The sequence below is a fragment of the Trachypithecus francoisi genome, unplaced genomic scaffold, assembly GCF_009764315.1.
Source record: "Trachypithecus francoisi isolate TF-2019V2 unplaced genomic scaffold, Tfra_2.0 Lachesis_group1, whole genome shotgun sequence".
Taxonomy (NCBI): domain Eukaryota; kingdom Metazoa; phylum Chordata; class Mammalia; order Primates; family Cercopithecidae; genus Trachypithecus; species Trachypithecus francoisi.
Genome location: NW_022681454.1, coordinates 8607318 through 8668265, shown reverse-complemented (window position 1 = coordinate 8668265; position 60948 = coordinate 8607318). Strand labels below are relative to the sequence as shown.

Genomic DNA, 60948 nt, shown 5'->3' with positions numbered 1-60948 from the left:
CCCCATCTCAGGTATCTTTATCAGCAGAGTGAAAACAAACGAATACAATCACAAACCCAAATACCACGGTGCTTGTAGAGCATCCTGCGACTCTCATGGGGTGGGCCTGCCTCTCCCCTGTGCCCGGGTGATAACTGCAGAGCACACCTCCCTCTGCTCCCCGGAGTGCTGGCATAGGAAGATTTCTGGACTGGACTGGGGGGCAGGTCACAGCTCTATTCTGCTTTTGTCCCTAATTAGGTGTGCGGTCTGGGTTGTTTCACTATCTCAGTTTCCTTTTGCTTTCTAGAATGTCTAAAGCTTCTCATGGCCCCAAAACTGTTACTGGTAGCAGTAAGAGTAGTGACAGCACCCACTGAGAGGATCTATTGTGTTTAAGGAAACATGCTGTGTCCTTTACATGAAGTAGTTCATTCACTCACAACCTTTACTATCCCCATTGTCCAGCTGAGAAAAGTGAGGTTCAGAGGTGAGCCAATAAGGGACAGAGTCAGGACCTGACTCTGGGCCTGATTCTGAAGCCTGCGTCCTACTCATTCTGACAGTGCCACTCAATTCCACCACTACACTTATATGTGGCACATATCCTAATAAGCACTGAACTCAAGATGCTGCTTGGCTTGGCTGGCAAGTCCCAGAGAGAAGCTGCTCCATGGGCTTCTGGACACTCAGAGGCTCAGACAGCGCCTCTGTCCTCCTTCTCACTCCTGACCCTTTAAACCACTTGTTCCATGTCCCAGACTTGCTTTTGTGGGGAATTGATGAGATATTAACGAAACTGGCTAAGGGGTGATCCGCACCAGAGCACCAGCTTTTAAGGGTCTTGTGGGCAAAACCTACTGAACCATCCAAGAGGTGGCAAAAAGGTCGTGTCCTACAGCACGACCAACCAGGACTTCAAACACTGTTTTCTGAAAACATTCAGTCCAATTAAAGTGCTGGAGCAGCCACACAGCTGCACAACAGACTCAGTCTCCGATGAGCTATTTCCCTGTGCCTGTCGCTTCCAGTCACAGGCCATGCTCCTGAATCCAGTCACTGACACACTCGTCTCTTTGGTTGACGGTAGATGGGGCCAGTGTGGATGGGTGAACCTGTTACAGAGAAGCGTCCTCTACAGCACCGCACTTCTGGCTACAGGAGGATTAACACACACAAAAGACTCGTGTTATGATCATTCCCGCAGGTCACATATACATTCTAACAACACAAAAAACAAACGCACAAAACATCTCTAATCAAAAATGTGTACAAACAGCTGGGCACAGTGGCTCATGCCTGTACTCCCAGAACTTTGGGTGGCCGAGGCGGGCGGATCACTTGAGGTCAGTTTGGGACTAGCCTGGCCAACATGGTGAAACACTGGCTCTATTAAAAATATAAAAATTAGGCCGGGCGCGGTGGCTCAAGCCTGTAATCCCAGCACTTTGGGAGGCCGAGACGGCGGATCACGAGGTCAGAAGATCGAGACCATCCTGGCTAACATGGTGAACCCCGTCTCTACTAAAAATACAAAAAACTAGCGGGCGAGGTGGCGGGCGCCTGTAGTCCCAGCTACTCGGAGGCTGAGCAGGAGAATGGCGTGAACCCGGAGGCGGAGCTTGCAGTGAGCCGAGATTGCGCCACTGCACTCCAGTCTGGGCGACAGAGCGAGACTCTGCCTCAAAAAAAAAAAAAAAATAAAAATTAGCCAGGTGTGGTGGCAGGTGCCTGTAATCCCAGCTACTCAGGAGGCTGAGGCAGGAGAACTGCTTGAACCTGGGAGGCGGAGGTTGCAGTGAGCTGAGACTGTGCCACTGTATTCTAGGCTGGGCGACAGAGACCCTTTCTCTTTTTTTTTGAGGCGGAGTCTCGCCCGGACTGGAGTGCAGTGGCCGGATCTCAGCTCACTGCAAGCTCTGCCTCCTGGGTTTATGCCATTCTCCTGCCTCAGCCTCCCGAGTAGCTGGGACTACAGGCACCCGCCACCTCACCCGGCTAGTTTTTTTTGTATTTTTGGTAGAGACGGGGTTTCACCGGGTTAGCCAGGATGGTCTCGATCTCCTGACCTCGTGATCCGCCCGTCTCGGCCTCCCAAAGTGCTGGGATTACAGGCTTGAGCCACCGCGCCCGGCCCAGAGACCCTTTCTCAAACAACAACAACAAAGTGTAGAAATGATGTGGTTAAAATGAATACTTTTTAGTCTGATCAAAAGAGGAATTACTTTTTTACTTGTTGCTGTACTACACTGAAAAAAATTTTTCACACAAAATTATTTTGTAAACTTCAATAATTTTTGCCACAACAAATTTAGAAGTTTGGACAAGAATATATTTTACTTTTCTCATAAAAGTTATACCAAAAATACATTTTTTCTTAACTTAAAAATATAGCTTCAAAAAGCAAAATTTGAGTTGTTAGAATTCATTACACATTTTATAAACAGCAGTGAAAGGAAGAAGACAGCAGAATGGATTCAATTTTTAAATACAGAAATGTTCATTTCACAAGCTTGACTTTGTCCTTTAATAACTTAAAGGTAGGGTTCTTGCTGATTTTCTTGTTAAAGATGACCAGGAGTTCCTCTTCGGATCTGTGATGCTCATCTGTCACTGTGTAGTACTGAGCTAAAACCTTCACAAAGAAAAACATCAAATGAGTGTATTTGACTCGGAAATTTATCTTAAAATGTTCTGTCTTTAACCCAGAAATAGAACAACAGTAAAAAGTAAAAGAAACCCAGGAGCAAGTTACACAGGTGTGCTCCACTTGTGAAAACCCAGGTAGCAGCCACGTGTGGGGGCCTGGCTACGTGTGAGTCACCCTGAAATACGAAGGAAAATAAGGGAGAAGAAACCATTGCTCTGGAACAGGCAAAAGAGAGCAAATACCTAGAACAATAATTTCCAAACAATAAAAATTAAATAAATGGAGCCTCTCTTCAAAGTCTTATAAACAAGCCCAAAATCTAGGCACCACCCTGGCTGAGGCTGTGTGAGGGGCTTTGGAGCAGCTTGAAAATCACTGAGACACACACACAGATTTTCAGTGTTTTAGGTGAAAAAAGAAAAAGCAAACAATTGCACATTTAGAAATCACTTCTCCCCAGCTGTTAGACACGTGGGTTTGTTCATATGCCATACCTTTTTCCTTAGTTTTTTCATTGTTATTTCATTGTCTGGGGCCTGTTTCAGAATTGCTTTAATCGTTCCCTTCCAGTTGAATTTACCTACAATATAAATAATAACATTTAAGACAAATGTTTTGTTTTACTTTGAGAAGGGTAAAGAAACAACTTCTGCAACACCTATTTGCTTCCTAGGAAATGAGTTAACCCCCTAATGAACTGGACTCCATAGCACCATGCATCTGGTCAATTCCAGTGTCCTAGAAGCACTCACTACCTTTCGAAGGACTGGCTCTTACAGTGAGCAGGTGCCCACGTGCCATCGGTATGACAAACTCCTAGAGTTGATTTAATGAACTCAACACAGATTTCCTAAGAATCCACTAAGATCATGGGGCTGTCCATGCCCAGTAGGGAGGACAAAGATGAGCAAAAGCAGCCTGACCTGGAATGAGAGAGAGGACAATCACAAACCATTAAAGAGGGACTAAAAATACTCATCTAGGGGACTTCTGCTTCTGGGAAGATGGAGTGGACATACTTTCCCCATTCCTCCTGCCCACTGCAACTGAGAACCCTAAAACTATACACACAAGAAACATAAGAAGACTCTGAAAGACAGAGACCAGCCGGGACCTTGGGGCCTGCAGAGCAACACGAGGTGAGCTTCTTGCCGCCTGTACCCCAGATCTGGAGCTGAAGAAGCCAGCAACCTGAACACCAACAGCCACAGACAAAACAGTCCCAACAGAAGCCCACTCTCTTGGCCAAGAACCAGGAAAGGGCAGCCTAGCAAGACAGAAAACCTTTGTACAATAACTACCCTACCACAGCCACACATCACAGAAAAAACGGTGGCACCACCCCCACCCCCACCAGCAAAAGCCGAGTGGGGAGCCTGAGCTCTCTACCTTTGCAAGGCTGTAATGGGGGATGGTGTCACAGAAGGCCAAGCAGGAGTTCAGGGTTCTCAGCCATACAGGCCAGTGATGAGGCTGCTCCTGCCATGATGTCACTGGAGCCTGCACCAGGAGCCCTGCCCGGCAGGAGCAAGAAGTGGCCATCCTCAGGTGCTGATGGAGGCTGAGTGGGGAGCCTGGACTTCCGCCCCCACCTGACGGCAACAAGGCCGTGCCCCTCTACAACCACCAAAGTCGTGCGAGAGAAAGCCAGGTAAACTTGAAAGCATAAACAGGATCTCACACCTTACAAAAACAACTAACTCAAAATGAATCATGGACTTCAATATAAAATGTAAGACTAGGAGGCATTTAACATAGACCTGAAATTTGCTGAGAGGATATATCTTAAGTGTTCTCAACACACACACACACACACACACACACACACACGTAAACTATGTGAGGTGATAAATGTGCTAATTAGCTTGATTGTAGTGACTATTCACAATGTACATGTATAATAAAACACTGAGTTGAGTGGGGCATGGTGGCTCATGCTTGTAAACCAGGCACTTTGGGAGGCTGAGGCGGAAGGATTGCTTGAGCCCAGGAGTTCAAGACCAGCCTGGGCAACATTGCAAGACCTTCATCCTCACAAAAATTTAAAAATTCGCTGGGTGTGGTGGTGTGTACCTGTAGTCCTAACTACTCAGGAAGATTGCTTGAGCTCAGGAAGTTGAGGCTGCAGTGAGCCATGATCACACCAGTGCTCGCCACCCTGGGCAACAGTGAGACCTTGTCTCAAAAAACAAAATAAAACACAGTAACACATTAAGTTGTACACCTGAAATATATAAAATGTTGATTTGTAAAAAAAAAAAAAAAAAAAAAAAAAAGTTACCCAATAAGATAATTTAGAAAACAAAAAAAATTTTAGGCTCTAGGGCTAGGTAAAGAGTTGTTAGCACAATCCATAAGATAAATTGATAAATTAAACTTTATCAAAATAAAAACCATTTGCCCTAAAAAAGACTCTGTTATGATGAAAAAACAAGCAACAGACTGAAACAAATTCACAAACCATATGTCCCACAAAGGAGTAATATTTAGAATAAAAAACTCAAATCTCAACAGTAAAAAAAAAAAAAAAAAAAAAAACTCACAAAAACAACAGCCACCAAAAAACCCCCAAACAACTCAAATTTACTTCAGAAAAACTGACTCAGTTCACACAGAAACTTGCACATCAATATTTACTGCAACTTTATTCATTAATAACCAGAAATTAGAAACCTCCCAGGTGTCCCTCAACAGGTGAATGATGAAAGAGTGACGCATGCATAGCATGGGATACGTCTCACCAATAACATGAATATTATCGGTTCAGCAACCTGGGTGAATCTTCAGAGAAAAATGCTGAGTGAAGAGTCAATCTCAAAAGGTTACCTACTGTATGATTCCATTCATAGAACATTCTGAGATTACAGAAATGAAGAACAGATGAGTGACTGCCAGAGGCTAAGGAGGGGGTGGGGGTGAGAGGGAAGCGGCTATGGCTGCAGGAGGGCAGCAGGAGGCAGCCTTGTGCGATGCGATGGAAATGCACGCGGATCAAGGTCAACATCCCAGCTGAGATGCTGTACTACAGTTGTGTAAAGTGTTATCCTGGGTGGCAACAAGGTAAAGGGCACACGGATACATAAGGACACCTGAGTCTCCATTATTTCTTACAACTGCATGTGAGTCTACAAGGATCTCTAAACAAAAAATGTAACAAACACCACCACCAAAAAAACCATTCCAGTTGTCCCCCTTGATCTGTAGGGATCAGACAGTTCCCAGACCCCCAGGGGATACCTGAAATCACGACGGTACTGAACCCTATATATAGTCTTCTCCTCAATATTCATGCATATCTATGACAATCTCCACTTATAAATTAGGCTCAGTAAAAGATTACTGATAATAAAATACAACACTTTTACAATGCACTATAATAAAAGTTGTATGAATGTGGTCTCTCTCTCTTTCTAAACACCTTATTGTACTATCCTCACCCTTCTTGTGGTGAAGAAGGCACAGAGCAGGACAGCAAGAGATCTCGCCATGCTGCTCAGAACAGCAAGCAATGTAAAACTTATCAATTGTTTATTTCTGGAATTTTTCATACCACAGATATGGGGGCACTACTGTTTACAAAGTTGAGAAGGGGGTTTTAAGCTAAGGGATCTAACCCAACGCTGGCAGTCACTGAACTCTGCTAATAAAGCTGCAGGCCCATTTGAGTCCTTGGACGTGTTCTGAACTGCAGGATCCTGGGAGTTGGGGGAAGTGGCAGAGAGATGACAACTTGCCACCTCCCGACAGGTGTGAGTGCTTCGGACCTGAAGAAGCAGGAGAGAAGCTTTGTGGAAGAGGCAGCATTTCAGAGGGCCCGTGAAGGCCAGGGACTGGATTCTGAGGTTGAAGATATAAGCAAGGAGACCCCAGAAACAGGCCCAGAGATGGGCAGGGGCACAGCTGAGGGGACTTCTAAAAGGACAATGAAAGGCAGGGACGAGGTGAGAGTTGGGGAGGAGCGAAAGGGGAACGGTCTCAGAAAGCTGTATTAGGTTTATTTAAATTCCCAAGATAACATACATTTCCAAACTAGATTGCTTTACTTTTCTCCTTAAAGACAGTGGGTGAGAGGCACTGTACGACTGACTCATACACCCTAGAGAACTGATTTAACTTTCAAATTCTTATACATGCTTCTGGAGGGTAAGACTCTACCAGAAGTTCCCGGGTTACACCTTCCTCCCTGAGAAGGGGGCATCTATCGGCCCCTCTCCCAACCTACAAGGGACCGTGCATTTCTTTTCTCTCTCTCTCTCTTTCTTTTTGAAAGTGGTATGCCCATGGCTCACTACAGCCTCAAACTCCTGGGCTTAAGTGACCCTCCTGCCCCTGCCTTTCAAGTAGCTGGGACTATCAACGAGAGCCGCTGTGCCCAGCTGTGCTCTTCGAATGACAGCAGTGATATACCTTTTGCAGGAGCCTCATGGTCTTCTGGTTCTCCGCCCTCAGGATGCTCTGGGAGCTTCATCTTTTTCTTCTTAGAATCTGTTTCAACTAAGTGTTTGGAAAGATGTTTTTAAAGAAGATTTTGCATTTATGCTAGCAGCTACCATTTAATGCGACCTTATGCGAGCTAGGCACACTCCACATATCATCTCATTTCTTCTCCAGGCTGCCTAGCCAGCCCCGCTTTATAAAACGCCAGGAGGGTTTTATCCTCCTCCATGCTGGAGATGGGATGAAGGGAGTGAGGTCATTTGCCTGGGCAGGGCCCAGCTCTGCCTGGCCACAAAGCTTATGCTCGTTCCCTTACTTGGTTCAAAACACAAAGTCTAGCTGGGCGCAGTACCTCATGCCTGTAATCCCAGCACTTTGGGAGGCCGAGGTGGGTGGATCACCAGTGGTCAGGAGTTCAAAACCAGCTAGACTAACATAGTGAAACCCCATCTCTACTAAAAATACAAAAATTAGCTGGGCCTGGTGACACACGCCTGTAATCTCAGCTACTCAAGAGGCTGAGACAGAAGAATCGCTTGAACCTGGGAGGCGGAGGCTGCAGTGAGCCGAGATCGTGCCCCTGCACTCCAGCCTGGGCAACAGAGCGAGACTCTGTCTCAAAAAAAAAAAAAAAAACAAAAACATTAAAACCACACGTGCGTGCGCACACGCACACGCGCACGCGTGCACATACACAACACTAGGTTTAACAGGCTTAAATACCCCAAATTCACAGCTTTCCCGGTTTTTAGACGAATCCTAGAGCGTTAGGTAGCCACTTACCTTCTGAGTGCCTCCGCTTCCTCTTTCCTGCACCCACATTTGCCTCTTCCTCACCAGCACTGTCCTTGCGCTGCTTCTTCTTCTTGCTCCTCTTCCCTGCAGAGCCGTTGGCCTCAGGAACTTCCTCCCCACCAGCCTCAAGGTCAGCCTCCTGTCCCTTTTTACGCTTCTTAGGCTTCTGATTGCTTGAGTTTTCCTGGTGGTTTTCTAATTTTAGTTCTTTCTTTTCTCTTTTCCTTTTCTTCTGCCGTTCTTCCTTTCTTTCTCTTTTATTCTTCTTCACCTCCCCTTGCTGTTCCACGGCATCTTTCACTTTGGAGGGTGGAACCTTGGTGGAGATTTCTGCACGTGGATTTGCCACTGGGTGGAGTGGCTGTTGATCCTGTTCCTTACTGACTGGTTCCTTATGATTAAGCAAAACCAAGAAACACATATTCATTTTAAATGTGTAAATAGAGTTGTCACATTATTGCCTGGGCTACTACATAAACTGTTCAAGAAAAATGGTTGATTTTATCCCTTACCGTTTTATAACTGTGACCCCCCACCAGCAGCTAAAATGTAGCAGTAAATATACAAAATGGGAAACCACCTCCCCCAGTCTGCAGGGAACAGACATTTTCATTCCATTGGAAAAGCGAAGAATCCTTACGTCGCTGAAGATAAGACCTTTCATTCCAGTTCACTATTCGCCTTTCAGATAGGAGTACTTAGGGGTGGTAGGAACCACTGGATGTATGTGTCTGCAGACCTGGGATCAAGTTCCAGTTCTGTTAACTCCTAGTCAGGGCAAGTTATTTATCTGTTCCAAACCTATTTCCTCATCTGTAAAATGAAAGGTAGGAATTCCTGCCTTACACACAGGCGGATGAAACGAGGTAAGATCCGTCATGTGCTTATTAGCATAGTGATGCCCAATAAACCAGCCCATTGTGTGTGAAGAGTTTTGTAAATTATCAGCATTAGAAAATCGTACTGTTATTATCATCATTATTCAGACTGGAAAGTTACCATTAGAAGAATGGTCACCATTCTCACCATTCTTGTTTTTTTTTTCAATGGAGACAGGGTCTTGCTCTGTTCTGTTGCCCAGGCTGAAATGTAGTGGCACAATTTCAGCTTACTGCAACCTCTGCCTCCCAGGCTCAAGCAACACTCCTGCCTCAGCCTCCCAAGTAGCTGGGACCACAGGCACAAGCTACTATAACTGGAAAATTTTTGCATTTTCTGTAGAGACGGGGTCACCTATTCTTTATGTATGGAGGTGGCTCTCTAATGGTTACCACTGTTAAATGCATTACACTATTATTATTATTACTATTATTATTATTATTATTTTGAGACAGAGTCTCACTCTGGCACCCAGGCTGGAGTACAGTGGTGCAATATCAGCTCACTGCAACCTCCACCTCCCAGATTCAAGCGATTCTCCTGTCTCAGCCTCCTGAGTAGCTGGAATTACAGGCATGCGCCACCACACCTGGCTCATTTTTGTATTTTCAGTACAGACGGGGTTTCACCATGTTGGCCAGGCTGGTCTTGAACTCCCAACCTTAGGTGATACACCTGCCTTGGCCTCCCAAAGTGGTGGGATTACAAGTATGAGCCACAGCACCCAGCCTTGCATTACCTTATTAAAATCAGCACATAGATCCTACTTTAAACAATGACATCAGCACAGTTCAGTCCCATTCCTTCCTGAACTCCCTGAGCCCCTTTCTCAAGAGATGACCTGGAGCAATTTATTGAACTGCTCCATGTTCCCTGATGCCTCTGGAGAGAAAGGGAGTGGCCAGTGGCAGCAGTCCAGTGTTGCTTCCGGGTGTGAGAAACCACTGAGCTGACGCACCTGCAGGCGGGGGTTCAAATTCTGTCTGTTAGTCCAGCCAAATGACAGGGTAAGTTACCTACAGTCTTCCTCCTTTGGGAGATTGTGGGTAGCAAGGAAGAACGATGTTGTCAAAACTGGACCCAATAAAAAAAAGACTAGATTTCACTAGAGTGCAAGGACTCAGGACTTAGACTCAGACCTTAAGGCTCGATCCTTGGCTACAGGAGCAGCATTAGAAAATGGATACTGGGAAGGCTGAGGCAGGAGGATCGCTTGAACCTGGAAGGCAGAGGTTGCAGTGAGCTGAGATCATGCCATTGCATTCCAGCCTGGGCAACAAGAGTGAAACTCCGTCTCAAAAAAAAAAAAAGAAAAGAAAATGAATACTGTAGGCCTGTAGGCTGGGCACGGTGGCTCATGCCTGTAATCGCAGCACTTTGGGAAGCCAAGGCAGGCAGATCGCCTGAGGTCAGGAGTTCAAGACCAGCCTAGCCAACATGGTGAAACCCCCGTCTCTACTAAAAATACAAAAATCAGCTGGGCATGGTGGCGAGCACCTGTAATCCCAGCTACTCGGGAGGCTGGGACAGGAGAATCGCTTGAATCTGGGAGGCGGAGGTTGCTGTGAGCAGAGATCACGCCACTGCACTCCAGCCTGGGTGACAGAGTGAGATTTCATCTCAAAAGAAAAGAAAAAAAGAAAATGGATACTGAACTAAGGAGTTCAAGTTTTCTCAGTAGCAGTGGTTTAACAACATCAAGTTGTCAAGGCTCATGGGGGAAAGGGCAGAAGATGATTTCAGAAATAGACTTACGAAGAAGGGGACAAAGAAACTTCACATCTATCCTTCAATTTTGTTGGTATCTTCTAGTAAAATATTATTATTATTATCATTATTATTATTAGAGACTGAGTCTCGCTCTATCACCCAGGCTGGAGTGCAGTGGCACAATCTCGGCTCATTGCAAGCTTCGCCTCCCAGGTTCAAATGATTGTCGTGCCTCAGCCTCCCGAGTAGCTGGGATTACAGGTGCACACCACCACATCCAGCTAATTTTTGTATTTTTAGTAGAGAAGGGGTTTCACCATGTTGGTCAGGCTGGTCTCGAACTCCTGACCTCAAGTGATCTGCCTGCCTCGGCCTCCCAAAGTACTGGAATTACAGGCATGAGCCACTGCACCTGGCCATAAAAAAGAGAGGGAGGGAGGGAGGCACACATTTTCCCATTTGGCAGCTGCTCAATAAATAGATGAAACAATTCTTCCCCATCTTCTTTCTACTTCGTTACACACTCTTCTCAAATGTGGTCTCCTCTGTGATGCCCTCCCTGACTCTTTCCTAACCGAGCACCTCCTTCAGTCCTGGCCTCCCAGTGGCTCTGGCTTCTTCCCAGCGCTGATCAGGATCTGACATTACACCAAGGACTCGTAGGTGGCTGTCTATCTCCCCCACTAGAACATAGCTCCAAGCAGCCAGGACCTTGGCCTAATTACGGTTGCATCCACAGTGATCAGGTGAACTGTGGTATAGGACAGATGGGGTCTTATCTGTGATGGGGTATAGGACAGAAAAACATCCGACCTGACATCTGGCAGAGTTACAGGAGGATAAACATCCAAGGTATGGAGGACAAGGCCTCAGGACCCTCTGCTCTGCACTACAAACACGGGGTATGCTGGGAGGGCCACAGCGCAAAGGCAGAGGTGAGGGATGACAAGCTGCATCTCGCAGAGCTCAGGGTCTACCAGGGGCTATTTACTCCTTATTTTATTTAATGTTTAGTATGTTCATACTTCAAAAGGGAAACTGGAAAAAACTTTTTAAAACCCTGCAGTTGAAGCAATTTCAAATCTTTGATTCTTAGTTAAAACAGAAATAACCCTAAAACATAGGTGCCACCAAGATAAGGATGCCCTCTCTCACCACTCCTATTCAACATAGTGTTGGAAGTTCTGGCCAGGGCATTCAGGCAAGGTAAAGAATTAAAGGGTATTGAATTAGGAAATGAGGAAGTCAACTTGTCCCTGTTTGCCAACGACATGATTGTATATTTAGAAAACCCCATCGTCTCAGCCCAAAACCTCCTTAAGCTGATAAGCAACTTCAGCAAAGTCTCAGGATACAAAATCAATGTGCAAAAATCACAAGCATTCTTATACACCAATAACAGACAAACAGACAGCCAAATCATGAGTGAACTCCCATTCACAATTGCTACAAAGAGAATAATATATCTAGGAATCCAACTTATAAGGGATGTGAAGGACTTCTTCAAGGAGAACTACAAACCACTGCTCAACAAAATAAAAGAGGACACAAACAAATAGAACATTCCACACTCATGGATAGGAAGAATCAATATTGTGAAAATGGCCATACTGCCCAAGGTAATTTATAGATTCAATGCCATCCCCATCAAGCTACCAATGACTTTCTTCACAGAATTCGAAAAAACTACTTCAAAGTTCATATGGAACCAAAAAAGAACCACACTGCCAAGACAATCCTAAGTCAAAAGAACAAAGTGGGAGGCATCACGCTACCTGACTTCAAACTATCCTACAAGTCTACAGTAACCAAAACAGCATGTTACTGGTACCAAAACAGATATACAGACCAATGGAACAGAACAGAGGCCTCAGAAGTAAAACCACACATTTACAACCATCTGATCTTTGACAAATTTGACAAAAACAAGAAATGGGGAAAGGATTCCCTGTTTAATAAATGGTGCTGGGAAAACTGGATAGCCATATGTAGAAAGCTGAAACTGGATCCTTTCCTTATACCTTATATAAAACTTAATTCAAGATGGATTAAATGTTAGACCTAAAATCATACAAACCCTAGAAGAAAACCTAGGCAATACCATTCAGATATAGGCATGGGCAAAGACTTCATGTCTAAAACATCAAAAGCAATGGCAACAAAAGCCAAAATAGACAAATGGGATCTAATTAAACTGAAGAGCTTCTACACGGCAAAAGAAACTATCATCAGAGTGAACAGGCAACCTACAGAATGGGAGAAAATTTTTGCAATCTACCCATCTGACAAAGGGCTAATATCCAGAATCTACAAAGAACTCAGATTTACAAGAAAAAAACAACCCCATCAAAAAGTGTGCAAAGGATATGAACAGACACTTCTCAAAAGAAGACATTTATGCAGCCAAAAGACACATGAAAAAATGCTCATCATCACTGGTCATCAGAAAAATGCAAATCAAAACTACAATGAGATACCATCTCATGTCAGTTAGAACGTTGATCATTAAAATGTCAGGAAACAGCAGATGCTGGAGAGGACATAGAGAAACAGGAACACTTTTACACTGTTGGTGGGAGTGTAAATTAGTTCAATCATTGTGGAAGACAGTGTGACATTTCCTCAAGGATCTAGAACTAGAATTACCATTTGACCCCGTGATCCTATTACTGGGTATATACCCCAAAGGATTATAAATCATGCACTAAAAAGACACAAGCACACATATGTTTATTGTGGCACTACTCACAATAGCAAAGACTTGGAACTAACCCAAATGTCCATCAATGATAGACTGGATTAAGAAAATGTGATACATATACACCATGGAATACTATGCAGCCATAAAAAAGGATGAGTTCATGTCCTTTGCAGGGACATGGATGAAGCTGGAAACCATCATTCTCAGCAAAATATCACAAGGACAGAAAATCAAACATTGCATCTTCTTATTCATTGGTGGGAAGTGAACAATGAGATCACTTGGACACAGGGCAGAGAATATCACACACTGGGGCCTGTCAGGGGGTGGGAGACTGGCGGAGGGATAGTATTAGAAGAAATACCTAATGTAAATGATGAGTTGATGGGTGCAGCAAGCCAACATGGCACATGTATACCTATGTATCAAACCTGCACATTATGCACATGTACCCTAGAACTTAAAAGTATAATAATAATAATAATAATAAAAAGGTGCCACATGAAGGGCAATGTAATGATCAGTTATACGGGTCCAAAGAGCCAATCAGTATATTCTGAAAGAGACAAATGGTAGGTATACTACTAAGATAAATTTTCGTTTTGATGCCCACTTGCTGCCAAAAGTATTCTCTCTACATAAAGTGAATCAACTCCTGATAATTTGACAAGAATGAAGACGAGCGGGGTTCTGACCCCACTGTTTTTTGAAACTGATATTTACACAAAAATAAACAACGTAATCAACAATGTGGCTAAAGGATACCAAACCAAGATTTTCTACATATATAGTCCACATTTAGGGTCTCTATTAAACCATTTTGACTAACAGGTGGCTGATTTAATTACTCGAAGGGAACTCTCCTTCTAACAGAAGGAAGGCGCTGCACGCAGACTGCTCTTCTACCTTAACTGTAACCTTCAGAGGCTGCTGTGACCCCTCACCCCTTATCCAGAGGAACACCGAGTCACTACGTCCTCACCCTGTTTTATTTTCCTTCATGTACTACCACCTGGGATACTTCAGATTTTTTTGTTCAGGGCCTGGCACAGATCAGGCACTCAGTTAAGTATTAATGAATGAATATTACTATTCACTTTTTTTTAGATACGGAAACTGAGGCTCAGAGACTAAATAATCTGCCTAAAATCAAACATCAGGCAAACTGCACAGCAGGGATTTGAACCAGGTCTGTCACAAATCCAAAGCTCCTGTTCTTTCCCATGTATCTATCTCCCTGCCTGATTACTAAGCAAATCATTACATGCTGGCTGGAACCTGTATCAAACATTGGGATGAAACACCTTGCTCTTCACAACAAGAAGTCTCTGCAGTGCATTCAGTTTCTTCCTTTCCATAAGTGAAGGCACCAAGACGCTCTCTAAAAAAGAAGGCTGGGCCAGACACAGTGGCTCATGCCTCTAAGTCCAGCACTTTGGAAGGCTGAGGGAGGCAGGTCACCTGAGGTCAGGAGTTTGAAACAGCCTGGTCAACATGGTGAAACTCTGTCTCTGCTAAAAAAAATACAAAAAATTAGTGAGGCATGATGGCTCGTGCCTATAATCCCAGCTACTTGGGAGGCTGAGACCCGAGAATTGCTTGAACCTGGCAGGTGGAGGTTGCAGTGAGCCACGATCGCGCCATTGCACTGCAGCCTGGGCAACAGAGTGAGACTCTGTCTCAAAAAAATAAAAATAAAAAAGAAGGCTGCCTTGACTTCCAAAAATAAGAAACTCCCATTTCATTATTACTAATCATTTTTGTCACACAACAAATCTAAAATCAGATCTGACTTACACTGTTGGAAGCTTCAGAAAAGATATTCCACACCTCGTCCAGAATGAATTCATTATGAACTTTTAAACTGTTCTTCATCCAATTCTGTAAGAAACAAAAAGAAAAAGAACTGTTGATCCCACTGGGACATGTACACACAAGCTCAGTCACTGATGGGCCACACAGCCCCCTCCATCCAAGAGAGTCAATTCATACCTGAAATTTCGCCTTTTTCCTGGGAACGTTGTCAAAAGCACTAATTTGCTCTAAAAGTTCTCTCACTTTGGGGCTGACGTTGGGTCTCTTTATTAATTCACTAATTTTCTACAAAAAAGGAAGGAAAAAGAAAAACAATAAACAACCAACATGAGTTTCATGAAAGCCAACTGAAAAAGTCCTTGCCATGGCTAAAGCGTTCATGTTGTAAGCCCAGATTCTGTATTCATGTCTATGCTTAAAAATATATAGATTAACTTCTATTAACATAGCACTGGAGTCCTAGCCAGAGCAGTTAGGTAAGAAAACAAAATAAAAGGCATCCTAATTGCAAAGGATGAAGTAAAATGATCTCTGTTCACAGATGATGTGGTCTTATATGTCAAAAGTCCTAAAGAGTCAGCACAAAAATTGTTAGAACTAATAAACAAATCCAGCAAAGTTGCAGGATACAAAATCCACATTCAAAAATCGAGCTGCATTTTATCTAACAACAAGAAACAACCACAAAGAGAAATTAAGAAAATTCCATTTGCAAGAGCATCAAAAAGAATAATCAGGAATAAACTTAACCGAAGAGGCAAAAGACTTGTTTACTGAAAACCAAAAAACACTACTGAAAGAAATGAAAGCAGACACAAATAAATGAAAAACATTCTGTACTCATGGACTGGGAGACTTAAAGCTGTTAAGATGTTAATACTACCCAAGCAATCTATAGATTCAATACAATTCCTATCAAAATCCAATGTGCGTATATATACGTTTGCAGAAACAGAAAAATCCATCCTAAAACTCACATGGAATCTCAAGGGACACCAAATAGCCAAAACAATCTCGAAAAGACGAATAAAAATGCAGATCTCATATTTTCTGATTTCAAAACTTATTACAAAACTGTAAAAAGTTTCTGTAGTTTGCTGACCCCTGCTTCAGAGGGTTTCATTGAGTGTGACAACAGCAGAGGTGGAACTCACAGACCCATGCACCTCAACCTTAGGGCCTAGGAATGTCATCTGGTTTTTGGAGAATTACAGAGAGTGCCCAAAAGTGTGGCTGCTGGTCACCAGCACAAACAGGATTTCATTAGCTTCTCAACCTGCTCTTGTAAGTCCTTTGTGAACAGAAATGTCTCCCTAGAAGTATGCTAATTCAGGAAGCTAGCTAATGTCTGAAAAACTCATGTTTCAACTCTATTATCAAATGGAGTGATTATTTTTTATTGGTTTTTAGAAAAACACAGAATTTTCACATAGATGACATCTGTCTTTTCATTCTCCCCCCTTCCTTTCTGAATCCTTCCTCTTGCTACCTATTCTGTAAATGATCAGTAGCATTCTGAGTTATACTTCCAGAGTGAATTAGGGAGTCAATGCTTCTGCCATTTCTATTGCGCATGTTTTCATACTATTTTAAAGTAGAAAATTCTCTACATTGATGAAAGTATCTTTATTTTGCCAAATTCTAATGACTGGCAGACATGACAGAGTGACATAACATGGCTTCAGTTATAAAAGCTGCATTATCACTAGAAGCAGGAAGAGATTAGAAGGGCTCCATTCAGTTTTACAGCCAAGGGAAAGCTAATGAAAATTCTAAAACATTTTTTCAAGAAATTAACAAAACATGTAGTTTAAAGGTATAATGCACCACAACTGTTTTAACAGCTAGAAGAATAAAGAATTTTTTCTTCCTTTTTGTTTTTGAGACAGAGTCTCACTCTGTCCCTCAGGCTGGAGTGCAGCAGTGCAATCTCAGCTCACCGCAACCTCTACCTCCCGGGTTCAAGCGATTCTCCTGCCTCAGCCTACCGAGTAGCTGGGATTATAGGTGTCTGCCAGCACGCCTGACTAATTTTTTGTATTTTTAGTAGAGATGGGGTTTCATCATGTTGGCTAGGCTGGTCTTGAACTCCTGACCTTGTGACTCGCCTGCCTCGGCCTCCCAAAGTGCTGGGATTACAGGCATGAGCCACCACGCCTGGCCAAAGAACTCTTTTTCAAGAGGTTTTAGTTCAACCTGTCTATCCTAGGACATGAGGTTTCCAGGGCTTGTCTGCAGGGATGACACATTTAGTCTCTTGGGCTTCCAAAGAAAGTGGAAGCTGTCAAAGGAAGCTACTCAATGAGTTAGAAAGACATTACCTGAATCCACGCCTGCTGTTTAACGTCGCCTTTGTGGGTTTTACCTTCATAGCCTTTGCCACCATACTTCTGATCTTCACTTATGCATTTCACATGGTTTTTATAGTCATCACCCCTTTAAAGTGATCAAAGGTTCTGCCATTAGACTGATAACCAAGTTGGAAGTGTTAATACCAGCATGCTGCCACTACCTTCTGTAGCCTACACTGTATATTTTCACACGTGTCTACCACACAAGCACCCCATCGATTTCACTTATTATGTTTACAACCTCCTGGTCAGAACCACATCCCCCTTCCTCCAAAGTCTTCAATATAAAACCCATCACCAAACTTTTCCCTCATTTTTATAAACACCTTAAGTTAAATTGATAGGCAGAATTTTTTTTTTTTTAGTTATAAGTGTATATATACTGAATAAACAAGAAAATAGTTCTATGCAATAGGGTCGTTTTCTTAAATTACAAAAATCTCAATGACTTCCTGGTAATAGACTGGACAAGCAATAATTAGTTGTAGAATAAATCAAAAACAGATATAAAATGGCAGCATGAGGTTACCAACAGTTCTGGATACCTTACGGTCCTGGGAAAAAAGAAAACTCAATTTGCTCTCATATAATCTTTGTAAAGCTCCATGGGGTTCTTTAGGGAAATGCTGGGGACAAGGTCCAGGGTAAAGTCCCCTAACGAAAACTCAAATTTAACCTACTTTATGTATCAAGCTTCCTCCTAGGATTAGGTCTGAACAGAGGTTAGCAGTTTCCAAAAAATCACTGTTCTAGAATGAATTAAAACAGAGTTTTAGCCAGTACCATCTAAATGCCTCAGAGGACACTAGGGCAGATGCAGGCGAAGCTAGCTTCTCGCCTGGACCTTCTGAGGCTGAAGGGGAATCAACATGAAATTCAAGAGGGCAGCCCTCTGAAAATGACCCACCTGAAGAAATAGTGTCTAAGGCAGGATCTGTCCTGTCCCTCCCGGCTAACTCCTCACATTCACAGAGCCTTCCTCAATGGAAGTGTCTCCTGACACTTGGGGGCCAGGAAGAGCCTCACTTCCACCAGCACCTCTGATTTTCCAGGGAGGACACAGTTTCCTCTGCTACCAGTCGTCTCCCCGACCATGAGCTCGTAAATTCACTTTCTGGTTCGTAAGTCCATCTCTTCACTGTGATGGGCACACGATACCCGAGGTCTAACGGAACTGGCTCTAAAACCCTGGAGCCATCTTCCATGCAGTGGGTTCCCTGGGTCTGGTAACAGTGGCAATGCAATAGCAACCAGTGTCACCAACTGAGTGAATGCTCTCATCATCATAATTCCCCTTCCCCTAGTCTTCTCTTTAACATTTTCTCAAAAAGCAAATTGTTTAGTAAAGCACATTTTTCCCCCTGGAGATGGAGTCTTGCTCTGTCACCCAGGCTAGAGTGCAGTGGCAAAATCTTGGCTCACCACAACCTCTGCCTCCCAGGTTCAAGCGATTCTCCTGCCTCAGCCTCCCAAGTAGCTGGGATTATAGGTGCACACTACCACGCCTGGCTAATTTTTGTATTTTTAGTAGAGATGGGGTTTCACCATGTTGGCCATGCTGGTCTTGAACTCCTGACCTCATGATCCGCCTACCTTGGCCTCCCAAAGTGCTGGCATTACAGGAGTGAGCCACCGCACCCAGATTGGTAAAGCACATTTTAAAGCATCACACCTGTTATAATCAATGGACCATACCAGTTTTTAGTCTTAATTTCATTCCTCACATTTGCCACTATTTTTCCAAGCTTTGTGGGGCCAACGCTTCCAAAAGTGATCTGGATTTACTATGGATTTACACGAATTCTGTGAAGCTTACCAGAAATCTTTACCGCAGTCAATGCAAGAAAGGCATTCACAGTTTCTGCAAACAGACACATGCTTTTCCACCTGTATTTTCTTCACTGATTCACCACATGCATTGCATGTAAAAAATACCATTTTGAGGTAAATGGCTAAATATTCTCTATCCAAGACAGGTTTTAAGTCTTGTCCTAAGGAATAAAAGATAATATCATTATAAACTGAAACTTCTCATTTCATAAATGGCTCATGTAGCTAACTTTTCAACCATAATTTCACATGGAAATAACAGAGTCAAAGTTGATTAGCAAGCTACATAAAACTCCACCATTCATATAAGTAAAACTGACATTAACAATGAGAATGGCTGATATTTATCGTGTCCTTACCATGTGCCAGGCACTATTCTGGAGGCTTTACATGTATTCACTTATTCAATCCCCACAGTAACCCTTTGAGGAAGGACTATTATTGTTCAGAATTTATATGAGGTAACTGAGACACAGAAATTACATAACTTGCCCAAGGATGCACAGTTAACAGAACCAGGATTTACACCTGGCAGATTGGCTCTCGAGATGAAGAGCTTTGAGGGTGTCAAATCTTACTTTCCGTAATACCTTAAACTCTCTGTATATGAAACTTACAGAAGGCATTGCAATTTAGGCGTACACTACAAACTATTTCAGGTCCTCAAATATACTAAGAACACAGCAAGAGGAAAACTGAGTGAAGTTTAGAAAGTGAAGAAGAGGCAATTCTACGGGCACAATTTCTATGGCACTAAAAGCATTCATATCAATATTACTGTATATCCACAAAGGTTAAAATGAGGACATGTGCCTCAGCTGTAATAGACAGGGGCCTCCTTCATGTGGCAGCTTGTTGGACAAGTCAGAAAGAAATGGAACCATGTCCAGGTGTCCCAACTGCTGGGTGCTGAATTACTGGAGTTCACGAACCCAGGTGTCCTGACCACTGCCCCAATAAGAAGGATGTCTGCACACATACATAAACATCATTTTAAAATTTCACAGAAATGCTACTGTGCTGAAGAAAACACAAATTCATCTAAAAGTGTTAGAGAAGTCACAGTAATTTTCCACACTTACATAATTTTTTAATCACTAGATTTTAAAACAGCATTGTTGTTTTACATTATAAGTTTTACAGCAAAAATACTGAGAACTGTTTAACTCAGAGCTTTCTTTCTTATTATGAAAATAAAGGTAAGGGTCAAGTAAACCGATGCAATTTACTTCAGGGCAGGACTTCATCCAACAAGCTTACAGTACAAATGATCTACCCTTGGTTTGCAGAGAATTCCCATGCATGAAATCACCGTTGCTCCTCCACCAGCACGTTCTGAATCACCGCTGGTGAGGCCACACCCAAGCAGCGACCAGGGTTATTCATGTCCATTCAGCCTTGAATGGAAATGTACATCCTGGCTGCATCTCCAGGGTTTACAAAGGCCCAGCTGGTCTCTTGTGGAGGCCTCTTGCCCCATGGGACACTATTAGACACCAGCTCAGCTTCTATTCTACATACAAACCACAGACCCCTGACTCTGGGGTCCCAGGCCCCATTCCTCAGGTCACTATCAGTGTATGTTAGTAAGCGGACGGCATGTGGTCAGCTACAACCTAGCACCAAATCCTCAGGAAAGAAAACATGACTCCTCTGGATGTGCTGCAGCAACTGTCAGCTTCTCATCTGGTTACTGTAAAGATGTGTGATACTGTCAAGCTCCTGGGAGCTGGAATCACGTTTCCCACCACCCAGCTTACCATTCTAAAAAAGGCAGAGGGATGATCAACATGTCAGGCAACAAGAGCAGCTATCCTGCCTGACAAGGGAGAACAAAGGCTGGAACAAGAGCCAATATCACATTCTCAAAGAGCGTGCGGTGCACTTTGGTGGAAGAGCAGGAATAACTTATTACTCACCAAGAAATAGATTGTTATCACAGGCACAAGGTGAAAGCAGCTGTGATATGCCAAATTATCTGCCGAAAAACTTTCAAGCACTTTCCTAATAAGATACAACAATGAAAAACAGTCCCTGAAACTTAGGTATGGCTTAGAGCTTGCCAGCCTCTATTGCTGAGGACAATTCTATTTTTTGATGGAGTGGGAGATGGGAGGAAGAAAGGTTTTGACAAGGCTTAAGATTCAATTGAGAGATTGCTGTCGCGGCAGGTCAGGAACTAAAGGCCTAGGAAGGAAGCTGGAAACAAAATATATGGACTGAAAGAAGCAGTGAAAGCAGTGATGTTGACAAAAAGATACTCAAGAGTAACTGTGCAAAACATTCTATCTCTCTGGAGATTGGCTACACACCACAGTGTAATTATCAATTCAGAAGATGATTAGAATCTGATTACACGTCCAGCTAAAAAATAACGGTCACATCATTTTCATTTGGTCTTTACTTGTTTAAGGCAGAATGGGTGGACTGCACAGGAAGTCAGAACTCCGTCTCTTCCTACCTTCCTCTGGATTTTTACACTAGCCATGAAATGGGAACAGCTGTGTCCACTTGCTTGACTAATGAGCTAATATCTGTAAGGAGCTCACCTCTCCCTTATTCAGAGCCTGAGGACAGCTCAGCACCTTGATTACACCTCAAACCCAACCTAGCCCCAGGTGGTAATACCTGTAAATTATGCCATAAACACTTGCTTGGGCTTCAAGGAAAAGCTCAAAACCATCAAAAGCTTCCGTCAGCCTAACTGTACAGCAGACAGGGTGTCCCAGGTCTTAGTGCAGGCTTAATATTCATAAGTGTAAATGCTACAAACTTACAAAAAGCCATCATGTGGAAATTCAGTCCCTCTAATAGAAGACAGCAAACATTGCCTAAAACAAAAAAGTAAATGCTACAAACTTACAAAAAGCCATCATGTGGAAATTCAGTCCCTCTAATAGAAGACAGCGAACATTGCCTAAAACAAAAAAGTAAATGCTACAAACTTACAAAAAGCCTTCATGTGGAAATTCAGTCCCTCTAATGGAAGACAGCAAACATTGCCTAAAACAAAAAAGTAAAACAGTATTACTCAAATTCCACAAGACTAGATAAGCATGAAGGAAATTTAATTAAACTTTAATGTTTTGGCAAGTTTGGAACATTTATGCTTCTGAAATTATGAAAGCTTAAAACTGCATTAAGACTTTGAGGACACCCAGTTGGCCGGGCTCTCATGTGACAGATTTCAACATTTAGCCCTAAGTGTAAAAAGATGGCAGGTTTTTTTTTTTTCCTTTATGAGGCTGGATCTAAATAGAGTCTTCTTTTCCTTCCCTGGCTCCCCACCGCCCTCTGCCCAATGTCCAGTCCCAGTGCAGCCAGAGAGATTCTACATGCTTTCCTTCTGGCCATATGGGCATGTTAAAAGAGAAAGGCAAGCAGAAGGCAGTGTTCTTGGACTGGTTGAGAGCACACTTCCGTTCTTGCCCAGTCACTTTAACTCAATTCGGCAGACACTTCCTGAACGCTGACGCCATACTATCCACCCAGATACACCTGGGCCCTCACGCATGTCCTCTGCGTGTGCTTCTGGCTGCGTCTTCGTCTGTCTGTATGGTCAGTTGACGGAGCTCTCATCACATGCCATCCACATGAAAAAGATGATGGGGTCTGCACCATAGAACACATGATCATTAGCTCTCTACAAAGCCGTGTCCCATTTATGAACACGACTGCACCCAACACAACTAAGACTGCTTTGATCATACTACCTCCATCTGGAGAGAAAACCCAAGGCTCACGAGGGTAAGTGAACTGCCCGAAGTCACAGTAAGTGGCAGAGGTAGCCTGAAAGACCAGGCAACAAGCCCAGGCTCCCACCCTGCCTCCATCTTGACCTGCCATGTCCTAGCCATTTGCTTGGTGGTTACTCATCACCTAGGACCTTGAGGTCCTCATCCAAAGAGAAAAAAAATTAAAGGCTCTACAAGATGGCTTTCCATGTAAAAATATTAGAACCCTAAGTCTTAATTATAAAGCCTGTGTGCACTGGGCAAGGAGACCACCCATGTCACAGGAGAGGCTGTCAGGTGCTGGACAGCTAAGCTAGTTGACTGGCAGCAGCCAGTGGTCAGTAAGGGGCTGGGAACTTGTTAGTCATCTCTTAACAAGATGGTTGCCAGGTTTTGTTGGACAGGGCCCTGGCTCAGGGGTAGAAGATCTGAGCTGGAGCCTACATCTGCTAATGCCAAAAAAGTCATTAAAAACTAAATGACTTTAAGGTTCCTTAACTTCCCAGAATCTGTTTATCTGTAAAATGGATCTAATACCTAACTCAAAGCATTGGGTGGAAAGTTAAATAAGACACAGATATGAAAGCTTCATCCCTGCCTAACTGTAGAAAGGTTTTTCTGTGACCTACTAATTTGCACATCAATGCTATTACACCCAGCCCCCTCCTAAACTCATGCTCCTTTAAATATGACCATCAACCCACCCATTTATCTTCATAAATTCACTCTAACCTTCTCTGACTCCTTACCCCATGGGTGCCTACTCTACCAAGTTCCCTGATAACATGCCCTTAGGTTTGGTTCTGAGATTGGAATGATTTTTTTTAACCTTCCTCCCTCTATATTTTTTTGTTACTTGTTATTTTTTTTTTTTTTTTGAGATGGAGTCTCGCTCTGTTGCCCAGGCTGGAGTACATTGGTGCGATCTTGGCTCACTGCAAGCTCCGCCTCCCAGGTTCAAGCAATTCTCCAGCCTCAGCCTCCCCAGTAGCTGGGATTACAGGCACACGCCACCACGCCCAGCTAATTTTTGTATTTTTAGTAGAGACGGGGTTTCACCATGTTGACCAGGCTGGTCGTGAACTCCTGACCTCAGGTGATCCACCCTCCTCGGCCTCCCAAAGTGCTGGGATTACAGGCATGGGCCACCGCACTTGGCCCTGACTATTCTTAAAATATTCTTGCATGCACATACAGACACCGACCTACACATCATTACCACCACTACCACTGAAACAGCCCACCTGAGGGGCCTGGCTGGCAACCCCAGGACATCCCTCACTGAACACTGTGGACCCTGAGCATGCCACTGCCTCTTTAAACTTCAGTTTCTCTCATCTGTGAAACAAGAAGTCAGGCCAACTTGACAAGACTCAAGCCCCTTCCACGGGTAGCATTCTGAGAAACCATGGGTATGGTGCAAGAGAAGGACAGACAAACATACTCTCTCCACCATCCTGCCTGTGCCTTTGTGTGTGGGGCTGACAAGGTTTACAATGGGTAACATTCACAAGGAGAGAATCTCTCCCTTGTTCCTTGCAAAAGCCCTGGGAAGTAGGTGCACCTATTTCCACTAAACAGATGAGCAAACTGAGGCACAGAAGCCATGTCTCTCCGCCTCCCACCCCACCCACTACATCACCAGCACTGTTTTAAACACCATCCCTTCACTCGGGAAACTGCCATGTGTCAGGCACTATGCTAGACCCTGGGAGCCTGGGGCACAGTGTGAAGCAGTCCCAAGTGGCCCCCCTCTGCTAGAAATCAGGGTTGCAAATACACACCCCACCTCATTCCCCTCCTTCTCTCCTCAGAGGCAGGTGCTGCAGATAATCCTAACATTTATGGAGCACCCAAGCCCTCTCATAGGAGGTCAACACATTTCTACGCATATAATCCTCATCACAGTCCTCCGAGTTAGGTTCTATATGTTATGATAGATGAGGAAACCGAGGCGCAAAGAGGTTAAAAAACTTACACCAGGTCATCCCACATCCAGGTAGTGGCAACCCAGATTCACACGCAGTAGTTATTCTGGTCCTAAGTACGTGCTTTGGACCCCTACATCCTAAGACCTCCTCCGTAGGGAGTGGACGCCCAAGGCTAGAGAAGAGCCCTGTACCCAACATGCAGCAAGCCTGAAGCCCAGTCGGGCGGTGACCAACCATCCTGGTTTGGCCAGGCCTGAGGGGGTTCCCAGGACGCGGGACTTTAAGTTTTAAAACTAAAACGAGTTGGTCACCCTAAGTCCAGGACTCCTGCCACTTCCCCAGAGCAGGAGTGAGATCTGAATGGAACTCCTTCCTCCATGCGTAACCCAGAGGGGCTGACGGTGTCCCCTCCCGTACTCACTCTCTGAGCCCCAGCCTTCTAGGTCAGACCTCTGGGCCACCGCCCCTTACCTCTCAGCCAGCGCCCGCCAACGGTTTCAACCGGCCGCGGAGAGCACGTGGACTCTCCGCCGCCGGCCCAGCGAAGCAGCTACCTGCCTCTTCGGATTCGCGGTGCCCAACTCACTGCTGAGCCACCCAGTGCGCCTGCGCACCGCGCCCACACAACCCGCCCCCAGCGGAAGTGACACCATCGGAAGCAGGAGGGCGGTTCCGGCAAGCCAAGGGGGCGTTGTCGGGATGGTTCCGCGGCCGGCGGGTCCCTGCGAGCGCCTCTGAGGGCAGCTGCTGCAGGTGAAGAGTAGGCGGCGGGGCAGATAGCGGCCTCCGAGGGTAAGGTGGCCGGCCTTGCGAAGGCATGCGGGGCTGGCGCTGGTGGGAATGGCCCGGAAGGGAAGGGAGGCCGCGCGCCCGAAGGTGGCCCAGAAGGACATGGACCCGCTGCCGTTCCTTCCGCATCTCAGGGGCACTCGAGGATACCCGGGGAGTTGGCGGCTCCTGCGAGAGTCAGCGAGCATCTGCTCTGTGCCCGGCATCACAGGGGACGCGAACTGAGACCCAGAAGGCCAGGTTCCGGGCCTGGGAGCCGGGCCTTGGAGCCGGGCCTTCTCCCTGGTGCAGCTCCCTCGGCCTGGAAACCCCACCCGCGTCCTCTCATCTCCAGGCTTTGCCCGCTGGAAGCCAGCCCGGCCCGCCTCCGCTCCGCGCTGCCCATCTCTCGGCTCCTGTTTCCTTCCATCCACGCTGTAGTTGAGAGTAGCGCTTAAGACGGCAGAGCCCACAGCTTAGCTCAGTCTGATTACGGTGTGGCCTCTCTGTGCCTCAGCCCCGCATCTGTAAAGCGGGTATCATAGCGGCACCTGCGTCGCTGGACCCTTGTAGTATTTCATGAGTCGGTGCATGTAAATCGCTTAGACTAGTGGCTGCCACTTAGTAAGTGCTCAATAAACGTTAGCTATTGCTCCGCCCTTAAAATAATTCTGGTACAGTGCGATGATACTTGTTTTTCCCGCTAGACTGATGCATCATGAAGACATGGATGACCATATCTGATGTGTTTGCCATCGTACCTTCAGTGCCTAGCGCATAATGGGCACTGTAAAGTTAAGTGAATGATGGAAAACTGAGACACAGAGTCTGTGGAGGGCAGGGAACACATCTGTTCCATTTGTCAGCATTCCGTCCTCGCGACAGTCTGTTCCACATATTAGGCACACAGTGTCTGTTGAACTGAATTGGCCTTCCCGGTGTGATAAGAGTCAGCATAAAGCTAAGACAAGACTCCAGGTTTGTTTGCTTTAAGCCAGTGCTTTTATGAGTGGGGTAGAGGTGAGGAGCTACGAGTAAGCCATTTAGAAAGTATGATGGTCTGACATCCTTAGGAGCCCCCTAAAGTAAGCTCGATTAAGGTGCGCGAACTGTGGGCCCTTGGAGAAGTAATCTATGAATGGCTCTGCTGAAAAGACATCCACAGATTCTCTCCAGTAGTGTTTGACCTGTTGGTAGAATTGAGAGGCCTTTGCTCTAGGAGTCCTCTCTGCAGGTCGAAATTCCATTCTGGCTGTTTTCTTTAGAAGCATTTCTTCGTTCACATTGATCTAAACTTTTTCTTATTTCTTTTCCCCCCCATATTTTCATTTTTTGACGCCGTTCATACCATCTTTCCACCATCACATTCCTCGTATAGATTTGTAGCTTTTAGAACAAGAAAAAACCTCTAAAAGAGATCAGTGGGGACCTCTCCATTTTTATAGATGAAAAACTGAGGCCCAGAGTCTCTTCCATCCAGAAATATGTATTGAGCCCCTACTCTGTCGAAGACACTCTGCTAGGTACCAGAGATACATTGTTCAATAAGACAGATGGAGTCCATGTCTTCACCACAGAAAATTTTTACTGCTTGTCACCAGGTGAGTTAGTCGCAAAGATGGAAGAGAACCTTGTGCTCCTTCTGTCACACTATAACACCTTGTGTAGCACACGTTAGTCCTGAATTGTGCAGTTCCTTAATGCAATGCTTGTCTGTGGGATTACCTGGACAATCAGGCACAGGCAGTAGACTGAAGAGGCAGCTGATTCTGATCAAAGGAAACAGTGGTTATGAATGTGGCTTTGGTGTCGGTTTCCCTGGCTCTGAATCCCACCTCTGTCCCTTACTGCTTACCTATTACTTTTTAGCTGTGTAACCATCTTCTCTGTACATGGTCAGGTTTTCTGTTGCTGTGTAACACACTACCCCCAAATTTAGTGACTTAAAAACTATTTTATCTCATAATTCTGTGGGTTAGGTATTCAGGCAGATGTCAGCTGAGAAATTCTTTAATTCTATGTGGTGTCAACTGGGATCACTCAGTGGCATTCAGCCGAAGGAGGGGCCAGCCTAGAGAGGTCAGGATGGCTTTCCTGGGAGCCAGCTGAACCCTTCTCTGTCTCCATGTGTTCTCTCTAGTTGGGCATCTTACAGGTGGCTCAGGTCTTCCATAGCCACTGTTCCGAAAGATGGGAAGTGGAAGCTGTTAGCTCTTAAGGCGTGGGCCTGGGAAATGATCACAGCTTTGTAAGCACAGAATCAGATTAAGGCAGAGCCTTCGTAGGAGAGAAGGAGACCTAGACTCCACTACCCCGTGGGAGAATCGTCAGAGAATTTGTGGCCATCTTAAATCTGCCAAATTCCTCATTGTCCTCACCTGTAAAATGTGGCTAATAGTAGCACCTATCTTACAGTAAATGAGTTAATAAGTGTAAAGGGCTTAGAACAGTACCTGGCATCTAGGAAACATAAGTATTTGTCATAATCATTACTATTATTAGGTATGAGATACATTTTTGTTTATAGTTATAATTTACAGAACACATAAGAAATGCAAGATACAATTTTTTTTCAGACCTTTTTATAACCTTGTTGGGATTTCCAGATCTTTTTATAACCTTATTGGGGTTTCCAGACCTTTTTATAACCTTATTTGGGAGGTACAGGATTGACATCATGAAGTAATTTAGGGAACTATACAAAATGATATGGAATAGTTATTATTATTATTATTTTGAGATGGAGTCTTGCTCTGTTGCCCAGGCTGGAGTACAGTGGTGCGATCTTGGCTCACTGGAACTTCGACCTCCTGGGTTCAAGTGATTCTCCTACCTCAGCCTCCAGAGTAACTGGGATTACAGGCATGCGTAACCACGCCTGGCTAATTTTTTTATTTTTAGTGGAGACAGTTTCGTCATGTTGGCCAGACTGGTCTCGAACTCCTGGCCTTAAGTGATCCACCCATCTTGGCCTCCCAAAGTGGTGAGATTACAAGCATGAGCCACCGCACCCAGCCTATAATTCTTATAGTAAAAGTAAATTGTGTAACAGTTAATTCATCATAACTCTGGGAGTCGTTCCAAATAAATTTTTCCTTTATCACTTCTGTAGAGCTAGAAAATGTTTAATTTTCTAATTAGATATCTACCTAATATACCTAGACATTTACATTTGTATAATTAGACAGTTTTACCTAATTTTAACAGTTAGGTCTGTGGAGGAGGGTTTCGTGTGTGTGTGTGTGTAAAATATCTTTTTTCCCATGTGAAATAGCATAGCATAAAAGCATAGACTCCAGTGTTTAGGGACCAGGATTCAAATCCTGCCTTTGGCACATAATAGTTATATGATCTTGGATAACTGACTTAAAGTTTCCATATCTCAGTTGTTTCTCTTGTAAATGGTGGTAATTGGGTTCTTACAGAATTGTTCCAGTTAATGGATGTTGTATTAATCCATTCTCACACTGCTATAAAGATACTACCTGAGACTGAGTAATTTATAAAGGAAAGAGATTTAATTGACTCACAGTTCCACATTGCTGAGGAGGCCTCAGGAAACTTAAAATCATGGCAGAAGGTGAAGGGGAAGCAAGGCACATCTTACAAGGCAGCAGGGGAGAGAGAACCGGGTAGGAAGGAGCAGGGACTGCCAAACATTTTTAAACCATCAGATCTGCTGAGAACTCACCCACTATCCCAAGAATAAGAAACTGCTCCCATGATCCAGTCACCTACCACCAGGTCCCTCCCCTGACATGTGGGGATTATGATTTGGTGAGAACACAGAGCCAAACCGTAACAGATATAATATGCTTAGCACAGGTCTGTGGTAAGTAGTCAGTAAATGATAGCTAAAAATAATGATAAACTTAGAAGCCTTTTCAGGCAACCAGCTTGGCAGGGGTGGGTAACTGATAACTCACTTGGCTGTTACTAGCTTTGAGGATTCAGCACTGGGAACAGTGTTCGCCACCTACCATCATGCCTTTCTTTCTATACTCTTGTTTGGGGCAGTACCTCAGTGTTGCTCTTTGTCCCAGTTTTCTCTGAGTCTCACTTTGATCTCAAACCAGATCATGCCAATACCGCAAACTCTACATATTAGAAACAAAGCTTTCTATAAATAGATGAGGGGAATCAGTATAAGGTCTAGATTTGATAGGTGAGGTGATGGGGGATGAAATTTAGAGACTCTATATTGAAGGGGCATGCCATTGAAGAAGTTTAGCAGAGAGTTGGAGATTGGAACTGGTGTAGCTGAAGCTAAAGTTTCAAATTTAGGAGTTGTTTTAGAACATGTGAAAGCCAAGAATGAAAGTGATTGTCAAGGGAAAGAGGAGAGGGCTATGGTGCTGCACCTTAAGGAACATCAACGTTTGCAAGGCTTGAGGGAGACAGGTATAGCATAGGGATGGGACAGATCAGGGACATAGGAAGAGAACCAAAAGAGTTCTGGGAAAGGAAGGATTTCAGGATGGGAGTTGGCAGACCACATTGCCATGTGTGGCAGGAAAGCTGGAGAGGATGGTTGAGGACTGAGGAAAGGTCAATGTTGGGAAAGTCTGTTTCAGTGGAGTGAGTGGCAGCAAGGTTGCAAGGTGATATGGTTTGGCTGTGTCCCCACCCAAATCTCATCTTGAATTGTAACTCCCACAATCCCTACCTGTTGTGGGAGGAACCTAGTGGGAGGTGATTGAATTATGGGGGTGGGTCTTTCCCACGCTGTTCTCATGATAGTGAATGAAATCTGATGGTTTTAAAAATGGGAGTTTCCCTGTACAAGCACTCTCTTTGCCTGCTGCCATCCATGTAAGACATGACTTGCTCCTCCTTGCCTTTCACCTTCTGCCAAGATTGTGAGGCCTTTCCAGCCATATGGAACTGTAAGTCTAATAAACCTCTTTCTTTTGTAAATTGCCCAGTCTTGGGTATGTCCTTATCAGCAGCATGAAAACGGACTAATACACAAGGTGAAAAAGGAGTCATGAGAAAGTGAAGTGGTGGGTGTAGATAGCTATTTTGAAAAGCATGAAAGAGAGGCCTGTGATGACTAGAGGAACCTAGGTGGAGGGCTTTGTCGTTATCCTGTTTTGCTTTGTTTTCAACGTGGGGCAATGTCAGTGTGTTTGTTTGGAGGAGCAAGCAAAGGACAGGGTGAAGCAGTGAAAGCTTCACTGATGGAACCAGGTTCTAAGGGAGGTAGGAAGGCTCAAGGGGAGAGGGAAGGTTCATCTGGGGAAGGAGGAGGCACGTTTCATCCTGTGAAGCCTAAGGTAATGAGGGAGGGGTGAGTGGGAAATTTGGAACTGAGAAAAATTTAAGGCACTATGCTTATCAGGTTATACATGTGTTCAACTTTCTTTTCTTTTCTTTTCTTTATTTTTATTTTTTGAGACAGAGTCTCGCTTTGTCATCTCAGCTCACTGTAACCTCACCCCGCCCCCGGGTTCAGGCGAATCACCCACCTCGGCCTCCCCAGTAGCTGGGATTGTAGGCACTCGCCATCATGCCTGGCTAGTTTTTGTAGAAACAGGGTTTCACCATGTTGGCCAGGCTGGTCTCGAACTCCTGACCTCAGGTGATCCGCCCACCTCAGCCTCCTAAAATGCTGGGATTATAGGAGTGAGCCAGGGCACCCGATTGGGTTCAACCTTCTTAGTGAAGTTAAAGTCACAGTCATTTTTATGAGTGAGGGAAAAAGACGTAGTGGGAATTAAGACACTGGAAAGATCACAGAGGAGCAACCCCAAACCCAGAGCAGGTTAAGAATCGTGGGGCTGGGTGCGGTGGCTCACGCCTTTAATCCCAGCACTTTTGAGAGGCTGAGGTAGACAGATTGCTTAAGCCCAGAAGTTCAAGGCCAGCCTGGGCAACATAGCAAAACCCCATCTCTGCAAAAAAATGTTTTAAATTAGCCAGGTATGTTGGCACACACCTGTAGCCCCAGCTGTGGTGAAAGGATCGCCTGAACCCCGGGAAGTTAAGACTGCAGTGGGCTGTAATCCCACTACTGCACTGTAGCCTGGGTGGCAGAGCTAGATCCTGTCTCAAAAAAAAAAAAAAAAAGAATGGTGGGAAAGTAGGTGACAGCTCAGCTGAGCCCTGATCTGGAAGGTGGGAGGGTCAGGTATGAGTAAAGTATTCCCAGGACAGAACCAAAGGCTTTTAGAGGAGAGCACAGGCAGAGATCTGCAGTCCGCCTGCTCAGAATCACGGAATGCCTGTGATGCAGTTACCAGGCTCCACTATAGACTGACAGAACAAAATCCTGGGATGTACCCAGGAGCCTGCATTTTTAACAAGGTCCCCAGGTGATCCTTATGGATGAATACAGAATCCTTCCATCTGCCAGATACTAGTCTAAATGTTTACACAGGTTACTGCAATAACCGGTGAGATAGGGTAAGGACAGTGGGTCACAGAGAAATCATTTGCCCAAAGTCATATAGCCAGTGAGTGGTGGAACTAGGTCTCCAACCCACTGGCCAAGAACGTAGCTGGTTTGGGGAGCTACTAGTGGTTCATTTTGGCTGCCACATACTTGGAGTAATGGGAGATAAGTCTAAGTGAGATGTAAGGGGTGTGTTGAAAAGCTTAGATTTGGGCTTAGTGATGTAGTGACTTTTTCAGCAATGCTTAAGTACTGACAGTGAAGGCAAAGAAAGCAGATGAGTCGTGACTTTTTAGACTTTTAGTACCATACTGCTTTTTTTTGTTTTTTTGAGATAGGGTCTCTTTCTGTCACCCAGGCTGGAGGGCAATAGTGCGATCATGGCTCACTACAACCTCAACCTGCTGGGCTCAAGCAGTCCTCCTACCTCAGCCTCTTAAGCAGGTGGGACTACAGGCATGCACCACCATGCCCACCTAATTTTTGTTTTTATTTTTCATAGAGACAGGGTCTCACTATGTTGCCAGACTGATCTCAAGTTCCTGGACTCAAGTGATCCTCCTGCCTCAACCTCCCAAAGTGTTGGGATTACAGGTGTGAACCACCACGCCTAGTGCAAACTGCCTAACCTTCATAGTCTTATCCCAGTCTGGTTCCATTTCTTCCAACTATTTCTCTTCCATAAATCATCCCCTACTAGATTGTGCCCCTAGACGTCCAAGACCATGGCTTTCTGGCCTGTGTATTCCAGTGTCTAGCCTTAGCTATTTGTTTAGTTGTGTGTCATACAACTAGAATTTCAGCTGCTTGAGAGTGGCGACCTGGCGTGTTTTGTTCATTGTTGTGGCCCTGCAGCCTGAATACAGTAGTCAGTTGGTGAATAGAGGCTGAAGGATGAAACTTGCGGTGTCTACACAATGGCTTCCCATCTCATTTGGAGCGAGAGTCAGGGTTCATAACAGGGCCCGCAGGCCTGGGCATGACCCGACCCTCTGTCCCCTCTTGGATATCATCTCCTACCACTCGCTCAGCCACACCTGAGCCCAGCAAGCTCCTGCCTCAGAGGCTTGGTGCTTGCTGTTCTTTCTGGCCCAGGTACCTGCACAGCTCCTTCCCTTCCTTCAGGCGTCTGCTCAAGTAGCCTCTTAGAGAGGCACAAAGGCAAGAGTGAGGGGACCTGCTGCTTTGCGATGCCTCTTATATCATTGTCTGGTGATAGGTATTTTGACCAGTACCTTATCTTGCAAATTAGGCTCCTAATTTCCACAACTTCTATTCAGTGACCTGTGTACAGGTGTTTGATAAATATGGATTTGATCTTATCCAGCTGGCTTTTCTTTCACCTTATACATCTTTATATATGTATATTTTATGTTTCATTTGACATATTCCTAAGTAGACACAGAGAAGTACATATAGTATTAACAAGGTCATATTCTAGATTTGTACTGTTTAGATTCTGTGGCTTTTAAAATATAAGTTACAATTTCAGTCCCTTAGCCACATTTCAAGTGCTCAGTGACCATGTGTGGCCAGTGGCTACTGTATTGAGCAGTGCAGATACAGAGCATTTTCATCATGACAGATAATTCTGTTGAACAGCTGTGGTCTGGATGCCTCAGAACCAGAGGGAGGTGTGTGGGTGGGTGGGTGTGCGCACACGCATGTGTATGTGTGATACTGTGATGGGAGAGTGAAGCACAGTCAGTCAGTTTTAATCCCATTTAGTTTCCAGTGAGGTCTTTAAGAATATCTGTCGTATCTGTGATTTTTTGCTGTAGGTCACTTGAATGGTTGAGCATGGACCCGGTTGCTACCCACAGCTGCCATCTCCTCCAGCAGCTGCATGAGCAGCGAATCCAAGGCCTGCTTTGTGACTGTATGTTGGTGGTAAAAGGAGTCTGCTTTAAAGCACATAAGAATGTCCTGGCAGCATTCAGCCAGTATTTTAGGTAGGTATTTTAGACTTCGTTCTCCTAGCTGTGAATTAAGGGTAAAGCTCTTTTAGTATGGACGTATTCATATTTTGTTCTCCTTGAATTTCACTATATTTATCTTTTATAGCACGTTGGATTTTTGTAGGAGTTGTTTTAATTTTTAAGTTTGTTAATCATATTTATTATTTTTGCTTTTGTGTTTAGAGTAACCTGAAAAGAGGCTCTTAAGTAAAATTAGTTCGGTATGATTGAAAGTATTTTGGTTCTTTGTCTTTCATTTTAATAATTCTGGTTAATGTCAGTCTTCTACGTATATTTCTTATCCTTTCAAGATAAAACAATGGACGAATTAAGTTCCTGGTCAGAATTTTTCTGTGATAAGAAATCAGAAGGGAAAACATACTCTGTGTGTTGGATTTTTCTTTTCTTTTCTTTTTTTCTATATTGAAGCATTTTAGTTTTTGTTCCTCATTTGAATATTCTAAGAAAACCTTATAATCATTTTGGCTTATATGAAATATTTGTTTATAAATAATGAATACTACCAAGAAGTTGTGTTTCAGCTTATTTAAACATTATTCTGTATTACCAGCGACTCAGGAGGCTAAGGTGGAAGGATCCCTTGAGCACAGGAGGTGGAGGCTGCAGTGAGCCGTGGTGATGCCACTGTACTCCAGCCTGAGCAACAGAGCAAGACTCTGTCTCTTAAAAAAAAAATCGTTAGAGTTAAGTGATTCTGCATAAGTTCATTTTGTCGTTAGCAGGTTTATCTCTCTTTAAATCCAAAGTCTCTCTTTTTAGAGTACTTTTTGTTTCCAAAATGCATACCATTTTACTGCTATAGTAGACAACATGGGACATGATTTGCTCTTTCCTTGATAATCCTGAATCATCAAATTGAGTCTCAGTTGTTGTATAGGCCACATTACACATTGTAATGAATCAGCTTCTTAAGGTAGGTAGCAGGTTTTGTTCCTATGAAAAATGGTCGCAAACTCTTCGGTTTGCTATCACGTATTTTTTTTCTGTCTTCCCAGGACAATTAAATTTTGATATTGTGATACACAGGCTGTTTTGCACTTAAAAACAGAACTGAATGCTGTTTGGGGGAAATAGGTGACTGTATGTGACAAAATGTCTTCAACTTACTTACCTGAGTTTATTATTTCATACATAATACAAATCTGTTCACCTGTGACTTTGGCTTGTACCCGAAATAAAGTACCTGGGCTTTAGGGTGCCTTTTGGTATTCATTAACTCTTAGGATTTTTCTCACTTTTGGTTTTTGAACCACTGGGTGGCTAAAAATCCTAACAGCCAAATAAATTACTGGTTACAAAGGAGTGTATGTGGGGGGTTGGTTTATTCTAGCTATTTTTAAGTTTTCTAGGCACTTAGATGTAGAAATATTTAGACTATAAAATATTGAAAAGTGTATATTCTTTAATTTTGTATACTCTATTAGTATGTATTCAATATATATGGATAATTACCTTTTGAAAAAATGTTTAGAACAATCTTTTATTTCTTAGATCATATTGGGAATTATCTTAGAATCTTCTTGATTTGTGGTTTATCAGTCATATTACTGTATGTAATTTTTTAATGTGTAAATTTGAGTATATTTCAGAAATTTACTTTGAGATCTATTTTGAAGTCTGCATATCCAATCCACTACTTTAATTCATCTGAATTATTTAGTTGGATGGTTTGCCAGATTGTTTTAAAGGATTAAAACATACTTATGTTAAAAGTCTTGACATTCACAGAAGGATAGTATTTTTTGATATTAATATATGAATGTTATTTATAAGAAAAAGACAGTATGAATTTTTGACACTGTAAACAGATATTCTTTCTTTTACCAGGAGCCTCTTTCAGAATTCTTCAAGCCAGAAGAGTGATGTTTTTCACTTGGATGTTAAAAACGTCAGTGGCATAGGGCAGATCCTGGACTTCATGTACACTTCTCATCTAGATCTTAACCAGGACAATATACAAGTGATGCTGGACACAGCACAATGTTTGCAAGTTCAAAATGTTCTGAGTCTGTGTCACACATTTTTAAAATCAGCCACTGTAGTCCAGCCACCTGGCATGCCTTGTACCTTATCTCTGCAAAGCACCCTGACCCCAGATGCCATTTGTGTTATCAGTGAAAACAACTACCCCCCTCATTTACTGCAGGAATGTTCGGCAGATGCACAGCGTAATAAAGTGCTGGATGAATCGCATCCACATGCTTCACCATCAGTTAATCGTCATCACTCCGCAGGTGAAGTCTCAACACAAGCCCCTGATACTTCAGACGGCAGCTGCACACAACTGCCTTTCAAACAGCCAAATTACTATTACAAACTCAGAAACTTTTACAGTAAGCAGTACCATAAACACGCAGCTGGTCCCAGTCAGGAGCGAGTTGTTGAGCAGCCTTTTGCTTTCAGCACCTCCACAGACCTTACCACGGTAGACAGCCAGCCTTGTGCTGTCAGTCATTCCGAATGCATCCTGGAGTCTCCTGAGCACTTACCTTCCAACTTCCTGGCCCAGCCTGTGAATGACTCTGCCCCACACCCTGAGTCAGACGCCACTTGCCAACAACCTGCCAAGCAGATGAGGCTCAAAAAGGCCATTCATCTGAAGAAACTCAATTTCCTAAAGTCACAGAAATCCGCAGAGCAAGTATCTGAACCCAAGTCAGATGATGGTTTGACAAAGAGGATGGAATCTGCTAGTGAAAAGACCCTAGAGAAAGCTAGCAGCCAAAGTGCTGAAGAAAAAGAAAGTGAAGAAGTCGTCAGTTGTGAGAATTTTAATTGCCTTAGTGAGACGGAGAGGCACGAAGACCCGGCTGCACTGGAAGACCAGTCCCAGACACTTCAGTCCCAGAGACAATATGCATGTGAATTATGCAGGAAACCTTTTAAACACCCAAGCAACTTGGAGCTTCACAAACGGTCTCATACAGGTAACTGATTCAGTACCCACAGGCAGAGGGAAGGACGTGATGCGGATGTGCAGACACCACTGGCTCTTCTTGTTTTTGTAAGAAGTTTTGCTATTGCTTGATGTCATTGATGATTTTAAGCAAAATAAGGGAGATTAGCTACTTTTTGTTTTATGTTTTTGGTGATGCATCTGACTTAAAGTTTTGTAAATGGTTTTATAAAGCCACTTTAAAAAGGTGCATACTTTTAATTTTTATTTCAACTCTATTTTTATATGACAAACCATCCATCTCTAAAGAAGTGTAATTTTGGTGCACTCAGAATTTCAAATTAATTCTAAAATGGATTAGCTATATTTAGTTGTCTTTTTAGAGTTAGATTAAGCTTATTTTTTGAAAGCATCATGTAGGTTAATTTAGACTAACATAATTTACTTTGAATAATTCTAAAAGTTCTCTTGGAAGGAATTTGAGTATCTAATTTTTAAAATTCTTAAAATTCTGATTTGGGAGTCAGGAAGTAAACTTTTTAATAAGAATCAGCTTTAACCATTTGATATTCTCAAAAGAAAATTCTTCCAATTTAAACATTAACTTTTCAAAGTTTTGTTATCTTAATTCATGCCTCTGTCTCTTTCCCAAAATATTTTTTTAAGGTATACTGTCTCTCTCTCTCTATATATATATATATGTTTATATCTATACACACACAAATTATGTTATACAATACATATATATTACTTTTCTTCCTGTAATTAAACATGAGTTTAATAGCACATTACAGATGAACAACAATTACCTTATAGGCCTGAGAAATAACATGCAACAGGACGCTTTGACAACACTGCTTTTAAGGTGTTTGTGTAATTGTGTTTGTTGATGTGACCTTCGTTATCACTATGGATTCCCAGTTTGCATTTTACTACTTTGTATTGGAGATTTCTTTGATAATTGTGAAAGCCCTTTATACATTTTAGTGCATTTGAATATAAAGTACTGTTATTATCACTAGTAGTTCAAAATTATTACACGTGAAGGCAATATCACAGACTTAGTTTTGCCCTGAAAAAACTTTAGATCATTCTGATTGCCTAAATCTCCTACAACCTAATGATTACTGCAATTTTTTTTTTTTTTTTGAGATGGAGTTTTGCTCTGTTGCCCAGGCTGGAGTGCAGTGGCATGATCTCGGCTCGCTGCAACCTCTGCCTTCTGGGTTCAAGTGATTCTCCTGCCTCAGCCTCCCAAGTAGCTGGGACTATGGGCATATGCCACCAATTGTTTTGTATTTTTAGTAGAGACAGGGTTACACCATGTTGGTCAGGCTTGTCTCAATCTCCTAACCTCAAGTGATCTGCCCACCTCGGCCTCCCAAGATGCTGGGATTACAGGCATGAGCCACCACGCTTGGCCTGATGGCTGTAATTTTTTATTTGTGAAACTTACCTGCTTAGCTTTTAAAAGAATCAAAAATTGTTTATTCTGGGAGAACCTCTTTGAATGACAGATACAGTCATGGCAGAGATGCTTACTGGGACATAAATATTCTACCAAGAAGGGCAGCAATTCTCCAAGTATGGTCTGGGGAACCCTTTTTGGGGGTCTGTGAGGCCGACACTATTTTCAAAATTGTCTAAGATGTTACTTGCTTTTTCCTCCTCTCATGAGTGTACAGTTAGTCTGCCCAAAGCTACATGATGTGTGATGAAGTCCTCACCCTGGTGGCCTGTGAAGTGTGTGTTTACCTGTTCTAAAGATCACTCTGCTTTCATTTCTAATATGGTAGATATCAATAGCTATAGCCCATATTAACAAAAGCTCTTTAGGATCTCAATTTTAAGAGTGTGAAGGGGTCCTGAGGCCAAGAAGTCTGAGGCCTACTGGAGTAGGATTGTTAACCTTGGTCATTTATTAGTCTTAGTAACTGGTGACCTCTCTCTGTTTTCAAAGTCTTATATTTCTTATGGGGGCTTTAACTTATTATCTGTCACCTGCAATAACTTCAGACATAAAAGAAGTTTCGTTTATTGCAATAGAGAATTAATGTAATTATTATTAATTTATTAATTAATAATGTAAATATAATTATTCAGGGTCAAGGAAACCATTAGACATTTTCAGGATAAAATAAAATAAAATAAAAATATCCTAGAATGAGCCCAGAAAGCTAGCAAGCTGCTTTCTTCAAGGTAGCAAGCCCCAACAATATAGTAGGAAGGGAAAACATTATTGTTACTTTTTAAAGAGCTTAATGAAACCATTTGATTTCAGGGAAATGGAGAAAATGAGAGGTTCTTGGTGTTCAAAGTCTATTCATTAGTGTTATATAGATTAAAGGCAGTACCATGGAGTGTGCTTTTAACTCCAGATCATGTTCTATGGGCCACATTTCAGAACAGCTGTGGTTTTTTGTAGTAGAGTACCATTCTTACAATCTGTTCTATCCCCAAGTGCAGTTACTTAGTCAACTGAAATTAGAGGTGATAAAGAAGTCCGCAGAGGAGCACATCTCCTGAAATGAAATCCTACTTTCTTCCCTGAGCAACCAAGGCAGGAAGACTGTGGTGAGGGGCTCTTTCCCTTTCACACTCATGCTTCAGGAGGTCCCACTGTGTTTGGGGCTCTCTGTGCTCATACCTTGTGTGGTGTGAACAAGTGAGCCTGTGTCTGTTAGGGTTGGTGGTTGGGTGGCGTCAGGCTGAAGAATAGGTGAGCAGGATCGTGCTGTTCAGCAGGAAAACTCAACCACAGGAAAAGACCGCTTCCAGAATGTGGGTCTGCTCTGGATGCAAATAGATACATTGATTTTAACATATGTTTTGTTTGGAGAACAGTTTTATTTTTTAGAGTAAAATATTACTTTTATCATCTCTGTGTAGAAATAAAGGCAAGAGAGAGGTATAAGGAAGTAGACAGTCCCCATTTTCATACGGTTAGGATGCAGAATGTAATGCCATTTTCATACGGTTAGGATGCAGAATGTAATGCCATTTTCATACGGTTAGGATGCAGAATGTAATGCCATTTTGAAACTACATAGGAGGTCATTTAAACAAAAAATTATTGAACAAATACTAGTAATGATTTTACAAGTTGTTGTTTTGTTTTGTTTTAGGTGAGAAACCTTTTGAATGTAACATTTGTGGGAAACATTTCTCTCAGGTGGGAATACTCTTATTTATTGTTAATAATTGGAAACCTGCAACATAGTGTTTTTTTTTAATTGGAAATAAGACATACTTTTGTACTTGTGAGAGAAGCCTCTGATGATATTTGTAACTTAAAGACTTCTGAATAAATCAGGAGAAATCCTTTCCAAGAAAACAAATTTCTAGTTCTTTGAGAGAAAAGTAGCATTTTCTTGTGTGAATTCTTACAATACTTTTTTCCCCTTGCTAAGGATGAGTCCAGACTTAGTATATGTCTTCCGTTTCGTGAATGAAGTTCATAGTAAACCACCTTGAGCTTGGTGTACCTGGAGGCTGCACATTGTGCTGGGATAGGCTGAAGACAAGTAGTCTCCTTATTCTTGTTGGACTGTAGATTGTAGGATGTTGGAAAAAACATGAAACAAGTTTTGTTCCATTTTGACTGCTACCTTTAGCTGACCTCCATTTAGGTCATTTGGACACGTAGTCATTCACTCCTTGAGGAAACATTTGTTTTACCCTCCCATGGGCCAGGTACTGTGCTGGGCATGGGACACAAAGAAATCTAGAGACCTAGTGTTTTCTAGAAAATAGCTTGTGGGAACCTAGTCTCTCTCAAACGGAAGGTAACTATTCACTGCCATGTGCAGTGCGCTGGGCTTCCAGAGGTAGAGCAGACGGAAGCTGTTCCAGGGCGTGAGGGCGCAGCTCTTCAGGGCACAGTCACTGGCATGACTGTCTCACGCACAGCATGGTAGATGGTGTGGCCGCAGTGCATGCCTCTGGAGCTGGGAGGCAGGCCCCACACAACTTGGAAATGGCAAGCGCCGTGTTTGCTCGCATTCCCCCTAGAGCAGACTCTTCCAGTTTCTCTTCATCTGTTGAGGGTGTCAGTTCCATTTTCTCACACACCGAAACCTACCATCTTAATGACTCTTCACCCTCCCACTCTCTGACTCCCTACCTGCTGGGATTCACCAAGTCCTCATGGTCTCTCATCGCCTACTCGGTTGGGTTGTGTTCCCCCTGGGCGGTTAGTTTCTCTGGGCCTGGGGCCATGTCTTCTCTCCCATCCAGGAGAAAGCCCAGCAGCCAGCAGGTGTTCAGGAAGGATTTGATGAGCTGCGCTGAGTGCTCGTCCCTCCGGCCGCCATTCTTGAGGAGCCCCCGCTTCTTCCTGCCAGCCTCGTCTGAGGTTCAGAGCTTGGCCTCTGGGGCTGGACAGTCTAGAATTGAACTCTGCCTCTGTCAAGGCTTAACTACCCTGTGACTCTGGGCAAGTTCACATTTTGCCCCTTTGGTTTCCTTATCTGTGAAACATGAGTAACAAGATTAGTTAACCCTATAGAGTGTGAAGAGTAAATGAGGTAATAATGGAAAGTCCTTAGAGCAGTGCCTGGCACGTTGTAATCGCTCGGGAAATGCCAGCATTCCCTGCCTTGTTGCCATCCGCTTTCTTCTGTCCTGTCCGTCCTCATGACCCCCAGATGCTGGTCTTTTTGAGGCACCTCCCCACCCCCCCACCCCCGTTTTCATCTCAGCAGCTTTGGTTTGATGGGAAAAGCGTGAGACTCGGACTTATGACCATGAATAATTAGCAATCGCGACTTCTCTGGGCCTCATTTTTCTAATTGTTAAAATAGGGATAATACTACTTCATGGAACTAGTGGGAAAATGAAATGAAAAACTAGAGCTGAAAGTCCTTTATACATTCAAATTATGATGAGTCAAAGTTCCATCCTTCTCATGCCTTCTCTGACTCTCCATAGCTGACTGTATAAATTAAAACCAGACATTCAGTCAGGCTGCAGTCCACATCCACTCCTCTCTCCTGGCACAGATCCCTGGTGCCCACATCAGAGGTTCTGATTCTGTGATTTGGAGTGGGGCTCAGGTATTGGTGTTTTTTGGTTTTTGGTTTTGTGTATGTGTGTGTGTGTGTGTGTGTGTAGACGGAGTCTCGCTCTGTCGCCCAGGCTGGAGTGTAGTGGCACAATCTGGGCTCACTGCAACCTCCCCCTCCTGGGTTCAAGTGATTCTCTTGCCTCAGCCTCCCAAGTAGCTGGGACTACAGGTGCGTGCCACCACGTCCAGCTCATTTTTTGTATTTTTAGTAGAGACAAGGTTTCACCACTTTGGCCAGGATGGTCTCAAACTCCAGACCTTGTGATCCACCCACCTCAGCCTCCTGAAGTGCTGGGATTACAGGCGTGAACCACCGTGTCCAGCCAGGTATCAGTATTTTTTAAAAATTCAGCAATTTTGGCGTGCAGCCAAGGTTGAGAACCACCACTATAGCCCTTGACCTGCACTTGCTCTCTTAAATCCTACCAAGGGTAGCCCTGCCCAATCCAGAAACCCTTCCCTTCTGTATTCGTCTATGTACTTTTATTAGGTTTCTATGATTGTAGAGTCGTACGTAGTGGTAGTTTTCAGTTGTATTGCTGCTTTATTTTCAGAGTGAAGTATGAGTTTTGGTGAAGTATGAGTTTGGTGAACTGTTCTAATGTTTGTTGCAAGCCTACAGTGTCCATATGCTGTCCGTGAGCTCTGCTGTGTGCTGGGAGCAGGGACAAAAATGGCCATGGCCTCCAGGAGCTTAGCGTTTAGAGGAAGAAACAGACATGTAAATGATCGAGTACAGTGAAATTTTGGAACTGCTGACAGATATCTACAGGAACAATGTGGGCAAAGAAAAGGCAGTAGTCCTTTCTACCTGAAAGGTGTGTTTGGGACAGCCTGAGGCCATGAAATGCTTGAGAGATTGCTTAGGTGAGCCCTGCAGACAAGCAGGCACTGGGCAAGCCTGGCGTCCCTGGCATGCTGGGGCAAGAAAGCAGTCAGATTGTCTGCATAGGGATGCGTGGTAAAGAATACCCGCTGGCCCACCCTCCACCGTATGCCTAACATTATTTTCTTGTAATGAACTAGAATAAATGTTTGTGGCTATAGGGGTTTGGAATGCTCTTGTATAGAAACATTTACAAATAAGAATGTCTCATCCTGCTTACTGAGAATTTAGTATTTAGTGGGTTAGTCTTTTTAAAAAAGTTAACCGCAACCTGCATTATGAGTATGGCATGCCAGCAGAAGGAAGTTAGCATCATCTTAGAGTGACCACAGAAGCTGCATCTGTCCGTGTGACTGGACACTGTCTATGTCCAGATCTCTGCAAGGAAGAGTCATGTCATACTTTAGAGTATGACTGAGTCACACTCAGAGGGAAATGTTTCCTCTGTGGCGTAGAACATGGACTGTTGGGAGGGCATTGGAGAGAATCAAAAGAGTGACAAGTTTTGAGTGCTTGTCTGTGAGAAACAGGCAAGAAAATGCGGCATAATTAGCTCTCTTTGGGTGGAGGAGTAGGATTGCTTTTGTTCCTCCAAGCAGGCAGAAACAGGAGCACTGGGCAGCTAGTACAGAGAGATGGGTTTTGAGAGGCAGTACTCTCCCAGCAGCGCTGTCTAGCCAGCTGTCTGCCCAAGTCCGGGGGTGCTAGTGCCTTCTGCAGGATTACCCTATAGGAGGCGTTTCCAGGATGCTGATGTGGACTCATGCCAGAGGTGACAGTGTCATCCATCCATGGTGGAAACACAAAAAATAAGGACACTTAATGAGCCTTGCCCAAGCTACTACATTTTCATCTCTGAGGTTGTATTTCCCACCCCTTTACTGTTAAATGACATTTTATCAAAATAGTAGTTATTGTTTAAGTGATATCTCTATGTTAATCCTTACTTTTTTTTTCTTTTTAATTTTATTGCTTTATGAAGTCCTAAAGTCTTGAAACTCCTGAGTTAACTGACTTTTAAGATCTGGGATCTCTTTTATCTCTAAATGATTACGATTCCTGACTTTTTTTTATATAAACACTCAACTGCCGTTAAGAGTGCTCATGGGCCGGGTGCGGTGGCTCAAGCCTGTAATCCCAGCACTTTGGGAGGCCGAGACGGGCAGATCACGAGGTCAGGAGATCGAGACCATCCTGGCTAACACGGTGAAACCCCGTCTCTACTAAAAAATACAAAACACTAGCCGGGCGAGGTGGCGGGTGCCTGTAGTCCCAGCTACTCGGGAGGCTGAGGCAGGAGAATGGCATAAGCCAGGGAGGCGGAGCTTGCAGTGAGCTGAGATCCGGCCACTGCACTCCAGCCTGGGCAACAGAGCGAGACTCCATCTCAAAAAAAAAAAAAAAAAGAGTGCTCATGATAGGGAATAGATGCTGGGTCTGTTCATGTTGAAGTACTGAGGTTCAAGTACCTGTCAGAAGGAGTTTATTATAAAAATTGCTCAAGGCAGATGTTACTTCTTCTCTACAGCAGAGTTTTTCTGTTAAAAATTCTAACTCCATCTGAATTAAAATGGTATTAGAAAGGATCAAAGTTCCTTTACTGCCAATATCTTTAACATAGGTTTAACAGTCCAAACTTTGGAGTCACTAGGCAAACCTGAATTAGTAAATCCAGTCCCCATTTTATGACCCAAGGCTGGTTACTTACCTCTTAGAGCCTCTGTTGACTTATGTGTAAAACATGGATAGTACTGCTTTACAAGACATTGTGTTGACTAAGTTAAATACTCTTTGCAACAATTTAGCAAAGAGCCTCATACATAGTAAGTTCTTAATAAATGATAGCTATTATACCACTTGCTAGAATTTTTTTTTTTTTTTTTTTTTTTTTTTGAGACAGAGTCTCGCTCTGTCGCCCAGGCTGGAGTGCAGTGACATGATCTCAGCTCACTGCAAGCTCTGCCTCCTGGGTTCACACCATTCTCCTGCCTCAGCCTCCTGAATAGCTGGGACTTCAGGTGCCCGCCACCACGCCCGGCTAATTTTTTTTTTTTTGTATTTTTAGTAGAGACGGGGTTTCACCATGTTAGCCGGGATGGTCTCGGTATCCTGACCTCGTGATCCGCCTGCCTCAGCCTACCAAAGTGCTGGGATTACAGGCGTGAGTCACTGCTCCCGGCCTACTTGCTAGAATTTTTTTTTTTTTGAGACGGAGTCTTGCTCTGCCGCCCAGGCTGGAGTGCAGTGGCCGGCTCTCAGCTCACTGCAAGCTCCGCCTCCCGGGTTCACGCCATTCTCCTGTCTCAGCCTCCCGAGTAGCTGGGACTACAGGCGCCCGCCTCGTCGCCCGGCTAGTTTTTTGTATTTTTTAGTAGAGACGGGGTTTCACCATATTAGCCAGGATAGTCTCCATCTCCTGACCTCATGATCTATGGACACAACTATAGATGATTTCTAAGACATGGTCTGTGTATGCAGTACTAGAATATATCAAAAGTTTACCAGAAATAAAAATATTGACTAAAGCTCTAATAATCTGGGCCTGAGTTTGCTATGTAACCTGGAATAAATTATTTGAATGTACTATTGGATTTTTTGCATGGCTCATTCCATTAGTTTTATTTAATCTGCTTTTATATTATTTATCAGAAATATGCATTCCTTAATCAGGGAGAAAGATTATTTTCATTGTCTGTTTCTAGTACAAAATAGGTAAAGAACACTTTAAAGTTTTTTCTCTCACTTAAAATATTAAATGGAAGATCATTTGATTATATTTCTTTTGAAAACAAGTAATTGTTCCACCATTTTTAAAAAGGAAAAATGCAGCTTTGCTAAGAATTAACCCAGAATGCATTTCATTCCAAATACATAGTTTACAAAATAACCGAAAACAAGAGGGCTCTAATTCAACAGTTCAGCAGATGGTGCTATTTCTGATTATTATGTAACTGATCGGCTTTTCTGAAATTTGCAAGTGACTAATTTAAAACACTGGTGTATTATTTTAACTCTCCGGTATGTGTTTCCTGAGTGGCAAAGTAACTGTCATATTAAATATTCAAAACACACTATTTCATTCATAGAAACTTGTGCGTCCTCAAGGTTTCCCCACAAGTAGAGGAGTTTAGATTCACACCAACCAATATTAATTTCTGGCTCTACCATGTAACTGGGCCAACTACTTTATTTATCTGAATACAATGGTAATTGTGCAGTTTATCTGAATACAGTGTTAGTTGTATTATTTATCTCAAGAAAATAGATGGTAATTTGATAATGCGTGTAAAGGCCTCATTTGAGGTTCAGCAAATGTATATTGCTGTTGATACTTGTTTTATTGTTATTAGTAGCCATTCTATTAAAAGCTGGACATTTTCCAAAGTCTTGTCAAACTCTTTCTCTTTGGTTATTGAAAATAAACCTGAGTTTTTTCGAAGCCACATTTATCATATTCTTAAATGTAATGTCCAGCTCTGTTCCCCAGAGTTTGATAGACGTGGTGAATCTTTCACGTTATATAGTCAGATGGCGTTTTTTAATACTTGTGATTCCTAGTTTTCACTCACAAGTCGATATCAAACTCATCTTCAGATCTTAATCAACCTTTGCATTTTATTTAAAATACAACTTGCAAATTTAAAAAGCCCCATGTGTTAGTTGGCTGATATTCATTCTTGTTTTTGGCTTATCTTGTGCATGACACCTGCTTATTTTTACCGCTGGGTGTATTACCTAATTTCAGTGGGTTTTCCTTTTTTTTCTTTTTCTTTGTTTTGCAACAGAACACTGTACAAGATTAAAATGGGGAAAATAACAGGTTGAGACTATTAATTACAGCAGTGGAAGATGTTCCAAATCCTAATTTGAAACATTAGCAAGTAGCTCTTTAAATATCTGAGGCATTTGCAGTTTTAATTTCCCTGTACTTTAGGTAATTTGATATTGATTAGTGCATAGAAATCCATCTGATGATCCCCGTTTCAGTGTTATTCTTCGCAAAGCCTTGCTAGTTTCAGAAATTGGGAACACAGTGGCCCTGCACCTGAGAGGCTGCTGTGATTCACCTGATTTACACTTTTGCACAAAGGTAAAATTGAGAAACCTGTCAGAAAGAACCAAGTGTACTTGCCAGAGGAAGTACTTTTTGGAAATATCTTCCCTTGTTTATGAACAAAAGTATGTTTTTTAGAAAGAAAGAATACTGAAATAAGGACGTGTGGTGCTTTTGTTTGTTTTAAATGGTATTTTAAATACATGGCCCAAGTAAAATATATCAAGGCCTGTTTAAAGTCCAGGCTTGGTGACCACCACAGCAGCCTCCACAGGGTGCTGTTTAAGAGGGAAGTGCTGCATAGTGTGTGCCTGAGCTGGGACACAGCCAAGGGCTCACATGGAGGACGGGGTGGAGACACATCCCATGTGCAGCAGGTGGCCAGGCACTCTGGCTGCTCCTCATCCTCTTGCCTGTGGCTTCTTTTGAGTTGTGTGTGGCTCATCTTCTGGCAGTTGAATTAGAACCTGGCTAAATGTGTCAGTTTTCCTTTTGAATTTATATAATTTAAAAAACCAAAAACTTTCATTATTGGCGTGTTCTTCTTTTCCTCTTTTTGCAGGCAGGTAACTTGCAGACTCACTTACGACGGCATTCTGGTGAAAAACCATACATCTGCGAGATCTGTGGAAAGAGGTCAGTGCTGGGCGTGTTCTTCCGTGTGGAAGGGAGCATGTCTAGTCTCAGTGTCTTTGGCAGACAGTGTCCTCTGAAGCGGTGGCTTGCAGATGAGCCGCATGTGGGCTCACCCTGCCACTGCAGAACACAGGTAAATTCAAACCTTCTGGCTTTGCACGCGACACACGAGAGAATAATAGAAAATTCAAAGAAAGAAAATCTGGGACAGGAGTCGCAAAAAGGAAATGGGGTTTTACATGCAACAAAATTATTTTATACTAAAATTTTCATCATTCTAAAAATATCTCTGAAAATATAATAGATTAATGACCCCAAGGAGGTGACTGTCTAGTAGGGGAGATGGGACTTGCCAGCCGAGTGACTAGATTTCAGGAGAGAAAGAGACGGTGGAAGGTGCCACAAGCCGTGGGTCTGTAACAGCCTGTGGGAGCTCCGCCCCAGGGAGGAGGAAACTGTTTTGATGGGTGGGTAGGATTTTGACCTGGCGAAAGAGAATCTGACTCCTGAGGTCAGTGTGTGTGGCAGTTTAATTCCTCTGCAGCATGGTATAAATGAGGAGCTCTTCCCCTGCTGTGTGTGCACGCTGGCACCCTCAACCCTCCTTCCCATCCTTGGGCTGTACGTCAGTCAGGCCACATACTCCATCATCTGCTGGTTGTGCCAGAACAACAGGCATCAGCCAGGACTATACCAGTTACGAAGCTCCGTACGCACCTTGGTTACATCGCTTTTATATTCATTTATTTAATCATTCATTGACTCAACATTTTTTAGACACCTGCTGTATGCTAAGTGCTATATGGGTCCACAAAAATCAACAGTACAGAGTCTCTGCCTCTCACAGGTTCATACCGAAGCATCTTGGGGCAAGAGATAGTCATTGGGGTCATTTAGAAGTCAGAGTCCTCATATTCAGTCTCAGCACATGCTGAGGAAAGCCGAGGAAGAAGCAACTCTAGATCCAGTTTCAGGAAAACCATTGTCTCTGCCAATGGTAGAAAACAAACGAAAGCTGCGGCAGGCAGCACATCTCCCTTTCTGCTGTAGCGGCCTGAACGCTGAAAGCCAAGTTCAGGGCCCAGTATCATCTGCCGCTCCTTCCAGATGTCTAGGAGCATAGACCTTCTGCTGCCTCTGATGGCGTCACATCACTGTTGGCACCTGTGTGTCTCATTTTGCATGGTGTTTGAAATCTGAACCTGCTGAATTCCATTTCCAAGTGAGGCATGTGCTTATTTTTTATTTATTTATTTTTTGAGACAGAGTTTTCACTCTTTTGCCCAGGCTGTAGTGAAGTGGCTCGATCTCGGTTCACGGCAACCTCCACCCCGCTGAGTTCAAGCAATTTTCCTGCCTCAGCCTCCCAAGTAGCTGGGATTATAGGCACGTGCCACCACACCCGTCTAAGTTTTGTAATTTTAGTAGAGACGGGGTTTTGCCATGCTGGCCAAGCTCATCTCGAACTCCTGACCTCAGGTGATCCACCCGCCTCTGCCTCACAAAGTACTAAGACTACAGGCGTGAGCCACTGCGCCTGGCCAAGGCATGTATTTAAAACCAGGTCTATATGCAGCGTCTTCCTCAGAATATAACATACTCTGCTATCAGGCATAGTGGAAAGGAAAGAACATAGATTTCCACATCTGAGGGCCTGGGTTGGAATTACTGTCTAAGGCAAGTTAGTAACCGCCTCAGAACTTGGTTTTCCCATCTGGAAAGTGGGGGTGAAGGTGCCTGCCTGGCAGTGTTGTGGAACGACTGAGTGGGATAATGGTTGTTAAACATGTAACTCATCACCTGCACACAACATCCACTCAGTGAATGCTGGTTCTCTTTCTTCATTTAGTTCCCTTGTTCTCAATGTTAGGACTGACAGGTATACGTCTCTGTTGTGGCTCAGAAAGAGGAGAGCTTATTCTCTGGGGATATTCACAGTGGAGGGTGACGGCCATACCTCTTGGTCCCTGAGACTCTGAGCTCCCGTTTGCATTTTACTTTATAGTGAAAAGAGCAAGGGTCAAGGGTCACATCTGGCTAGACCAGGGCAGAACTCACTCTGGGCTCTCTCAAGGTCACCCTCCTTGGGTTGGCACCACCCAGCTAGGGTCTCTCCCATGAGACCCCAGGAACCTTGGCAAGACTGCAAGGGTGGAAGGGGCATTCGGCTCTGAACTGGTGAGACTCCTTTTTCTCTCTCTTTATAGCCCCTAAGGTAGAAATGCTAAACCATACAGTATCTGATCTTGTGCTCTGTAAAACTGAGGAAGAAAGTGTAATGAAATCAGTTAGAAACAAATGCTTTAAAAACAAAACACTTGCATCATGTTCTGCTGTCCTTAAAAAAATAGAAAAGGATTTTTTCCATGCACGTTTCAGATGAAACCAGTCCAGTTCAGATTCCTTTCTGCAGCAATGTCAGGAGCAGGTATCTCCTCCCTCAGAGAGTTGCAGTTATAAAGACCCACAGTAATGTGGAAAGGCTCTTAATTGACTTTTCAAATTACATTCTAGGTTTGCAGCCTCTGGCGACGTCCAACGTCACATTATTATTCACTCAGGAGAAAAACCACACTTGTGTGACATCTGTGGTCGAGGTACAGCTGAGTGTTTTCGTCTTCTTCTTGAAGATTTCTGATTCAAATGTTCTCTGTCCTTCAGCTTAACACCTGTTATGGTTTCTCTAGGGTTTAGTAACTTCAGTAATTTGAAGGAGCACAAAAAGACACACACGGCTGATAAAGTCTTCACCTGTGATGAGTGTGGAAAGTCTTTTAATATGCAAAGGAAGTTAGTAAAGCACAGAATTCGGCACACGGGGGAGCGGCCTTACAGCTGCTCTGCCTGCGGTGAGTTTGGGTTTCTGGCTGTCCCCTAGTCATCCGTGTGTGGGAAGCACTTTGTCCCCCAGCCCTCATTAGCTGACTGTGTGTCTGGGATGAGCCCTTTGTTTTCTCCGAGGTAAAATGGGAACAATGCTGTTTTTTTACTGCCTCACATGATCTCTCATTCATTCCTGCGTTTGTGTGTCAGGCATTTGCTGCTTGTCTTTGAGGTATTAAGAACTGTCCTAAATGCTCCCAATACAAAGATGACTAAGACAAAGTCCCAGGTGCTGAGGGCTCCTGGTCCAGATGGAAGAGGGAGGGTGGCTGGGAAAGTGGGGGACAGCAGGACGTGTGGCCACACATGAAGGAGAGTGGCGGTCCCGCCAGAACATAGGAGCACATGCTGAGCGCAGAGGGTGGGCTTCCATAGATCACAGACTGACAGAGCAGAGGTTATTCTTGTGGGCACTTGATACTTTGTTGTGAGCCTCTGGGAGGAGAGTGGAAAGCTGGCGGCCTCCGGTTTCAGGGCACCTGACTGCTCCGATGAGGACACGGAGACTCAGGGTCAGGTCGCTCATGACCTGTGATTACAGCGTTGGAGCCAGGATTCCTATACACATGGCCTCTAAAGACGGAGTGTGTGTACCCATGACAGGTAATTGAGGTGCTTACTGAATCATGGGCAAAACTATGAGTGACAACAAGTTCGATGATGATCCATTTAGCCCAAATAAGAAATGCTCAGAGTCCAGCTGTAGGGAGCCTGGATTCAGGGCACCATTCAGAGGGGTTCATTCTAATTGTAATTGGAATCTGAAACCAGCAGGACTTCTGCATATAACCAGAGGAAACTTGGTTTTTGTCCCTCCATTTAAATTGTACACAGATCTTCTGGATACAGATTTAGGCAACTCCATGACCACTCTGATCACTCTTAGAAAGTGAAGTTTCATCACTTTAAATCACTAATGTAGGTGCCTGCCATGGTGGCATGTGCCTATAATCGTAGCTACTTGGGAGGTGGAAGCTGGAAGATCTCTTGAGCCCAGGAGGCCAAGGCTGCAGTGAGCCGAGATCGCACCACTGCCTGGGTGACAGCGAGAGCTTCATCTCAAAGCATCAGTAATGTAGTCTCAAATCACTAATTTAAAATGTCAGTTCCAAATAATTGTCACAACTGTGAACTTGATTTAAAGGTAAATTTTGTCCTCCCTCCCCGGCTAGGACTTGGCTGCTGCTCAGACCCTGCTGTGGAGGAAGTGAGGCCTTCTGTCCCCTTCACTGCATTTAGGGTCCTGCCCTTTCCCTGCCCCACTAACCCTGATTTCCCACCCTGACGAGGTCAGCTTCTGGGGGATGGGGAAGAGCTGAAGAGAGCAGGAATGTTATGTGACAGGGTCAATTTTTAACAGCTTTGAGACAATATTCCCATACCATAAAATTTACCAATTTAAAGTGAACAATTCAGTGGTTTTTGGTAGATTCACAAAGTTGTGTGACTCTCAACACAATCTAATTTTAGAACATTTTCATCACCCTAAAAGGAAGCCTTATATCTATTAGCAACCCCATTACCAGCCCGGGCCCCTGGCTGCCACGCCTCTAGGTTCTGTCTCTGTGGACTTGCCCGTTCTAGACATTTCCTGTGCATGGACTCATACAACACGGGGTATTTTGTAGTCGACTTCTTGCACTAAGCAGCTATGAACATCTGTGTACACAGGCTTGTGTGGGGGTGTGTTTCCATTTTCTTGGGTATATAGACAGTTCTATTTTAAGAGGGTTTCACATGCTGAGCTTCTCAGTGTGTCACACTGCTCTCAGGCTCGCGCGCTCTCGCTGTGTCATGCGTGCTGGGCTTCGTAGTTCTCAAGTCTGCCTTCCCTGTCTTCCCCCAGCATTTCACTGTGCTTTCCAAGACACAGGCCTGCACTACGCAGCCATGCATTTCTGTCCAGCTGGCCTCTTTCCTGGCTCCCCGAGTTAGTAGCAGCTTACTATAGGGAGGCTTTGTTGGGGTTTCACTGCCTTCTGGGCAGCCTCCCCTGCTGATTCAGAGCAGCTCCAGCGTGCCTCTTGTCCAGTGGGTGGCAGCCTTCAGGCCTGTGTTCAGGGGCCTGCAGGCCCACAGCAGTGTGGCGCCCACCCACCTGTCCCCTACTAGACCTACTGTGCAGGAGGTGGGTGCCATTCCCCTGTGCCCTCCTTGTGACAGGACACAGGTGGAGCCAAGCTCCTCTCGACTTGAAAGACGAAGGAGAGACTCCCATACTCTTCTTTCTTGGTGGGAACTCTGTCATGACTAAACATTTTACATATTAGGGATACTAAAAGTGGTTGTCCCATCTTGTTTAGTCATTCAACTATTGAGAATTTATCTTGAAGAAACAATGTAAAGAAAGATAAAAAACTTGGCCAGGCGCGGTAGCTCACACCTGTAATCCCAGCATTTTGGGAGGCTGAGGCAGGTAGGTCACTTGAGGTCAGGAGTTTGAGACCAGCCTGGTCAACATGGCGAAACCCCGTCTCTACTAAAAATACAAAAATTAGCTGGGCATGGTGGTGTGTGCCTATTGTTCCAGCTACTCAGAAGGCTGAGGCACAAGAATTAACTTGAACCCGGGAGACGGAGGTTGCAGTGAGCCAAGATCGCGCCACTGCATTCCAACCTGAGCGACAGAGTGAGACTCTGTCTCAAAAAAGAAAAAAGATAAAAACTTTATGTTAGAGCAGCAAACAGTTGGAAGCAGCCAGCAAGTGCAGCAGTGAAGCTTCTAATTCACAAAATTCTGCATGCCTGAGTAAAGTGTGTGTTATAGGGACAACGCAGAAACTAAATATGCCTTCACTCTGGTGTTCTATGAAGGAGACTGAGCCTGAGCCTGACATTGTGGGCAAAACACAGATGTGAAAGCACAAAGGCAAAGGTCACTGTGATATGTTGATGTAGTGTTTTGGTTTTTGGTTTTTTAAATTTTTTTTTTTTTTTTGAGACGGGGTTCTTTGTTGCTCATGCTGGAGTACAGCGGTGCGATCACAGCTCATTGCAGCCTCGACCTCCTGGGCACAGGCGCTCCTCCTGCCTCAGTCTTCTGAGTACTGGGACCACAGGCATGCACCACCACACTCAGCTAATTTTTATTTTGTTTTTTGTAGAGACAGGGTCTCACTAGGTTGCCTAGGCTGGTCTTGGACTCCTGAGCTCAAGCAGTCCTCCCTCCTCAGACTCCCAAAGTGCTGGAAGTACAGGTGTGAGCCACCTCACCTGGCCTACAGTATTTTTTATATGGAAAATGTGCCCAAAGTTTAGGCATGTAAGCTCACGTCCAGTTTGATTATTCAAAGGCTTAAAAAAAAAAAAAAGGCCGGGCGCAGTGGCTCACGCCTGTAATCCCAGCACTTTGGGAGGCCGAGGCAGGAGGATCACGAGGTCAGGAGATCGAGACCATCCTGGCTAATACGGTAAAACCCTGTCTCTACTAAAAAAAAATACAAAAAATTAGCTGGGCATGGTGGCGGGCGCCTGTAGTCCCAGCTACTTGGGAGACTGAGGCAGGAGAATGGCGTGAATCCAGGAAGCGGAGCTTGCAGTGAGCCAAGATCGCACCACTGCACTCCAGCCTGGGCGACAGAGCAAGACTCTGTCTCAAAAAAAAAATAGCCTACCCATTGCTTGACTGGAGCTAGATAGCTGAGAATTCAGATGTAAAGTGAAAAGTTCTAAATATTTATCCAGCTCATTCTTGGCTAGTCTGTGGCCTTTGTAACGTTATGTGCTGAATTCCTTCTCATCTTACCTACTCCAATGATGGAGCTAGATCCCTTACCTTTACCATATTCACAGAGAAAGGAAATAGAACTTGGACAGGAATGCATAAAATTTTGTTAAAAGCTGAGTACAGGGTCAGGCGCCATGGCTCACGCCTGTAACCTCAGCACTTTGGGAGACTGAGATGAGCTGATCACTTAAGGCCAGGGGTTCAAGACCAGCCAGGCCAACATGGCAAAACCCCATCTCTACAATAAATATAAAAATTAGCCTGGTGTGTTGGCACACGCTTGTAATCCCAGCTACTCGGGAGACTGTGACACGAGAATCGCTTGAACCAAGGAGGTGGAGGTTGCTGTGAGCTGAGATTGCGCCTCACTCAAGCCTGGGCGCCGCACTCCCAGCACTTTGGGGGGCTAAGGTGGGCAGATCACTTGAGGTCAGGAGTTTAAGACCAGCCTGGCCAACATGGTGAAATGCCATTTCTACTAAAAATATTAATACAAAAATTAGGCGGGCGTGGTGTCAGGCATCTGTAGTCCCAGCTACTCAGGAGGCTGAGGCAGGAGAATCACTTGAACCTGGGAGGCAGAGGTTGCAGTGAGCCAAGACCACGCCACTTCACTCCAGCCTGGGCAGTTTTTTTTTTTTTTTTTTTTTTTTTTTCAAGACACCCGAATACACAAACACCTTTAGAAAAGATGTTTCTAAATTATAGATTGGCTGTGTTAGATTTATGAACATGTAGTGAAACTTGATGAGGAGAGCTGTGGTTTCTCAGCACGGGCTTGGCAGGTGCCCATGGTACCCATGTGCAGGGAGATTCAGTGAGAATCAAAGGACTGACGCTGAGATACTCAAAACCCAAAGGTCGTAAGCTGGAGGAGTCCGCAGCTGGAGAAGCACCTCCCACAGGAATGGAAAGCCTTCCAGAGTGAGCAGGAGCTGTGGGGTGACCCCCCTCCTCAGATCAGGGTTGTTCAGTGTCTTAGGAGGGGAGGAGAGAATCCTTCCAGAATGGCCAAGTAAAAACTTCTTTTTCCAGCCTGGGCATCATAGCAAGACCCTGTCTCTACAAAATGTATATGTATATTAGCCAGGCGTGGTATCACGCGCCTGTAGTCCAGCTACTTGAGAGACTGAGGAAGGCGGATTGTTTGAGGCTGGGAGTTCAAGACCAGCCTGGGCGAGACCCTGTTTAAATAAATAAATGTTTTTCTTTTTCCAGGGAAATGTTTTGGGGGGTCAGGTGACCTCCGCAGGCATGTCCGCACTCACACTGGGGAGAAGCCGTACACGTGTGAGATCTGTAACAAGTGCTTTACCCGCTCCGCAGTGCTCCGGCGGCACAAGAAGATGCATTGCAAAGCTGGTGATGAGAGCCCAGACGTGCTGGAGGAGCTCAGCCAAGCTATCGAGACCTCTGACCTCGAGAAATCTCAGAGCTCAGACTCTTTCTCCCAAGACACGTCCGTGACGTTGATGCCAGTGTCGGTTAAACTCCCCGTCCACCCAGTGGAAAATTCTGTGGCGGAATTTGATAGCCACTCTGGTGGCTCCTATTGTAAGTTACGGTCCATGATCCAACCTCATGGAGTTAGTGACCAGGAGAAGCTGAGTTTGGATGCTGGTAAACTTGCCAAGCCCCAGATGCAGCAGGCACAGCCTCAGACCTATGCTTACTCGGATGTGGACACCCCAGCCGGTGGCGAGCCGCTGCAGGCCGATGGCATGGCCATGATCCGCTCCTCTCTGGCTGCTTTGGACAACCACTGCGGTGACCCCCTGGGCAGTCGAGCATCTTCCACCGCTTATAGGAACTCAGAGGGCCAGTTTTTCTCCAGCATGACTCTCTGGGGGCTAGCGATGAAGACGCTGCAGAATGAAAACGAGTTAGACCAGTGATGTACCGCGCTTCTCCACAGTAGAGGTCTGTTCGCAGTTTGGCAGGCTGGTGTCAGGGCTGTGGGAGGACCCGGTTTCCCCATGATGGTTCCTTCTAACTAGCCAGAGAATAGATAGCTTCCCTCCTGATGATGGCTCATAATCTGAAGCATCTTGAACTGAGGGTTGGCGGGGGGGCGCCTGCTGGCTCACCGTGAGGCAGCTCTGGGAGGAAGCGCTGAGGTCACAGAAGCCAAAGGCTAGATGCTGTCTCAGCAGCTTCAGCTAGCGGGAGAGCGCATGTGCAGTGTCAACTACTGTACGTGTTGGTCATGTTAAAGGAATTATATATGTATAGTATTACAAGTATTTTTGCATTTTTACAAGATTGAAATTTGTAGCATTTTGTATTATTTACACAGAATTTATTTGTATATGAAACTCATACCATAATTTAATTTGAATAAATGAAACTTTTCTATATAATAGTAGTATGTTTCCTCTAGCATTTTTATTAATCCAAAGACTAGGGGTATAAAAATAAATAGCAGCGAGAACTCACTCTGCAAGGATAAGAACCTCATTCGTCAGTCTCCCTCCTGGTACAGCGGGTTTCTGGGTGGTCAGAACAGCCTGACTCCTGGCTGCCACTTACTGGCAAGGTCATGGGTGAGCTATTCACCCTTTCAGGATCTTCTTTGGGGTTTCTTTTTTGTAGTATGAGAGAAACATCGTCCAGCATTTTCACAAGGCTTGACTGATCCGAGCACCCACTTGAAAATACCTACCCAGGGCCTGGCCCTTGACAGGGCTTTCTAAATATTTACTTCCCCTTCCCAGCAGGCTCAACAGCCTCCACGGGAAGGAGATGTGCCCGTGGTGCCGTCGCTAGAGTATCAAGGTGAGACTGTGGATGTGGCAGGTCACAGTGATCTGCTTATAGCACCGCCTCCACGGAGGACTGTGTGGAGAGCATCCTCCAATACTCATGAGCAGCTCTAACTCAGAAGTACAAGATAAACGAGACCAGTGACGAGGACAGGATTTTCATAGAGAAACAGCACAGTGGCAGAGTAGGGCATCAGCTCTGAAGTCCATTATAGGTGCATTTCCTGGTTTCCCAACCATCAGCTGCACTGCGCTCCTGCCAGGCTGGCTCAGTGAGCATCTGCTGTCCCTGTTGCACACATGGAGTGAACTTGGAACACAGTGACCGAACGTGAATGCGGATCTTCCTCCTTCCTCCCCGTGTCCTCTCCTCTTGTGGCCTCCTCTGGCTCCTCCCTCATCCCAACTCCTGTAGCTCTTCAGCCTCACAGCACCTACAGCCCATCCATCCCCTTGGGTGTCCCTGTGGACCCTCCTCCGCCATGGTTCACCCGCCAATCCCTTTATCCATTTCACCTGGTGAACCTCTAGTGCTACACAGAAGTAGCCCAGCCAGGCTGGTGAGCAACAGCCATTCTCCAGTTTCTGCAGCTCTCCTGAGCCCCCACCCTATCCTACAATCCCCTGTCCTTGATCCAGGCCACGTGCTACCCTAGACGCTTGTGTCACATCTTCTCAGACCTCTGCAGCTCGCCTGTCATGCTTATGGCCTTGCTTCCTGTTTCTCTCAGAACCCAGAAACAAATAGGGGCCAGGCATGGTGGCTCACGCCTGTAATCCCAACAGGTTGGGAGACTGAGGCAGGTGGGTCACTTGAGCTCAGGAGTTTGAGACCAGCCTGACCAACATGGTAAAACCTCATCTCTACTAAAAATCCAAAAATTAGGTATCGTGGCACACACCTGTAGTCCCAGCTACTCAGGAGGCTGAGGCATGAGAATCGCTTGAACCTGGGAAGCAGAGGTTACAGTGAGATCGCACCCCTGCACTCCAGCCTGGGCAACCTAGCAAGTCTGTCTCACAAAAAGGAGAAAGTAAGAAAGAAATAGGAAAGAACGTTCCTCAAGCTCCCACAACACCTCCCTACCTTCCCACATCTGTGCCCGTGGACTCTGCACTTTCCCATCTAAAACCAACCTGCCCCAAACCCCTGATTTCCCACCTCTGCTTTTTCTCATGAAGTCTTATTATCACCATCTGACCATCTGACCTACTACATATTCTTCCCCCATTAGGATGTAAGCTCGCTCTCTCTCTTTTTTTTTTTTAGTAGAGACAGAGTCTTACTATGTTGCCCAGGCTAGTCTCAAACTCCTGAGCTCAAGTAATCCTCCCGCCTAGGCCTCCCAAAGTGCTAGGATTATGGGCATGAGCCACCAAGCCTGGCCAGGATATAAACTCTTTGTGTCTCTTTTGTTCACTGCTTTATCCTCAGTGCCCAAAACAGTGCCTGACACTAAATGCTCAGTAACAAGTTGTCAAATGAATGTCTTTGGAATACTTTTTAGTCAAAATATTGAACCTCCTAGATTGATTTATTTTTTTCTCCTGAACCTTGTTCATCAGACGCTTGTCCCATTACTCCACTGAAACACTTTTTGCCCAGGTATCCCATGACCTCCGCATTGCTAAACCCACTGAGAATTCTCAGTCCCCATCCTAATGCCTCTTAGGCAGTATATGACACTTCAGCAGCAAGTGAATTCTATTTTTCTCCTTGAAACAAGAACCAAGAGGACCACTCCTGCTAGGTTTCCCCTTCATGCATGGGTGGCTCTGACTTGGACTCCTTCCCCTACCCCAACACACATTGTAAAGTTGGGGTGCCCCAACTTTAAGAGCACAGGCCCTGGACCTCCTCTCTGGCCTTGCTCTGTCCCTAGGCCATCTCCTCAATGACAGAGCAGGAGCACCGTCATCTTGGACAAACAACTCCACTTTTTAAGTTCCAGCCCCCTTTCTAACCTCATGCATTTCAAGGAAATCACTTCTCTTCTAACAACAAGCAGCCAGGAAGAGCAGACAATGAAACACAGATAAGACAGCTTGGGCACAGAGGGAGGAGGGAAAGTCTCCTGGGTAATCACCAAACTTCACCCTCATACAATGGGCCCCAGTAAAACAGTGGGCCCTAATAAGCACATTCCTTTCCCTTTAGGCACACTGAGACAGGGAAGCTAAAAGCAGACAGGTAGTATGCCTGCAGCTGCAGGAAGATGTGTGGGAACAGATGCAAAAACTCTCCCTCCCAGACAAGACAGAGACACAGAAACATTCTGAGCCTGTGATAAGCTCTCCCACCCTGAACCCTTAAATACTCTTAGTCTGTAAGAGACAGGGCCTCTGACCTAACTCGGCCAGAAGCCCCTCTCAGGTTTACTCTGCAAAATAAACCTATCTTTGTTGAGTGGTTTTTCGTGTTTCTTTCCTCTTTATTTAACTCTTACACTCACATCTCATGGCCTTAATTAAGTACTGTCTGCCTGTGACTCTTCCCAGAACTCTGGATTCCTGTCCTGAGCTGCCTACTAGCGTCTTCACAGACACCCCAGACCAAGAGCTTTCAAGACCAAGCTCCTTGTCTTTTCCTCAATTCATGGTCACCTTATTAAATGGCAATCCTGTTCCTCCAGGATTTTTAATCCTGAGCGTTTTACTCAGACTAAAAACCTTAAGAGTTATCTTACTTCATCAGGAAGCACTTATGGAGTTGCCTCCTGTATGCCAGGCACTGGATTTGCCAAAGGCTCAGAAAACAAGACACCTAGGCCAAGTCACATTTTTGAATAAATCTGCTTGATGAGGACAATAATTTGCTCTTGTAGAATAAAACTTTAGGGAATAGCATTAAAACCAAAGCTCTAGGCTGGGCTCAGTGGCTCATGCCTGTAATTCCAGCACTTTGGGAGGCTGAGGTGGGTAGATCACTTGAGGTCAGGAGTTCAAGACCAGCCTGGCCAACACGGTGAAACCTCTTCTCTACTAAAAATACAAAAATTAGCCAGGTGTGGTGGCAGGCGCCTGTGATCCTAGCTACTCGGGAGGCTGGGCAGGAGAATCGCTTGAACCAGGAAGCAGAGGCTGCAGTGAGCTGAGATTGTGCCACTGCACCTAAGCCTAGGCAATACAACGAGACTATCTCCAAAAACAAACCAAAACCCCAAAGTTCTCTTCGTTCACATTTCGTGTCTCTTCCTTCTCTGTCCTTGTTACCCTGGCCCCAAAGCCTTATCCTAAAGAAAGAAAATCTCAGAAGAGGTGAAAAGGCTTGGAATGCGTGAATGCAAACTTGGACAGCAAATTATCTGACAGCGGACCAGACCTTGACCTTGTGCTGTGCACACAGCATGGGGCATCCACAGCAAGAATAACAGCATGTGTGTGTGTTCTCACATGTGTGCACACACCTTTTATCCCAGTTAGGACACCAGGACTGTGTTCTTGGCTCCATCGCTAGCTATGTGACAAATGCCCTCTTCTCACTGATCCTCAGTGTCCTGACTGTGCAATGGCTACAGAATTTCCATTTTAGAGCTCTATGATTTCCTAAGAACGGCCCATGGCTAGGTTTTGGTAGAACCTTCCAGGGTCAAGACCTGGTTTCCATTACCAAGTTGGGAGCAGAGGCCAAGAGGCTGGGCAGGTCATGAGAAAACCCCCAGCATCTTAAAATGTCTGAGCGGAAAGGGACCTTAGCAATTATATCCTATTTTCATGGGCTTCAACCTTTTGTGACTCAGCTGGAAGACTTGTTGACAATGCAGATGTTTGGAAATGATTCTATAGGTTGGGGCAAGGCCTAGGAATCTGCATTTAGCTGGTTTTCCAGATGATTCTGAGGCAGGGAGTGCAAGGGCAGTACTTGCAGGCACGTTGTTCTAGTGTGAATTCCGTATTGTACAGACCCCCCAAAATGTGAAGTGACTTGCTGGATAATAAGAGTAGCAAGGATGTATCACGTCTATCATGTGCCAGCACAATGGTAAACACTCTGCAAGTCAACTCAAGCTTCATAAGAACCCCGTAAGGTATATCTCATAATTGCCCCATGGACAGTTGGGGAAAGTGACTCCCTGAGAGGTCAAG

General features: G+C 44.4%; 2 protein-coding genes across 12 annotated transcripts; one reads left to right on the top strand and one right to left on the bottom strand.

Moving 5' to 3' along the window:
• Positions 1–2289: 2289 nt before the first annotated feature.
• On the bottom strand, positions 2290–25423 carry LYAR (Ly1 antibody reactive). 8 transcript variants are annotated; one of them, XM_033213737.1, is made up of 11 exons: positions 25284–25417; positions 22097–22150; positions 22011–22064; positions 19134–19308; positions 17288–17402; positions 15144–15251; positions 14949–15032; positions 7850–8252; positions 7037–7123; positions 3124–3209; positions 2290–2614 (listed from the first exon to the last, which is right to left on the bottom strand). In XM_033213737.1, exons 4-11 carry the CDS (start codon positions 19253–19255, stop codon positions 2480–2482), a joined length of 1140 nt encoding a protein of 379 aa, XP_033069628.1. In that variant the 5' UTR covers positions 19256–19308; positions 22011–22064; positions 22097–22150; positions 25284–25417; the 3' UTR covers positions 2290–2479. The 8 variants fall into 8 exon arrangements, with proteins under 8 accessions (XP_033069628.1, XP_033069627.1, XP_033069626.1 ...); XM_033213736.1 differs by having other exon boundaries at positions 25234–25372; XM_033213735.1 differs by lacking the exon at positions 22011–22064 and having other exon boundaries at positions 25367–25420.
• Positions 25424–25453: 30 nt separating this feature from the next.
• On the top strand, positions 25454–57676 carry ZBTB49 (zinc finger and BTB domain containing 49). Of its 4 annotated transcripts, none has more exons than XM_033213731.1 (10): positions 25454–25604; positions 33756–33926; positions 35781–36880; positions 39975–40021; positions 47417–47490; positions 50005–50087; positions 50178–50339; positions 50848–50976; positions 55319–56020; positions 56815–57676. In XM_033213731.1, exons 2-9 carry the CDS (start codon positions 33775–33777, stop codon positions 55993–55995), a joined length of 2424 nt encoding a protein of 807 aa, XP_033069622.1. In that variant the 5' UTR covers positions 25454–25604; positions 33756–33774; the 3' UTR covers positions 55996–56020; positions 56815–57676. The 4 variants fall into 4 exon arrangements, with proteins under 4 accessions (XP_033069622.1, XP_033069621.1, XP_033069620.1 ...); XM_033213730.1 differs by having other exon boundaries at positions 56818–57675; XM_033213729.1 differs by lacking the exon at positions 56815–57676 and having other exon boundaries at positions 55319–56465.
• Positions 57677–60948: the final 3272 nt, after the last annotated feature.

What these genes read in the sequence shown, in the direction of transcription:
- LYAR (XM_033213740.1), bottom strand. Translation starts at nt 19,255, where the DNA reads ATGGTATTTTTTACATGCAATGCATGTGGTGAATCAGTGAAGAAAATA. An exon ending in CCATGAGGCTCCTGCAAAAG is followed by an intron (nt 3,210 to 7,036) that starts GTATATCACTGC and finishes TTTATATTGTAG; the next exon opens with GTAAATTCAACTGGAAGGGA. An exon ending in TGAAAAAACTAAGGAAAAAG is followed by an intron (nt 2,615 to 3,123) that starts GTATGGCATATG and finishes TTCTTTGTGAAG; the next exon opens with GTTTTAGCTCAGTACTACAC.
- ZBTB49 (XM_033213731.1), top strand. Translation starts at nt 33,775, where the DNA reads ATGGACCCGGTTGCTACCCACAGCTGCCATCTCCTCCAGCAGCTGCAT. An exon ending in TCACAAACGGTCTCATACAG is followed by an intron (nt 36,881 to 39,974) that starts GTAACTGATTCA and finishes GTTTTGTTTTAG; the next exon opens with GTGAGAAACCTTTTGAATGT. An exon ending in TGCGAGATCTGTGGAAAGAG is followed by an intron (nt 47,491 to 50,004) that starts GTCAGTGCTGGG and finishes ATTACATTCTAG; the next exon opens with GTTTGCAGCCTCTGGCGACG.